The sequence below is a fragment of the Opisthorchis viverrini genome, assembly GCF_000715545.1.
Source record: "Opisthorchis viverrini unplaced genomic scaffold opera_v5_447, whole genome shotgun sequence".
Lineage (NCBI taxonomy): Eukaryota > Metazoa > Platyhelminthes > Trematoda > Opisthorchiida > Opisthorchiidae > Opisthorchis > Opisthorchis viverrini.
The window spans coordinates 1-65,247 of record NW_008752108.1 but is presented as its reverse complement, the minus strand read 5'-3'; the positions used below and the strand labels follow the sequence as shown (position 1 = coordinate 65,247).

The 65,247-nt window shown below is 40.9% G+C and overlaps 1 protein-coding gene across 1 annotated transcript; it reads left to right on the top strand.

Annotated features, from left to right (window-relative positions):
• Positions 1-8,450: 8,450 nt before the first annotated feature.
• T265_11123 (hypothetical protein) lies at positions 8,451-61,947 on the top strand (the record flags this gene model as incomplete). The annotated part of the gene is made up of 6 exons (XM_009177691.1): positions 8,451-8,503; positions 14,171-14,265; positions 15,447-15,546; positions 44,405-44,479; positions 58,018-58,180; positions 61,450-61,947. The coding sequence occupies 3 exons, from the start codon at positions 44,467-44,469 to the stop codon at positions 61,556-61,558; spliced, it is 285 nt and encodes a 94-aa protein (XP_009175955.1).
• Between the last annotated feature and the right edge of the window lie 3,300 nt (positions 61,948-65,247).

The window sequence follows — 65,247 nt, the reverse complement described above, 5'->3', positions numbered from 1 at the left end:
GAATAAAAGCCGTCGAGATCTTTGCATCTGGCAGAAGGTTCGGCAGATTGAAATGAACGCCTTCCGGTGGTGGCCGGGGACAAATGAAGGTTGATTGTGGTTGTCGTTATGGGAACCAGTGAGCGAGAGGGCCTGGACAAATTTAAGAGGGGAACAATTGCGGTTATGCTATCAAACCGGATATTCCAGCGCCGTAACATCTTTATTGCTTTTATTTAAAGTGAAACTAAACTTCTGAAAAATTTCCCTTCAGTGACTGGAAATCGTATACCGCATTTGTGCCTCTGATGCCTCTGGACTTGAAACACCTCCGAGGTGTTCCAAAACGATGGCTACAAAACAGTCTATTGCATCCAGCACTGGGATGCAATGAAAATGAATGCCTTTAGTGGGTCTGTTGGGGAGTAGTAGTGGAATTTCAGTGGTGGAAACTCAGGTACTGCCGCGTGGTGTAGCAGATGAAATTTCGGTTAATAATGAGAGGGAGCCAAGGCGACGGAAAACGCTGGCGGGCCTTTTTCGTCGCTGATCTGTGTTTCGCATGAAGCAGTACGCTGGATCACATACCCTTCAATCGCAATTCTTGAAACAATAACCGATGCAAGTGAATACCAAGAATATTTCTTGTGTGCCCAAGACGGCCGGGAAATAGAGAAATCCGAGAACGTTCTCAACAAAATTTGGCTTTGGATATATTGAAATCTAATTCTTTCAACAATGAATATTATTCCCAACTAGTGGGTGGCCTATTGTCAGGCATGACCGTATGGTCACAGCGAAAGTAAAATCTCGACTGGCTGGATTTGCGAGTACCGAGTATTGCGTGGAAGAGAGAATGTCATAAGCAGTGGATTGTATCCAGTGTTGACTTGGTCATGTCAGGGAAGCACATATAGCAGGATTTTGTTCTTTTGGAGAACATTACATGCTAAGACAAGGTCAGGTCGTAAGGTTTTGAAGGTTGGGGGCGAAAAACCGGGATAGGGCTAAACAAGAGGCATCCTGCTTGGAACGTGGTAAGGAAGCTTGGGAATGAAGAAACTGAGGTTCCAGAACAATGGATCTGGTGAACTGACAAGTTTGTCATTATCTAGCGGGGAAAGTTTGAACTAAAGCCTAAGGCCACCGGGAAAGCCCTGCAGCCTTGGACTTTTGGATTTGATGAGTTTGGCTTTGTGCAACACAATCACAATAATACGGAAGAGGCCAGAGCTTTGTACATCGATATAAGTCGTGGGATTCGCAGAGAATCTTCGGGCTATCTCATTCATGATTTTAAAGAAATTTTTCGACAAACGAGAGGTCAGTTTTTCACCCTTTGCCGTTCATAACGATGCCGGATAAATGACTTCACTGGGAGGAGGTCATCAGTAGCGGTACCAAACAGAAAACAGCAGTGCCCCTCCAAGGATTTCCTGAATTGAAGGCCAAACTCAGAACCACTGGCGGTGGGCGATGTATTTCTACCACTGGAAGGGTAGCGGGTATGCGTACGCACTATGGCACAAGGTAACAGGACGACCCTCCGTGCAGGGCGCACCTGATCAACACAAGAGATTTTCATCCCTCGTGCACCCTATGAGGTCTTCGAGGTACAGAACCAACAAGCGGTGAAGTATGTCGTTTCTGCATTGTTAAAGTTCTACAGCTACCAGACATTTTTTCTGGCCAAATAAAAGCCAGGCCAGTGGAACAGCTCTGTTAATAAGGAAAAGCAAACAGCAAACGGGCCCTGGTAATGCCTAGCCATGGAGGAGAAAGGTTAAATGGGACAATGGGAATGGAATGGGGCTAGTCAGAGCAAGCGCACCATTATTAAATGGCGAACTCGCATTGGTGTGGTCCACCATGCCAAGCAGATATGTACCGCGAAGTTGTGTGTAAGTGCTTAGATGGGCCACTATTCTACTGGCGTATAATGCGTTGTAGCATTGAAAAATTCCTCCTTTCGTTTGGCTTGCGTTGGTTCTGGCTATGCCAAGCAGCACCAATCGTTAGACAGAGCTGAAAGCGTCATCCAAAATTTGGACGTGGCAAGAACGTGGTAGAAGTTAGCTGGGTTCAGGGCCTAAGATTTGGCATCTAGGGCGGCTGTGTGAGCGGTTGGACTGTGAAATCCATCTTTTTGTGAACGGGTGTTGGAAGATTTCAGACAAAAGAATACAAATTTATGGACAAAGGGAGGGGAAACCGGGGCGAAATTCCATGACTGGTCAAACACAGCCTAAAAATTGCAGCGATTGCGTTTTGAAGGTTAAGGGAGAGACAAATCAGAAAGCTAAGCACGCGTCCTCGAGCAAACTGTAAATAAACTTGTTGGGAGAAGCTGAGAGTACAAGAGTATTTGGAACAAGTTGTTTGATCTCTGTGAGCTGAGTGACACGGTTCCCATTAATTGTCAACACATAGCAACAGGAAGTTATACGAGACTAGGAAGCTTAGGCTAGAGGGACTCAGATGTTGAGTCAGAAAGTCTAAGTCTTGCTCGTAGTGGTGAAAAGCAAAGGGGCCACAGAGATGAGGGGTTATACCCTGATACATGCCATTAAAGAAGTCTTTGATACAGTAGGAAGAGCGTGTGGCCTATTACGCTCCTCCGAATAACTTTACAGGTGATTGATGGTCGGAATGAATGCTTGGCTTCAGTTTGTGTCATTTGCGTCCTGTCAAATGAGTGTAAAACGAACAAAGTGATGCCAATGGTACTAAGTTTACATAGCAAGGGATGCATGAGGGACCCAGCCAAATGCCTTTTGGATATCCGAACAAAATATTACAGTGGGCTGCGCGGCGTCGTGGGCTGCTGTGATGGTCTCAAAGAAGTGAGGCATGCAGTCACTGGAGGATCTCTGATATATTGACCAACTGTTCTCAAAACTCGGGGTGTAAGGCCGTCGGCCCCCGTCGCAACTTAGTCCTTGGAGTTCAGAAGAAGGGCAGAAACGTTAGCTAGGGATATGTTCGAGTTGTTGAGAGACGGGCGGCTAACCTGAATTTAATGTATGTGAAATATGCGGGAGAGTGTATGGGCTTGAATTTGATAAGGGCATCTGACAGCCAGCGAAGTGAGCATTTAGATGGTCTGCTTACTGATTGGATCGATGATGGGGTAACCTTCAGTTGAATGCAAACAAGCAATTGGGTGACTGGGATAAAACGCTTACGGAACGGTTCGCTCAATAAGTTGGATTGAAAACTGTCTCCGAGGAAAGTTATCTCTTTTCTGTGTTCGGGCGATACCCACAAGGACGCTCGATCTGTTGAAAGTTTACGGCTGAGAATCACTAATAAGGAAAAGTGGGATTTCTGGTATATTCTGCTAGCCCGGTGTAGTTTTGAATCCAATGGTTTTGGTCATTTGTCATGGCAAGAGATATTAGGGGTATATAAGCATCATAAAATTTGTGACTTACCTCTAAATTAATTTGGACAAGCAGCGAGACGCATCGAATAGGGACGTTGTGGAAGACGAGGAAATATCCGGTATGTTGAATTAAACCAGGGCAAATTTAGACGAATGAGGAAGTGCATGTACAACGTAAATAATTCAGGACAAGTCAGAATAGAAGCGGGGGGTTGGGCTGGCTGGCCTACGGGCCTGTTCTGCAGGAATTCAGATGACCTTTGGAATCCCTTATACGGTGGAATCATCAGTGGGGTTACGAGTTTCCGATTTGGAACAGATGGCACAGCCAACGCCCCTTGATTTCTTCCTGTCAGAGCGGTGAACATTACATACAGAAATTGAAATAGCCGTGTCTGGAGTTTTATCTGCGAGCCATGTTTCAGTCACACAAATCAGACTTGGTCGTGAATTGGTGCTAATGGTTTGGACATTGCCGGCTTTTTGTAGCAACCAGTGGGCGTTAAACAACGTTATTGACAAATTCATTGGCGAACAAGCAGTACTAAGTAGGAAGTTACTAACCTCGCTCGTAATGAAGCATAGTACTTGGAGGATAGGAAGACTTAAAAAGTGGATGTAGGATAACATGAAGCAGGGCCCACTGGGGCCATGCTTGGAGTCCAAAATGGGACATTCAGCACTGGAGGCAAATGGGTAAATAGTTGGTAAATTAAGGTAAATAAGGAGTAGAGCGTGTAGTAGAATAAAGTGTGACTTGCTGTGTCGCCTTCGACATCGTTGGATGAGGAGGGGCAACAGAAAATGGTGTTAAGGTGGGACGAAACTGAATTTGAAGGGTGGCGGAAGCGGATGGCTGGCGAAACTGGTCACCGGTCCATGTCGATTCGAGGGTTTTTCAGACACGTATTTCGTTTGATTTGGTGTAACTTTCAAGGGTCGTACAGGTGGAGTCGCACCCGATTTCGAGGGGAGAGGATGTGATAGGTTTGTAGGTAACTGCCGAGTAGAGAAACTGAGCAAAATTAAGTGCGTGTGGCCACGGGATGGTGCTCGATAAGGACTAAGAGTATGCAAAGGTGTTTGGGCACTATGAGCCCATCAAGGACCATTTTCGCATAGTTTTGGGGCCCACAGGTGTATTTTTATATCATGCATGGTAAGGGTAATTCTATGGATTAGACAACAGGTATTTTGGCGCCGCAGAATGCGCATTGGTGAAAAAAGTCTGTGTCGTTGTGTCAGGAGGTTTTGAGTGAGAGATTGTGCTGTTATCTTCGATTTCGGCGTCAGGTAAAGAGAGATGAGGTACCATGCATGCAAATAAGTGCTACCTACAAAATGAGAAGAATTTTATAGGTACATAACGTGAAACGTTGAGAATTTAGCTGGATTTCGATAACAAGGCAATCAGCTTCCATCGGAGGGCTTCAGGCAAAAATTCATAGCGGTGCTTCTGAGGCTGGCGACCATTTTTTTCCACACTCACTTTCTCTCTCAGGTTATGGTACTGCACACATTAAATTCCGGATAAACTAGTCCATTACCTCGGAAGCTCACTTCCGCCGGTGCACAAACGTTTGTTTCTCCTATTTATGCCACCTCTCTGCGTGATTGCACCGGTCTGCTATAGATCGCTGGTGCTATAATATAATATACAAGCAATCTCAAACCCTCATTAATTGCTCCTCCACTAAATACAAATCTGCCCCTATCCTGTCTCTCTACCCTGATTGTGGTAAATGTTAAGTTTTTTCTCTAGTAATATTTGCTATCCTATCTGATGTCTCCTCAAACTCCGAGGCCTCACTGAACTCATCTCATTTTCTCGCCTTCTTAAGCTTCAAACTTCGGCAACACTTGTTTTGGACACCCTGTGATATGCATATGCAGGAATACCCAGCCGGACGAGAACGATGCCCGCGATCGTACATCGGCCTCGCTCCACCTCTATTTCTTTGGCCAACCTGAAAATATCCCGAAGCTCAAAGAATTGCACAGCCCAGCCCGATGGCTTCAAGCAAGGCGTCTGTCCAAAGAGCGAAGTAAGTGAGGCCGATGATCGCACGGCACTTCTATGCCCAGTTTGATAAGAGATCCTCAACTATTCGCCTCCTACTCTTGGCTACGCCCTCTCTTCCCACTAATTGCAAGTACGAACAAACTCTTCACCTATCCCCAGTCACCTCCAGGACACCTTCATTCTAATCTACTGCGGACTAAACCATTTCGGTGGATATTCACTCTGTGCTCCCCGTCTTGTGAGTTGTCAAAAACTCACTAACTCGAGGAACGGTTACACCCGACTCCACGACAAAAGTGATACTAGCGAGTCTCTGCCGCTTCACTGTACACCATGGTTCTGGGATCCTCGCTGCCATTTATCCGCATTGCTGATCTTTCCGTTTCATCATCCTCACTTACACTTTTGTGGCCCTGACAAAAAGCCCAAGGCCAAAGTGCCTTAGCGGCAGTTTCAGGTTTTAGTTGGAATTGACCGTATGAATTACGCTCAATCTGGCGCTTTACCAGATTCGTCGATGAGTTCCCTTATTCGCTATAATTTGCGCTGTTCTTGTCATTTGTCAGGCAGAAAGCCTCTTCTTTTGCCCTCCCTCATTTTGTTTTTGCCCGGTATCTTCGAGCTCCGGCGGCCCGATCTTCCTTCAGCTCGATATTTTCCCCTCAAAAGCAGTCGTAGCTGTCGTTTTCGTCCCGTTTCGGTTTGGTGGTGACCACATCTACATCGCATGACACCGACTTCTATGACACTTTCTTTCGTGCAATCACATGTACCCACAAGCTCCGCCGGTCATGCTTCCACTCTGATGGTAGCGAACATGGCTGATGCGAACATGGCTGATGATGTACCGCCCACCAGTTTGAGATGAACGCTTTTAGTACTATTATTATTAGAGCTTGAAGAAATTAAGATGGAAGCCATATGGCTGATTCAGCAATGATGAACAGAGGTTTCGTGAAGACGTTAAAGATAATCCGTGCTAAGCCGAGAAGCGCATTTGTTCTGACTTCGTTGGGAGCAGCAGCAATCGGTGCCTCACTAAACCCAGAGCGCAAGCCCAATGCAAGTTATCGCTTGAAACCTGATAGAACAGCATTTTCAAGAAAAAGCAGCGTGGATGGTCGAACTCAAGAGGCCGCGGTGTGGCGCTATAGACCATGAGGTGGTCACCAGCAAAAACTAACTCGGTGGTTAGGGCGGCCGGCCGCAATCGAACCTGGTCTGGCTATGACATAACGGACGCCATCCAATTCTAAATATGTGACATCAAGGGAGAAGGTCACAATCAGAATATGGGGCTATGAGAACCGTAAGTTGATGGCTGGGGTGTTTTAGCAGCTAAAATTTGTTGGTAGAAGCTGGCCCCATAATATGTACCGATACTGGCGCTGAAATCGAAGATGAGGGTACTTGCTTTTTCGGCTATGGACGCTCGTGACTTTGGAGCACAGGGAATGGAGATTCAGTGATGGCATACAGGAGTACAAGTGTGTGAATTCTGCGCATCTGAGAGAGAGAGAGAGTAAACATAGTCTGCGCCCCCACCGAAAGGGTACGTCTCAAAGTCTGCTGGGGGAAGTAACTGACAATCAGTAAGACAGAAGTGAGGTTGATAATATAGATGTGGAATAAAGAGTTGTGCGCTAGCTGGTTCCAGGAAAATGGTATTTGGAAGCTGATATGGACAGCAGGTGACGGGCTCCGCTAAAAACTAGCTGGAGAATGTAGACGTGCGCCTGGATATTTAAAGGAAGCTTCCTACCGAGAAGTAAGGAGTGGGAATTTGCATTAGGTACCTGGTCAATTTTTCGGACCACATAATATCAGTCTCGAGATTTTATGGCTCTAAAACATGAAGTCCGTGGTAATGGCATTGGTTTTAGTGTTCCAATTTGGCGTGAAATCCGTCTCAACTGAAGAGGGCTGAGACGAGCATTTGACAGGTGACGGAGGGTTGAAGATTCGTCTGTTCCCTGGGTTTGGCCCAGAGCAATTGCCGCAAGGGACGTCGACTACCTACATGTTTTTAACTGGCACATAATAAGCGAATTGAGAAAAGCTTGAATAAAAGGGCTTCTCAAAAGATGTGAATCCGGTTGAACGAATAGATCGGCGGTTACAGCCATCATTTGCATTGGGGAGGAGGGCTACGCAGTTCATCCCTCTCTCCTTGGAACGAGGAGGTGATCAGATATGGAAATTCCATTGAGGACAACAATAATAACGCGGTTGGAATGGGGGCCAAGATCAAAAGGGTAGGGGTAACAAAATGGTTTCCACTATTTTGTTCTTTCTTGGTGTCATTGTTTTTTCCAGGTTATTTGTCAATACTTGGATGTTAAGGCTCATTAACCTGTTGTGAACTGTTTGTGGTGAAAAAAGGGGCAAACATGATAAGGGTTTATCTCTGACTGGAGCATTCGCTTGAGCCAGTGGAGCTGAATCAGCTGGTCAGTAATCGAATTAGCACTTCCGTGGGAATATATACCACCGTTGCACATGAGATCAAGGATAAGGAGACAGGTGGCCATTAGAGTGCACAAGCGAGTGGTGGAAACCGCGCATCGACAGCCGGGGAATAGGTTTGTGAAGGGGTAAACGCCGCTTTATCGCGCGACTCGGAACCATTCTAGTATCGCAGACCGATGACCACATGACTGTCGCACCATCGGCGCGTGATTTTGCAGATAATTGGAGCTCAGGAGAGCCCAGGAAAAATTTTAAGTGGATATTTTAGGAACTTGTAGAAATCCAAAAAAACCGCGGACGAGCGGCGCTTAAAAGAGGTCGGGAAGAAGGAAGAAGCTATAGAGGCGTGAAAACCCTCCTCAAGCACGGAAACTTCGTACCACCATGTCTCTCTAGTTTGTCCTGGACTTTGAACAGAGTTGCATCACTTACTCCTAGAAATTTCAGATTCCCAGATAGTAATACAGTCAGAGACCTAGCGTTCAGAAATACTCTATTTGTGGCTCGCTCATAAGCCACTACGACCTACCGAACTTGGTTACATGAACTAACATTTAGCTCACGTTCCCATCCTCCCTCAAGGTCAGGAAACGGTGCTGATTTAAATTTTACAACTGCAGGCCGTGCTTGTGAGCAGTTGATTAAAGGTAAGCTATTCACCAGTTGAGTGACATTATTTAACGGACATGAAATAGAAACATGAAAGTGGCAAGGTCTCCGGATAGCGTGATTAGGGAAACCACATCACCTTTACGTTGTCTACCTCAAGCTTTTCAAGTGAGAGGTAATATTGCACCCCAGAATTTCCAAGAATGTGTTCCGACTACAAAACCTTTCTCATGCAAGTTATCTGGAAGGCGTTATTAAGTTATTTTACAAGAGTGCCTTGACTTTATCCGTAAGATGCTGAATAGAAAATCTGTCGCACTTTCTCCGTTCAGATAACTACTCGAAAAACGAGAATGAAGCTAGTAACTTTCTGTATCGGGAGAGTATCATATGCATCCTTCCACCAAATGGTTCACTTGCACACTGTGAATGTAGGTGGCTCCCGAAGACCATTACCCCATGGTACTGCTAGGAATTCTGAGCGGATCTTGAGAAAGAGATTACCAAGTCTGGTTAACAGATATTTGGCCGAAACAGTTCAGTCTCCCATCATTAAGACAGGTTATTAGAATAATGGCTGCTGGTTTGTAAATGATTATAGAACCTATAGAATTCATAAAAATCAAAAGATTGTGGTAATAGTGGAATTCAGCGGAGGTAAAATTGGTGGTGACGGTGACAATGTCTAGCGGTATTCGGGACGAAAGTAGTGGATAAAGACCTTGGCGTATGCCTAATATCTGGTTCCATGGATCCTGTTTGATTTCAAAACCATACAAGAGGAGCACCAAATGATCTAAACTTCTCTCGAAGTATTTCAGCGCAGGGTTATGTGGAGCCCTGGTCGCACTGAAAGCGGAATTGCACAAACGTGATGGAACTTGTGAAATTTTGAATTCAAATTTCCAAGCACCAGAAACCATGAAAGACGCTAGAGAGAGAGACCGACTACCATGACGTCGTTACTCGAATATGGCTTTGTCAAACAAGTAGTAATGCCATGTAACAGAATGACAATCCACATAGTTATCCGAGATTTTAGCCGAATAATATGGCACATAATACAAGGTTCCAGTATGTCCTGTGGGTATATGAATGCGTTTATTTGCTACAATCGATGGTGATTTACAGCGAACTTTAAAATCTCAAAACAACCGTAGTTTATGGGCTGTGATAAGGTGAGAGGAAATAAACCCGCCAAAAGTGAGAACAGAAGCACAGTTACATCTGTTTAAATAGGTGCAAAAATATGTCATATAAGCAGAACCGCATGACTAAGGCGAGGCTCACTGCAGCTGGATCCGCGAAGCAATCAGAATTCCTTCACTTTGGAAGAGAAGTCAATCTAGATGGTGTGCTCGATATTGGGAATATGTATGGCGGTGGCGTGCACAACGTTCTCAAGTGCAGAGGGTAGACATATGCACGGTAAGAAAGAGCACGTACGCTTTCGGCGAACAACCAAATCTCCAAACCAGTTTGCTAGGCCAATAATAGCTGCTTGGGAGTACGTCAACTTGGAGAGGTTTCTTCGATGGAAGAATTAAAGACCGAGAAGCAACATTTATGTTGTACTAGCACAAAGGAAACTTATCTCTTGTGCAATATTGGTAAAAAAAGAACATTCTTGTTTGCATTCTGCGCATCCTACGGTAAAATGAACACGTCACGTTGTGAACCGGCTTTGCGTTTTTGTATTTGGTAAGAAACCTCATTTTCCTCCATAGTTTTCCCTTTTTATGTTAAAATGTTGTAAAGCTTAAGGATGCTGCATATTTTTGAGTTTTTGAGCGCTAATTTAACCACTCTGACCACTTTAATGGACATATGGCTTTTTAAAAAATAAATCCGTTCACAATAATTTTATCTGTGTTCATGATTACTCAAGCAGAAAAAAATGTACTTGCTGAGCTAGACCAGCTTGATGCCTGGATGGCCCGCTTTTATGAAGGCAAGTAATTAACAAGGAAGTGTTTTAAAGCAAATGAAAATTGTTGTTGGCAGAAAAAAATACCCTTGGTATCAGCAAACAAGAGTAACAGAACTCATTCGCAATCTTTTGTCACAAAAGAAGTGACAAAGTTCCCAAAGTTAATAAGAACCAAGCTAACTGCGATAGGCCTAACTTTGTCTTCCACATAAGTTTGACCAAGTAGTTTTCTTGTAAACTTTGTGGCAGTTGAATGTGTGTGGACATATGTAGCACATTACATGCTTTCAGTTGATTGCGACGTTTAGCTCAAATAAACAAGAGTCGATACATTTGACGCCTATAAATAACACTGTGTTGTAAATGAAACAGAGTTTTGCAATTTTTCGCATTGAATGTAAAGGTTTCGTAAAAAGCTGGTTGGAAGCACTGCTATCAAGCAGTGCATACGCTTGTAACGTGGCACGAGGTAGCAGGTGAAACAAAATATATGGTATTAGGAAAACAAAAAATCACTCTCATTTGAGCAAAAGAGGCCAAAATTTTTGGAGTTCGAGGCTAATTCGTAACATCCGACTATAAGCAAACAAACTGGTTGGCAGCATCAAACGTGAAACATCACCGTTTTATTTGTTTTTTTAAGTCTAGCAAAGTACTTTTTGCGAAAGATTAGAATGGATATCACTCTAAAATGTGCCCGTGATTGCCTGTTGAATCAGACCAACATAAACTATAAGGCACATCATTTTAACAAAAAAGCGATAATGGGCCTTGATAAATTCGTGCAAATCAATTGGCATAGGAGATTTCAGATGTAAACAATGACAGTGTTCGCACCCTCTTTAGAAAGAGCGTAATAACGGCGGAATGATATAGAAACTTGTAGGTTTGGTTCGCAGTGAGCATAAGGAGTTCGCAGAATAAATGCCTAAACTCATAACAAACACAAACCAACCCATTCTACAAAACGCCCTAAAATTACATGAAATAAAAAATATCCGTCCAGACAAGATTATAATACGAGCTTACCATAGGTCTGAGAATGTTCAGCTGTTAAATAAGGATAGATACGCAGAGTTCTACGGAGATGTCGCAAGAACGAATGAAAGGAGTTTAAGTATTATTTCTATTCTGATAAAAATCACGGAGCGTTTTGTATTCATATGTGAGGATCGTATAGCAACAGTTTAGTCACCTTTAGTATACCGGACGCCACACAGGGGTGGACAGAAGGATATGTTAAACGTGAAAAAAATTATTTCCTCAAAAACGCAGACAACTTGCGCAGGCTGTGGGAAAAGCTACGCCGAGTCGTGTTCTAGTATTGCCGATTGAAAAGCTTTAGGGAATTAGATTTAGTGAGAAACCATGAAACGTCATTCTCGAATGAAAACATAGCTGCATTCTTCACCATCTGCTTTTTATGCTCCATTTTTTGCTAAACAAAGTATGTGGATTAAAAATTATCTTATAAGGTAAATTGAATCAGTTAGTTAGCGAATTTAGCGAGTGGAATAACTTGACGTTGCATAGACGGCTGATACGTTGAACACGCTTGTTTCATAGTTAGATTTTGTCAACAGGACACTGAGAAATAAAACATAATATTTCCCGAATTTTGCCATATACAGAACTGATTTGCTAATCTTTAGACGGCTGATGTTCTGGTTTAGTGGAATTAATTTTAACTAATCTTGCTAAGAAGAAAAAATTTACAGATGTGCAGCTATAACCAACGTGTAGTCCAGGGCTATGAAGGCACTTCCAAAATAACTGAAGTATGTGAATGTTGCTTGTTGCAGTTCAAAATTTACTAGATATTACTTATGTAGGCACATCTTGATTACAAGAGAGGTGCAAAAACGTCCTCATTTGATGAAAAAACTGGTGGAAAGTGGCTTTGGAAGTAAACTATGGTGATGGCAACAAATTAATCTGTCTCAAACCTGTGACTTGGGAATTATTTTAAACTAATGAACACTTGCCGTACTGTGTATATGAGAGCGTCCCAGAGAAATTAGGAATTGAGTCGGTCTTACAGAGTTGCAGCCTACCAGTCAAATCAGATATGAAACTCAAGTGGCAGTCCGACAAAAACATTCCATGATATCATCTTTAGTAAACCAAGTAAATTGTAGAAACTTTGGGCAAACACTTGGTCGAAAAACAAAGGTCCCGTTATGATCCGTTCTTTTGCGTTTCTATTATTTGCTTGTTTAAAGTAAGTGGCTACATACGTTCCGTAAGAACTTTCGCCTCAAGATTATTGACGAATTTTACGAAAGGCACCAAAATGTCTTGTGATGCTTAGCCGAAAAATATTAGTTTTAGCAGTTTAGTGCCTTTTTCTATTGTAGTGACTCTGCGGGCAATGCATGTGCGCACTTAAAAGAATAAACAATACTTTGCTTCAGACGAATGCCACATAAACCAACTAAAAATTTATTGAGAACACGAAGACACTGTTTTGGGTTGGGAACCATCCGACATCACGTTTCACTAAACTTTGAACTCCACTTCGTGTGTTACTCTGGTCAATTCTTCTGCCTGAAAATTTCTAGCAAAACTTGCCGTCCTTCTTCAGGCATAATTATAACAGAAGGAAATCTTCAGAATATTTATACTATTACACAGTTCAGATATGTTTAAAACAAGGCTGTTGTTTTCAGAAGTATCCTCCAAATTCGCTCTTGGTTGGCCGCCAAGTTGGACACTGGAATATCAGTAACAGAGCTTTGTTTTACACACTAAACTGACGTACGCTTGTGGCTTCGTTTTTTAAACGATTAGTAAGAGCCAAAAAGTGCTGTTGATAAGCCAACCTATAATACTACGCGTATGCATGCTTGTCAAGGCATCTACGAAACACCAACGGTAATAAAACTCCTAACTAAGCCATCCTTCAATAAGCTGTGTCAGGTGTGGTGATTTTCCTCCGATAACAAGCCGAGGCGTCAGTTATACTTTAAAGTCAGCAAAACACCAATTGGTCTCTAGGCGTTGTGCTGTGCACAACTGGAACCAGCACTGAATGGTAACCTGCAATGATTCTGTGGCTGGTTTTCAGGCCCGGTTACAAGAAAATCTCAATAACCCACCTAGAAAGATAGTCGCTTTAAAGTGAAAGCGAACAAATTACTTGATACTTTGGCACAACCATATAAATGGGTTAAATGGCTGCTCTTAAAATGTTGATCGCTAGATTCTAGAGAGTTTGAGATACAGCCTAACTTCAGCTGTTGTTGCATGTTTGTATTAGGCGAATATAGAGGCTCATTATGTTTACAGTCAGGGAAGAATAACTCTATTTCAAGGTTGAGGTTGGTGTGGAATATACCGCTATATTGTAGGTTATATTCGATCCGCAGGCAAGTCAGCGTATTTGGATATGTTGACCTAGCCGCTTCTTCCCGATCTAGATGTCTCTAAAGTCAAGGATTTCATGGAAAAGCAAGCAGATGGTACTCTAAGCTGACGGCAGAAAATGTGCGATTTTCTATCTTTGACAACCTTTTATATTATCATAGTTTTGTCATTCTCTCCACACCAAACCCTAGACTATTCCTCTTGAGATATACAATCTAAAATATTAATGTTAAAACGGTTTGCTAGTGTGTGAACCAGGGTGATTTACGGGTTCGAGAACTAATTCGATTGCACAATAGTTGTCATTTTCCTTTGATTGAAGTCATTAATGTTGTATACCGTTGTCTTGTGGGAATGTATTTTTTGAATTTATGAACAATATTAAGAGCTTTTGTATTCTTTGTTGCAGCACTTGATTCAGCCGGATTTTTTCGATTCCTAATTGGCCGTCGGGCGTTTGGAGAAGCGAGGCTTTAACTCATCTAAGCTATATATATTGAATTGGTGGGTTTGCGTTTCGTCTATGATTCTAAGACCTTTGATCATTGCTCCATAAAGATTGTTTGACGGTCCAAAAGGCTTGAATGGCGCACAACTGTATTCATTCACTAAATTTCACTCATTATAAGTCCCCACAGGTATCCTTTGGGTACGAGATTTGCAGTTTAACTATCCTCTTGGATGGAAGAGCTTATTCGGCATGCCCAGTTAAACCTTGGTGCACCTCTTTGCTATACATAAAATCAAAGTATAATGTTTCTCACATATAAACCTCCGTAGAGACCACTTCATCCAAATGATCTTTATTGAATTTTGACTAGTAAATTTTTTCATTACAGATCATTGTTTGTCCAATGGTAAACCTATGAGGGATTGTCGCCTTCTAAACTTTCATCATACTTGCAAATTTGTTCACTTTTGGCCCCAAGATTTATGAAGTACTTTTCTGCTTTCAGAGGAGTTGTCTGTTGAGTGCCAGGCAACTCTGCTGATACCGAAAATGAACCATTTATCTTCAGCATATTGTCGGTTTATTGGGATATCAAAGATGCAAATCTGGTTTACGTTTGGATTTACTATCCTTGTCTCGCTGGCGTGACATTTTGTGGTAGGGTTTTATCGGGTGTGTAAGTTAGGACCTAGTAGCCAATTTGAGTGCGAGAGGCTGGTATAGCATACTTTAGTGGAGTGTACAGCATGATGCTGTCATTTCTGATACCAATACGCACGAAGACTTGTTTGAATCTATTTTGGCTGCATCAGTGGAAACACTGACATCTGAGTTAGTTCAGATAGAAGGGACCTCAAAATCCAGCATTTTTAAGGTGTCCTTTTTGGCAAAAGACAATATCACTGTCCCAATAGAAGTAGAGCTGCCGGACCGGTACTAGATACAGCTTACTGTACAAACACTTCCGCTTTAGCAGACAATATTAATTTTCTTGCTTGATAGGTGATAGGTGTCTTTTGTCTGCCCACACGCCATTGTCCCGTCTGGCACAGCGAAGTCCGAATTCAATCCAGGGTCACTGCAGTACACATACATGATCGCTATACAAAATTCATGGTCAGAATATGCTTATTGACATTAGCGAATTAATGAAAAGTCAGCTTGTATATTGAGTGACGCACCTTCTTCAAACGGAAAAAAGGTTTGCTCTCTGGAATTTTACTTTTGATTTCAGCGGGTTACCAATTTCCAGTGAGAGGGTTGTCACTCCCAAGAGAGCCGACTGCATGTTTCAGATTGTTGAATACAACTGTTACTGGTGCCTCGCTTATTTTGTAAGTCACCAAAAACAAATTGATGTTTTGGCTTGTGTTTCATGCAAATTTCTTTCTTGGCGGCGACACTGCTGAAGGACGGATTTCGGGTCACGACTATTTTTGTTTTATGAAACAAATGATTTATTGTAGCCAGGTCACTTTGTCACACACTGAAATGGTTTGCAATGTTGAGGAACATATATATGTATATATGTATACATAAGCTCAGATGGGCAGCTTGGTTGTTGGTTCATCCACCGACTTTGACATTTGGATTGCAAACGTTTCATCAGGGTGAAATCGTCAGTGCGGAGTTGAGTGGGTAAATTCCTCCTCTTCCACTTGTGTTCGCGTAGTTTCTAAACAGCACCTGATAGCTATAAGTAATTGGTTGGTCGCGAGGCGGTCTTCGCGTCGTTTGTTTGGTCACCTAAGAATCCAATTTGCATTGTGATCTTACTGCCTGGTTGGTTCGTTGAACGCACTTAGTTCGACAGTTCTGTTTCCCTGTTGTGATTGAGCCGCTTCTTCCTCGCTTTGTGGTCTGAACTTTTTCACACGATTGGTTGATTCAGTAGCTTTCTATTCCAGTAGTTTTTTTCTTTGAGCCCAATTGCCTGTTAGTTTTCTTCAGGTTGCTCGGTTTTCCATGTGGTTCAGGGTCCTGTGATTGTTTACTTCTTCTACTCGTAACGGCTGATAAATTGGTTTGATCAATTTTGTGTGGAGTACCACACCTAGAAAATCTCGCGTTCTTGTTTTTGTATGAGAAAATACCTGAAGATCTTTTAACTTGAACGGATGTCTTTGTCGTCATGGAGTTAAACCATTGACAATGTCTTACCCACTGGTGGCAAGCTTGTGTTCGTGTATTCTGGTGGCAAGTTTACCCACTGGTGGCAAGCTTGTGTTCGTGTATTCTGGTGGCAAGTTTTCTTCCAGTCTGGTTAACATAGTGTTTATCGCATTCATTTAACTAAAGTTTTAGATCACACTCGTCTTCTTTATTGCATCCAACCTTCCCTTTGGTTCTAAGAGGGTTCTTCTTAACGTGTTTGCAGGCCTGAGTGTGACGGTTATTATACGTTATGGTAAATGTTTTGCAGTTGCCTCCGTGACGTTTTCGATATACGATAGCGTAATTCTTACCTGTTCTAGCTGTATTGGTGAATCAGCTTTTTGGTATTTTTCTGAACATCTCTATATGAAATTCCTCAGGTACTTTGGAATGTCTGATGAAGTCTTCGCCCTTCTTTCTTCCTTGCCTCTGTTGTGTTGCAATACGTCTCAATCCGCTCAAATAGGGCTTAAACATTGCTCCACTTTTGGCCGTTTGAATGGCTGCTGTGGTGTTCCAGAAGCTGGTCTGTATACGTTTCTTTCCGGTGTATTTTATTCTGCAATTAGTCTTCTGTTTTTTTTTTGACGAACACATTGTGAATTGGATGTCGGGAAACAAGTTGTTCAGCAGTTGTTTAGCTCGCGACAGTTCAAATTTCTTCACATTAGCAAATGTCATCCACATATCATACCCATACTTCCCGTTTGATACCTGATAGCACAGTCGTCTTCAGTTTCTGCATTGTAATTTCCGTAAAAATCTAGAGATTGGTGATCCAATTGGTGTCCCTTTTGGTTCTTAGTAATATTTACCATTGAAGTCGAAGTAGGTTGTCAAGAACACGAAGGGAATGGTCCAATCAAATGCACTTAACGAACCGACCACAAAGTAATTTAGATTTCCAGGTGACAAAGCGAACTGCGCAAAAACCACCCCGGGATCAACCAGTCAATTCATAGCTACCAGATGTTGTCTGAAAACTATGCAACTACGCACTAACGAGGTCACCTCGATTGCTAATGAAACTTGCAATCCAACTGTCAAGCTCGGTGAACAGACCAACAAGCAAACCGAAATGTTTATTCGAAATAACGAATTGAGTATCGGAATCTAAGTTCTAGTTCTAGTTCGTTAAAAGATGAATATGGCGATTCTTGACCAGAAGATGTATTTGCCGTGATTTTTCTTAATAATATTTGAGTTACCTCTGCTATACTCTAACCCAGACGTTCTGAATATTACATTGTAATCTGAGATCCACTTGTATATATTCATCACATTGATCGTACATTTACATCGCCGTCACTCGAGTGGATATGCATATATACTTGCACAGCAAGGCCGGCAAGTTCCCACTGAGTGAAGAAAATTATTGTGTGCTGTAGGCCTCATCGAATTGTGTACGAGGTGAGCATGGAATCCCAACACCGTCGGACTAGGCTCCAAATAACCCACCCACGAATTGCAGACTGGACATTTTCACTCTGGAGCGCGGTTGAATCAAGGCGGCAAATAACTTGTCTAACAATACTTTCCTTAGGGCCTCCGGTTTGTTGTAAAACGATTTTGCGCCTACTCTTCCGGTCAGACGGCGGAAATTAAACTTTTAGTAGAGACACCGATGCAACGGTTTACTGGGGGCCAAACCTGAGTTACATTAACAAGAGCTTTTCAGAATAGCCTTAGTTCGACAGAAAGTGACATACTTAAACAAAGGGGTACACAACTGATTTTAGAAAATCTGGCAAGTGTTATCGATTATTTAGTTTTGGAACTTTATGTAGTCGCTTAGGAAAACCAGATCCCCGGCCATGTCAAAATATAACCAAGATTGATAAACGAACGAAATCAGATGATTTTCATACCCGAATTTCCCAATGTTCTTGATAGGGTAAAGGATGATTCGCCAGAGAGCTATTCAGTAAAATAAGAGTCGAACCTGCCTAACGAAATTTCATCCTGTGTAACACCTGATACTGCTAAGCAATCAGAATGCAATGGGCCTTGGCGACAGGAGATTTCCTGTTTTCACCCCTGGGGTAGGAATACGAATGAATATGCATGTAGACAACACAGCAGAAGGGGTGTTATTTACTCCAGCAATGATGCAACACAGACATTGCGGAAAATAATTGATAATAGGAAAATGTTTACCGAGCAAAGTTGGTTCAATCGAAATGTGATTTTAAAAAAACTGTTCGTAAAACTGCTTTTCTGAAATCCATAAAAATACGGAATAAATACTATCAGTGTGGTCACGGAAAGTTCAAGTGGATTTACGGGTAGATAAAATATTGTGAAAAGCATTCAGAAGATGGGTTGCGAGTATTCAGGAGGAAAAAGAAGAACAATGATATTCTCAAAATGGCGCGAACGCGAAGGTGTAGCATTACGTATAAACCTTAAAGAATCGGCGAATGGCACAAGTTCCACTTGTTATGCTATGATGTTTAGGCTGACTGTTTTGGCTTGTGTCAGACACGTGGAAGTTTCCCAGCCGATCTTGTGCACAATCTTGTTGTACATTGGCACGAAAGGCTTGAAAGTAGCATTAAATTCATCTCAGAACAAACCGTCCTTGGCTGTCTGTGCGCAGGTGCCTAGTTGTTTGACCTCTGTCGATCATCAAATTCGATTCGGGAGCCACCTTTTCGGATAATATCGTACCATGAAAGTGTTGTTTTGATATTCTATACAACCTGGTGCAGGCGTACAAATTTCCGTTTGGTTTTTTGTTCTTACGCTACTTTCGGTGTTTTAATTGCCGTTTGGGAGCAGTGTTATTCTTTCCCAAACAATCCTTACAGCTTAGTTTCAGCCACTACTTTCAAAATTGTTATTCGTGAAAGCCAGAATCTAAATGGCTAACACTGATTTAAACTTCTGGAAAGGGTTTGTTCTTAATTCACAATTGTTCACCAACAAAAATGTTGCCATAAGCTCCATCCAGAATAGTGCATTGGTCAAACGATATCAGTCCTCCGAACACATATTGCCATTCCAGTGCGGTGCAAATGTGTATGCACATTGCTTTTAAACTGACGACGATAGCAAATAAATATCAGTTCGTTCGTGCGCGTACGTGCAATTCACTTAACCTTCCTTACACATTTGGTCGCTGAACGGCGGCTTTTGATATTTATTCCACCAAATGTATCTTATACTGAACACTGACTGATAAGGAATAGTCTAATGAACTAATCGTAGACCAATTCTCTACCGTTTTCCGTGAAAAACAGCGTACACAGTATGCTACATAGTTGAGTACGGTGACTGAAGAGCACTCAGTCTTTTGTTCTGCTAATTACTAACCTGACGTCCCCTGGTCTTCAAGCGTTCGTTTTCTTGTCTGCAAAAGGATGATGAGAACCAGTTCCGAAGTCCTCTGTCTCGTGGCGTAGCCCACAGTAAAAGCACTATAAATGCGATGGGCAATGCAGTTGCTAACAGACTGTAACCAACTTGAGGTATCAGAAAACTTCACCTATGAGTTCTTGATTAGTATTTGGAACCCAGTCAGAGGGTTTAGTGGAATTAGTCAAGCCATGAGAATCTCATGCTTGTGAGCAATACGGGATTTAAGGCAGCTAAGCTGTTTGACTAATAAGTTGAAGTTGAATTCATCCATAATTTTCATGTCAGCAAGAGTTATGTTGGTAATGCCAAGCATGATCCTGGTGGTCGTGATAAGGGTTACAGTGAGGTTTACGATGAAATCCAGGACGTCACTGGTAATGATGATATCATCGTTGTGGTTGGTGGTTATGATATGAACGCCGGTTATAATGACGATGTGACGAAGGACAGTGATACGACCCGCTGATTCCTAGAAAGAACGAAAAATATCCATTTTGAAATCTGGTGGGATACTGCCAATGGGTGCTGACAAAATAAACTTGGGACAACATAAACAAACTGGAGGATGTTTTCTTCTGTGCGTGGTCAGTTGTCTTTTTGAATGTGACTCTGAAAACTAAACGGAATCAAGTTTCGCCAACTCCTGCCACAAACGTAGTTGCAAATTAGGCAAAGTTAGTTTATTACACTGATGATTCACATTACGAACTTAAATTATTAGCCTGGCATTTGTGTTGCTTTGTTTACATTATTGCTTGGTTTTTCTCTGGTAAGAACCCCAACACACACAGCAATTCCGGCTATTAAGTATTTACCCCCCAACGGTAACATTTACGAACCTATAGCAAGTACGTAGAAGTGTCAATTTGAACCACGGTTGTCGCATGTAGTCGTTTTAATAAGACATCCCAGACCATCTAAATTTCACTTTCAAATAACTCTCCAATTTATCATACACCATACTGTGAGTAATTTAGGTTCTGTTTTGAAAGCCGGCCAATCATCCTGGTGCAGTTTATCCAACCTCTGAATACGGACTAACAGATTCACCAACTTGGTGTATTCATGCCTGACTTTCGTGGAACACAGTGGATGGTGTACGCAAAACTACGTTTAAATTCTGACTTGGAAATTTTACCGCTTAATCCCGATAGTTGTTTATTCATTCTTATCTTCATCCAATTCAACATCGATGCCACATTTTCTGTTAGGAATACTTCAGCTAAATACCGTTCTTCATTAAAAACTACTTTAAAAACCCCACTCTTAAGCAGTCTATATATGCTTTTTGCCATCCTGATTATTACGCATCGCAGATTTTCAAAACGAACCATTTCTCAGAATTAGCTACACTTGGCCAGTCCCTTAAGATTTCATCACTGTGTAAAAGATGGTATAATTACGACCACCGGCTGTGCGGAAAACACCTAAAGCTGGACGACCGAACGTTTGTTTCTTACTTTTTACCCGGTAACTTTTGGATAACAGTATTTTGAACGCACCCCTGTAAATGGCCATGCCATCCAGTGTCAATGTTGATGGAGACAACTTCTTTGACTTTATTCTGGCCAAAATCTAACATGTAACCCTACCCTTGGTTAGATCAATAATACCTCTTTTACGCAAAAAAATTCATAGGTACCGCTTCGTCGCCGATGGAGTTGAGAACTTTGGCTAATCCATAGTTGGCATAGGGGTACGTATGGGTTTCGTACGTACAGGATGCGCTGGGACCAGCAAGGGGAGGCGGCTAAACAGATCGCTTAAGAGTACTGGCTTCTTTCAGAGGTAAGATCGGGAAGGGTGAAAACGTATAAGCCTGATGTATCAAGCTGGTACCGCATGTTTATTGTGCGTGGCGCTTTACTGGATATGAATCGTGGGGGTAGAGCAAGTGACACTACGAGTTCAATTGGTGTTTTGCCTTGGCAACACACCTAGACAAGTGGGATAAATTCTTTTACCGGTTGAAAAACTTAAAAAGTCGGGTAACACATCCCTTAGTTCTACAGAAGTTGAACGTTGACTTATTTGATACTGAGGAGTGCATATTAAACGTAAAGTGCCGGAACATATGGTACGTCCAATCATGCAGTCATTGTAACTTAGGGGAAAATTATGTTTATTACGCCTTGTGCGGTCTACTTGTTCACGAACAGTTCCATTCTTTCTGACGGTTCATTCAGTCCTCCTTGATTTTACGAAAATTGATCACAGTGTCGAGGACGTAGCTACGCACAATCTGTGTGTGAAATGAGACCACTAAAAATTAGTGCGCCTTCGGATGTAATGTTGTCAGGGGATTGTGTGAACATGGTAAAGTGTTTCAGCATGTTAGGAAAACTGGCGCTTGTGAATTACCTTTAAAAAGATAACATGGAATTCTACGCTGTGGTACTGTGATTGGGAAAAGTGGATGAATAAAATTTGTTGGACTTGTGCTTTAACATCAGCTTTTGGTAAGGCTTAACGGTTCACGTTTAGTTTTCTAAGTTGTACCTCGGATAGAACCATGCAATTTAGGACTGTTACATTAAGCATTCCGAAATTAGATGTTTCAGTGGAAATGACAATCGGAGTTAAGGTGTACGTTTGGCTGTCGTAGTACGTACTATTAGATATCAGGAAGCCGATTTAGTGGAGTACAATTCATTTTCCATGTTTTTCAAGGATAAGCTTTTTGAACCTTACGCACAACGAAGTGGTATCCTCAACCACATTAAGGAAATCTAAGCTAATTCTAATTCTCTAAGCGGCACGATAGACCGTGCATAGCGGATCTTCCTTGCAGAAAATTTCTGACGGGGATTTTGTTTTAACACTGACTCGGTGAAACTCACCACCATACCAGCAGTGACTACGTTGACAATCGATTTAACTCGATTGCCAACAGTGAACATACTACTAGCTTATTGGTTTCTAGAGAATAAGCTACCCATCAATAAACGGTCATGCTCCATGAATTGACACGCCCACTAGATTATCGTAAGCTAACACCAAAATCCAATATTTTTGGGTATTTATTCAACCACCAAGCTAAATTGTGATTTCACAACGTAATTTATGACAATATGCCGTCAACTCTGATCAATACCGCAGATCGATTGGCTTAATTCAGATACATTTTGAACCACTTATCGTGTGGCTTGTTCATCACCTCAAATGGTAGACATGTGCCTAGTTTTGCATTCTGACGCACTGCACTCACTCCTGAAGATTTTCTTTAAAGCGCGCAGCACCTGCATGTGAGAATCAGCAAGATAGGAACACACCCATTTTGCTCACTCCCACGTACCATTTCATGTACACTTGTCACGCTTCTGTGCCGTGCTCCTGGAGATTGAAGACAGCCACATGAGCGGGTCAAGTTATCAGGGGTTCAGTAAGGCTTGCTCTTAGGGACTCACTACGGGCTATTTATACTGCGTGATGTTGGCAGTTAGTTTTGCGTTACTGTGCCCTGAGAGGGGCTAAACATTTACTTGTTTTGAGTGCTACAAGAATTTTTAAATTCAGTTTGATCAATCTAAAACGTAACTGACTGAGGATTTAAAGCTTTTCATTGTGCGTTTTATAACAAGGTTACAGCCAAATTCACGTCATTTTTGGAAATATTGTAAAAAAGTGCCAGGTGATGGTTTTAGGGAATCTTTGTATTTCAGGTTAAGGCATTAGCTCTGTCGTTTGCATGAGGAAAAGGCTAGAAAATGTTAGGCTGTGATGAAGATCACAGACGCGAGAATCCCTAAAGCTATAAGAGGGCGCAATATTTAGCAACCTTTATTGAAAATCCATTCTCCCTTCAATTTGAGTTACGTGGAGACGGTAGATGAACCGAAAAATTAAATTTGACCTGAGATTTTAAGCAGTGTGCCATTTGACAGTCTGAGCTAATCACGTAACACCTTACAACTGCTAATTTTATCGGCTCCCATTATCCATTTTTCGACTTAATAGGGCTTGACTGAAAGCTCAAAAACCTGTAGAATAGCTATTCCTTCTCAGTTCCAGAACCAAACTACCTATGAAACCATAGAAGATGTCCCTTCAGACAGTGTATTTCACACCAGCCCCAACGACTTTTTGTCAGTGCCTCTTATTTCATGTGCCAAAAGCCCAGCGACTTCTGAAGACCCTATTACTGTGAAATTCTGATATAACCTTATGCACCAATAGGTATATAACTGTTCTAAATGTAGGCGACTTAACTGATACTCAGTTAACTGAAAAATTTCAAATAAGTATGTTTTCCACACCCCGCCTGACTATGTCTACAGGCTTTGAGATGAGCTTTGGATCCAATGTGGCTTCTGGAGATGAGTAGCTAATAGCATAGTAAACGTTCTTTGGGTAGCACAAAGAACTTATCACGTGGATCTCTTGAAATCCACCAAAATTACTCTGTAACCCAGTTAAGGGCTGGATTTAAAGCCAACTTGCTAAACGGGAGCTTAGTGCATGTTGATTAGCATTCTGTACATGATTATCCATCTTGTACGCACGCAACGTATTGGTTCAAGCAGTACAATACGGAACATGATTTTTACAAGCGTACTGCGATGGGTGGAAACATGGCTGACATTTCTGTCCAACACTACCTTACTCAGTGAACAAATATCTCCACAAGAACTGAGGAAAAGCGCATAAACCCCATGGAAGATCGATCACTCTCTAAGCGTTAGTATCATCACATGAAATCTACTCAGTTGGGAAGGTTGTGACGTGTCAAATAAATGCCGGCGACTTTTTCAGAGCACTGAGGATTGGGTATTTTAAGAAGTCTACTCAACTTCCGTGCTGATCTACTACTGCCAATGGTGTTTACTGTCCAAGAGTGTCTGACCAACAGGCGATGTTTTGATCACACTAGATGGTGTGTTCCCTTTTGTGGCATTTTCATGAGACACATCATTCGAATGTGGAAAAGTTTATGATGCAAGCCTGAACACAATTAATTTGAGCCGAACTTGTGCCCAAGTCTGTGTTTCACACTACTATACTGATTTTTGCACTGATTGCAAACACGTGTACCCTTGTGTGTGTGTGTGTGTGTGTGTAAATTTAATGATGACTGGTGCGAATACGATCTCAGCGCCTAATTACGCATGGTGGAGAAAGTACTGCGGATATTCCCCCGTAGAATCACATTGAATGGTGGACTTAAAATTTTGAACAAAATTAACAAATTACTTAACAATCCGCTAAAAAACCATCGACATCCCATTGACAGTTTAAACCCCTTCATACGTTCTCCTGTTATATACGAACCGTTGTGGCATGACCGTTTGTCATGGACGACCTAGTAATATAAGGAGGGACGTAACTATGTAACGATGTTGTAGAAACAGTCACACATAAACCACCATTGGTGTTGCATTGTTCATGGCCTTACACATTGATTGCAGCTTTGTGATTAAAGTATGAGTGGCTCTGTATCCTCTCTAAGGGTGAGGCAATCACACTGATGATCAGCTAGTCCTGGTCGATCGACTGATCCAGCTACTAGCTTGGAGGTCGTAGGTTAGAAATTTAGTGAAGTTTGTTGAGATACGCACTGCTGATGAATCTTAATGAGAATAAATCATCTTCACTGTGATTTTTGGCTTTTTAGCACAGGTTGGATTTACATGCAATGCAAAGTCTCCATTGTATATTTCTCAGTTCCCCCTACCAACAAAATATTGAGTGACTATTAAGTCTTTCTTCTTTGTGAATTTGAGTATCAGCGTCTTTATCTGTTATTAAAGTCGCTCAAAATTATAGATTGACTTTATAAACAGCTCTGTCATGGCCTACCGTAGGAGAACGTTTGCCTGATTAAGGTTGTATTTTTTTCGGACAAAGATACACGAAACCTTACGACAGCCAAAGGTATATGGAAATATTCTTGGTAAGACCCAACTTCAGATAAACACCACATTACCACACGAACTGTACCTCTATAAAAGCACTGCAAATAACCTGCCCCCCACTTTTGTTTCAATTAAGGCCAACACTAACAGTCGTCACTGTTCGAAATACAAGCAGATAGTGTTTTGTATATGGCGTTCTTTTGCACAGTGTTACGGTTTTATGTTGAGAATCAATTCGTCCTGCCATACCTATTCGCTATCTATTGGCCGGCTACTTAGCAGCCGGATGTGCACACAATGACAGGTTATTATGCGGTAACCACATTTTCAGCCGCGCATCTTAGGCTGATGCATTCGGTGCACAGTGGCCATTTTTCTGACTTGAAGACCAGCCTTGGCCACAAACCTGTCCACAATGGTTGAACCTTCTTGGCGAAATGCACCCATTTGCAAACGAATTCGGTCTTTCGCGGAACTCACCGGGAACCCAGCTGAACCTCTGATGTTTTAAACTTCCTCTTTTATAACTTTGCTTGCGTACAATTTGGTGTTCAAGTGTGAAAGCAATTTGATGAAACCTCAACGAATTCACTCACTTGAATTTTAGAAAGGACAGTACCGATAGTGGACTGTCGAGCTGTTTTCGGCAACCTTGTAGTTAGGGTTAATCCAAGCCTTCCAGTCATTTTTTAGAACCAATTCCTGAGCTATATTCGAGCTGCTTAGTACGCGACTCTGATTTGGTGTCTGAATTCTCAGAGTTTCTCCCATTCAAAGTTTCACTGTGGTTTTATCAATGATAAAAGCGTATCACACCGCTTCACTCTTCAAAGAATGTTTCTATGACACACTCAGTTGCAAGACCTCGCGGAAATTAGTGTTTCAAAATGAGAATCGTCTGTGTAAAGAATCGCCAAATAATTGCCTGAATATTTTATATGTGATGTAGCTTGTCTTGATCACGTAAGCCTAACTTGAAGCTGCTTATGAACAGGAGGTTGAACATAAACAAATCAAGCGTCGTGCATAGAGGCGTATGTGATTTATCGTCTAACCTTCTCAATCCTGATCATGTTTAACGAGACAGGTGTTAAGTTTACAAACGGCAAGCCTTTATTCCACCCTTTGGTTGACGAGCATGTTTTCTGACTTTATTTAAAGTTGCAGCAGTACCATTTATGTATCTCTGAGAAAATTAGGGCTAAATACCCGTGGACGAATAGACCGACTACGTTATACATCTAATTCCCAAAATGCACTCTATAGTGTACTTAACTTGTATAAAACCAACCGCATACTTTCAAAACGCAACCAGAATTGACCATACATCTGAGTGATACCTGTTGAAGGAGTTTGCTTTACTTTGCTGCAAACAAAAAGCAGCCAGGGTAAAATAACGAGCAACTTATTAGCATTCATGACAACGACAGCGCTGGTACGATCCACAATCTTAATGACATCGATGACGTTAGCCATTTCGATGAAAAAACTAATTTGAAAGATGGGAGTAATAATACTGTTTCTTTTGATTTTGCTGATACAGACAGTAAGAAAGAGCGAATGGGCAATACCATGTGCTATCACTTATACTGTTGAGGCCGCAAGGGACGACAACAATGAGAGGTTACTGAAAGCCGGGCTTCATTTGAACCTTCGACTATCAGAAACCCCATTACCGTAGAGAGAGAGAGGCGATAGAATGTAGGCAATTTGTTTCCAAGAAATTGGTGAGTAATCACACAACCGCAATCACTTGCGGATGCAGAAAGCATCACCCTTTGAAGGTTCTCTGCTGCAAAGTAGTCCTTTCATTAACAGGGTATTACAACCGCAGGAAGCTTGTTTCAACTGAAGGGACGTTTTTCAGGATGAATTACTTTAGTTTGGTACACAGCAGTGCGTCCAATGGTTAAAGGTGTAAACGCCCTCCGGGGATGCTGACTCACAAAACATTTTCTGCTCTTTAATTAACACTGTCTCCAAACATCACTGGTAATGAGTCTGTTATCTCTGCCAGAAGTCCTGTCATGTCCTCCAAAGTAAGATGCCTGGTTGTATCACGTGGCACGTGGTTTCTTTTCCTGCTAGTTGTGGGTTTTAATCGACCATTTATCATTTTCAGCTGCCAAACCAATTGTTTTAGTATTTGTCCTCAAATTTGTCTAACAGGCGTTGGCGTCATTTTATGAGCATCGGCTAGTAAGCAAAAAGCAAAAATCTTGCATAATTCTCATCAAAACTATCCTAAAATTATCTTTTTGCGGGATTTATTTTGTCGTAGTATGGGGTAGTTCTAATTTTACATTTCTTATATAATATTATAAAACGTGAGCTTTTATAACCTTCCTGGGGCCCGCAGGTTTTGATGGTTTTAACCCAAGGTTTGCAACTTGGGATACGGAAAACTATACCTAGACGAGTTAATTTACTCGGATCCCTCTTAACTCAGTATTCAGCATGTCATTCACTAACACTCTTCAAGAAGCAACTGTTTTGTGATGAGTTGCGCCACGTTACCAGTGCTAAGTTTGGAAGTATTTGGCTGAAAATCGTTTTTTTCAAGCAAAAAATAGATCCACGCATATTTACTGGGAAAAAGCTAACTCTGACCAGGAGACCGGTATTTGGGTTAGTTTGGTACTATTTATTTCCTCAAGTGCGGGACCTCTCAGCTGTTAAAAGTTATAATAGACACTTTGAACGGGATTCGGCTAGTACAAAAATGAGCGGAAATCCTATAGGTGTTCTGTTACTCTAGTCTCATGAGTTTTTGGGGTGGTTCGATTGTTACTCCTCCTTAAGGAAAAAATAAAGCGCTTTGGGGAAAACGCGTGAAATTTCCGGAGAGGTGGGAATGGCTTTTACGGAATTGAATCTTACGGAGATCCTGTAGTCCTTTCATGGAAGGATATCATTAGCAATAAGCTTGTCAGTTTATAACTCAGCAATTCAGAAGGACCAGCCATCCATTTGTGCATCTCAAAAAGCTGCTGTATTTCTTCAGTTGTCCATATCAAAAACGGACAAATTTAAAGATTTCTGTAACGGGTCGTTTTAGTTCATTTTAAGCCACATTATAAGCTAAGCCTTCCAAACAAGTAATAATATTCCTGGGCGCTCACAATAATTTGGAGGTTAAGGTTTGGTATGAGTAACCCGGAGGCTTGTAGGACTGGCCGCGAGGGAAGCTTTCACCACAAAGTCCTCAGACTGCGAAAGCTGACAGCATCCGACATGTGGTGCTCATTATTTTTCACAAGTCAGCATGCACGGGCTAATAGTACTGGTGGACTGTAAACTAATGCCGTCACATGAAGCACAAATGGTGTTGCAGAATCGATTTTTGCACCAGCCAAGACGGAAAATGACTGAAATGAACATAGTGAATCAGGGAGACTATTTATGGTTCCAAGCGATACATAGATTGCACCTAAACTCATTGTGCATTAGATGAGCAAATCTGTCTGCACATGTGTGCCGCGAAGACAGATAACGCTGTGAACACATATGTTGCCCTCGTAATCGTGTTGCACACTGAATCGATGTGAACATAATAATGACATTTATACATTACAGCCAATTTTTACCTTAACAATCTTTAAAAATAGGACTGTGTATGGAGACTGAACCGATGTGAAGCGAGTGTAAATAACAGTGGAAATAGTCCACCTGGATTCACATATTGATGAGAATGCCCGAAGCCAGAAGTTAGTGGATACCAGGTGAATGATTTTTAGTGTAATATAATGGTCCGCTGTGAGTTCGCGCCGACAAGAACTACTTGAGAGACATCATCAGATTTATCAAAATCTATTCTTAGCCCTTAAGCGTAATGTTTTGCGTTTTTTGTTCTTAAGGTTATTATCTTCTTGTAGCTAATTTAGTCCGGTACATAGTTAAGAATAAACAACCAAGCAAGACCTTTGATGAGATTCTTTGTGATCATTCTAAAATTTCATGTATTGGTGAAAGTGAAGGGAATTTACACGCGTCTTGCTTCACACAGAGAATTAGAGGAGCCATGGAAAAAAGCGACCAATAGGTCAGAAAAGTGTAATTACGTCACCGTTGTCTGAGACTGATCTTTGGCCTCACAGGCTAGAACACCACAGGTTGATCCGTGCGAACAAAAGCGGAGCCCGGGAGAGGGTTCAACAGTTCTTAGTTGGGAAATAACTACCGACTACCTCACAAGAAAACAGTAGAGTAATACTTGAGATGTTGATATTGATAAGGCTAGCGTAATATAATTATTGCCCTCGTTCATAACCCGTGTGATAAAAAACACAATTTGTTGATCATAATGGACAGAACAGGGTTCATTTATTCCGTTAGTCTCCATCAGGTACAGTCATGATGTCAAAACTTCGTGTTTCCCTCCTGAAAAGGCAACACTCGGGAGGAGCCCACCGTTCAAATAAACCCAGCTCTTTGTTTACGGAGTAAACTTTTTTCAGGGAAAATTGAATGACAGAAATGGCCGCTTTCATCTGGTTCATCTAGGTGACTTTTCATTGCAGTACAAGAGTGCACGTATGTCCTTTTCAGAAGTAAGCATTGTAAGAGATAAAACTTCCTTTTTATCTTTCCAAGTAATTTTCTTTAAAGGCGAAATTTTGGTGTAACTTCTTCAGCCTAAAGACCGTGTGCAGCTACTCATTCGAGTGGTCTCTTTTGAATGGTGCTCGGTCCTAGGATGGACTGAATATAACGTTGGGTCTATATCCGCGCTATTTACATTACGCTGAGCACCATTGGCCTCCTTTTGGCATATATTATTACAGGTAAAATTCAGCTGTGATTTTTAAGATTCGGGCAGTCAGGTAACATGAAATATGAGATTTTTCATTCGTGTAAATGAAACAGAAAGTGTGAAGTTTCCACACAATCTTAAATCAGTCTGCTGTAACATTTCACTCACCGTTTCATTTTCCCTTGGACTGTTTGTATGTTTTTAGATTTGTCTTTAACGTAAAGAACACTACTTACTAAAAATTCATAACAATTTCGAGATAAACAAAAGTGAAGATTTCAGCAATAATCACAAATGAATTTGCATATGTAACTCAACTTTAAGGACAAGCTTTCATCTCCTTGTCAAGTATGCAGATAAGGCACGTGGGCGAGCTTCTGAATAGGAAGACGTTTGATTATCTTTACGTATGCAATATTCAAAGCACCATTCTGCGTTTATCTTAAAGATTGAGTTTATGTTATATTCACTGTAAAAAAGGAGTTGTCTTAGAAGCAGGAGAATGACAAGATCTGTTTCGCTCCCCGTTACTGGCTTCATAAAATCTGCACGATTTTATGCTGGACTTTGGAGGTTGGAATAAGCCATCATATAGATACCGGTGCCATTCATTTCATAAAATCATTGGCGTACTTGAACTTCGCTTTTTACTCCATGAAACGTGACACATTTTGACGATACTGTAGCCCTTAATCGTTACAGTTTACGCAGGCCGAATAGTTTCCCAAAGACAATGTGCAAACCACTGGCCAAATTCTACCAAACACTCGACCAGTCGCTACATAGTGAAAGAAGCCCACGGTGGATATAGTTCTATTTGCAAACATGAGGCTCGCCATCATACTGGTGTGAACCACAAGGGAGACGCAAACACTGTGATAGCCTTAGGCTCTCTGACCATCCAAGATTAGGAGAAACCTGTATTTTTCAGACAAGCTCCCTTCTGATTTTATCCCATTCGGACTACTTCAGTCTGAAACCAACCATCCAAAAGTCATAAGATTAGTTTTGCTTTACATGCTACTGTTAAAAGGTTTCTTTAAGCCCGTTTTGACACATCCTAAACTTTTGATGAAATACGGGACACAGACTGAATTCAGATTTCAAAAAGTTTGTAAAATACAACAGTAGTCCCAGTTTTTTCTCTTCTCCGTGTTTGAGAATTACCTTAGATTTTAGGTGTGTTTTTGGTTATTCTTCATCCTTACCGTATTTCGGAACCGGTAAAATAAATTGTTATGTGTTTGTGCAGTATTCGCATTCTTGGTCGTCAGCGTTTCTTGGAAAAATTAGGAGTTAAAGTATTTTTTTACGAGTTTCTCTGTCGCACTTGCTGCAGTTAAACAAACCCGTCCTTTGTGTCCCTGTAAACTGTCTACCATTAGTTTGCACCAAGGGTTACTGCTGAAGATCGGTCCTGCAAGGAATGCAACCTGCGAAGCTCCCACGGGTTAAGCGTTGACCAAGGTTGTTAGATTACAGGCAATCATGGGCATATATCAGGGTAAACCTCAAGCTGGGAAGCAAGCAAGTCAATTGGGTGTTGGTGTCATTACGAAGAGGCGACAACTGGTGCTGCACTTCGTTAATAAAAAATGCACATTTTCTGCAAGAGGACTAGAATTTTAAAACCCGTTATGCGGTTCGTGAGATTTGAACCACCGTTGCATTTCACCAATGGTGAAACACCTATGATTTATTTGCTGGCCTTTTGGCTTAAGCGGATTTTGCACCACAGCACAAAACTAGCGACTGAAACCTTTTGAATGACCTCCTTGTTATCGTCATGTAACACCTATTCCAATAATATTCAAAACTGCCTAGAAAATTAATCAGTAATTTTAAGAGACATGCTGGATTCAGTTCATGGAATCGTAGACCACAGAGGTTTTGTCATTATTTCCAAAAAAACGAAGCGTATTCGACGAAAAAACCATACTAGTATTGGAAATTATGTATTGAATGCGTACATGGGGTTGGCCGTCTTTTGTAATTCCTTGAACAGTTCAAAATAAGATCATCCGTATCATTTCTAGTTAACAATGATTCAGTGGAAAATCTGTTTGAGTTTGGTCTCAGTAAAGGCGAACGTTTCCTCAATCGGCCGGAATTCTAATCAACAAACCATGTTTATTTTGCACCCGGTGGAGTCCGATTTGATAAAGTGTGGACGGCGTTATCATCTCTACTGCTTGCTGCGAGACGTACGCGATCAAGTTTTTGTTTGACGTTTGCTGCTTGACACTGGACGAGCGATCAGATGTTATGTAAGTGGATAATTAAAGACAGTGTAACGCAAGCTCTTGCCGTTCAAAGACTTACGCTCGCATAACTTACTGCAGGTGGATTATAAAGTATACTGTAGCGATATTCAATAAATTTTTGGATTCAGTCATAGTTCGTCAAGCTTTTCTTAGGTCGCTATCATACGTCGTCCTTACTTCCACTGTCTTGGGGTAAGGATATGAAACCGGAAGGTGTTTGTAGTGGATTTTTTCTGTAAAGCAACTGACGACAACACCAGATGATTAAATCTGATAGAATCCAGTATTTTCAAACTGCTGATACTCATGAAATCTTCGAATAGATCAAATTGTTGAAATTCTGATGCTCACATGTTGCTTTGTATGTCTCTGATAATGGCAAGAACCGATGCGGAAGGTAGACACACAAAACACATCAGCTTTTATTGATGCTGTCCGGAATTTCATTCAGAGACTGGAGATTTTCTAAAGTTCAGACGCCGTCTGTTTTTTAATAAATCTAGAAGGTGGATTTCACACTTTTTAAACTGGCAGAATAGGTTCTAAAAGCCTGTTGGGAGAAACTAATGTGATCGTATGGTATGCCTATCATAATGATCCTGAACACTTCGCTATGACGCAATAAAAGTAGTAATTATAAGACAGACGAAGGTGCACGCTTTCATCATATATATAAAATTTGTTTTCCTGTTGGAAACTGCCTTTTAGTTTCAAAAAACATCTTAGATATGCCTCAAAATCAGGACTTTCAAGAGTACCACATTTTAAATCCCCGCTGTTTTGCTGAGCTGTCAGCGAGCGCTTTTATATAAGTTAGCATTAGTTTAGCAGTTTCTGAGGACGTATGAGTCCCTATTTCCCTTGTTGTTAGACGAAATATTAAAATGAATTGTGAGGAGTGAATGGAAGCATTCCAGGATTGTCTTTTTGGTTTGATGTACATTTTGCAGTGTCACATGTTGTAAAAACATAGATGTAGCTCCAATCCCTCGAACACATGCCCAGTTTATCTGAATCAAACGCGCATGTTCAGCTACTGCTTTGCCAAAGCAACCGCTTTGGTTGTGTATTTACTTGTTTTTAATAAATGAGTTTCACACGCCAGAATAGTACTTGTTCCGGTAGTTCGTTTAATGCTACAACAAAGAAAATGACCACATGGACCTTAGACGCGCTGGTGAGAATATAGGTCACTGCATCACAAGACTAGGCATCATAGTACTAATAATAACCGGTATGTAGTATCCAGGGTTGGCGATTCCGTATCCTCGTTTTTCAGACGCATTAAATGGTCAGGCTATATTACCAATACACGGCAACTTCACTGGATGTATCGGTCTTCAGGTGCTGACTGCGATCATGGTGCGAACGTGAGATATTTGAAATCGCTTCCGAGCACTGTGTATCGCTATGATCCAGAATGGTTCAGTGTTGTTGAGGGAAGAACTATAGGTTAATAAAACCAATGAGTTATCACACTAAAACTTTCGGATAATCATAATCGACATGATTGTAAGGCATTCATATGTTTCACGCTTGGAGACTAAGCAGGCGTAATCTAACCTAGGCTTGGAAATATGACAAAACGTTTGACATAATTTGTTGTAGTTATTTTGATTCAAATCATGCATTAACAGAAGCGCTTAAAGCCGGACGTAATTTAGTATGTATATGGTGGGCTGGTCTTTGTTTTATGGTTGGCTTGCTAGACGGAAATACGCTAATGGACAACTGCGCAGAATGGTAAGGCCACATACGGTTTGCGCCGAGCCACATGCGCATTCACCCGAACTCCCTGTATATGATGTGAGACCTGAAGATAAACAGAATAAGACAGCTCCAAAGCCATCAGTATATCCTACATAAATGCCCATTCAAGTTGGTAATACCGAACACTTGTGTCCGATAGTGCATGTAATGAGACCTGGTGGCCCACTCGGAATACATTCTGGGCGAACATTTGAGGAACATTCAGTACCAGCCATCCTTCAACACAGTGCGCGCAGCATTATTCACTGAGTTAGTCCTAGCACCGCTGGAGCTTAACATTACGGAATGTCCGGAGCGTAGGTGGAATAAAACAGGACACACTGAGTCACAATTCAATACAATAAATAGCACTAAAACGACGTATAACAAATGGTTGGAAGATAGAATATAAACAATGTTCGGGGTGAGAACCGAGGCAGAGTCCCTCTGGAATGTTACCGATAGCTCACTTAGGTCAAGGCCGTGGATATAAAAGGAGGGTTGGTATTCCAAGTATATACATAGGGGTGTCTGGTGGCGAGCACTGCACATAAGGCGCAACCTAGGCGCACGCACATGGTCTGCTAGTGTGAGATGCTACTCCTTTTGGTTTATAGAACGATAGTGACAGAAGGCCGTTCTGGCACTGCTGCAGACTAAATGCCACCGGCTATCGTAGACATTAAGTCGCGGCTTTGCAACACGAACGGCAAAACATAGCAGGTGTATCTCTTGGTGGTTGATTTGAGTAGACTAGGGACTGCATTGCAAATAACCCAAGACCAGAACACATCCGCATGGCGTTCACTAGCCGTTGTTGGCTTAATCTGTTCTCAAGATGGCTGTCACCTCCTTCCAGCACCTTGGATAGCTAAGACGGATTCGGTAAATTTATCGTATTCGTCGAAATCCCAACAATTGACCGCTTCGTGTTGGCTGATGGCCAAAAAAATCCGATGTAATATTCAAAAGCACGGCCGCAGTCTGAGAAATTCCAGCTTGTTCGGTTTCTGGTTCAAACAGTTCTGATGCTCTTGCGTTTCGCGCATCTCAGCTCCCGAACTGTCCTGTCTTGTTCATCCTTCTGTATTGGCCCATGGAGTTCAGATGGGATTTAGTGCTCTCAGGTCAACGAAAATGCAACTCAGCACAAACACTATGAGCCTCTTTCCATTGTGCACGTGGTCATCTGCCTATTTCGATGTGAAGAGCTAATTGGGAAACGGGAGCCGACTTGGCCATTATTCTTGTAGATCTGCATTTCTTCTGCCGCTCATGGGTTTTACGCAATGACATGAATCATTTTTGCATAGTGGCTTCGGATCAGAAAGGCATAAGTTTTTTGTCGTCCTTCTGATGTGTACTTTTTGAACCGTTTTCATTTTAAAATGAATCACTTAGGTACACGGTTGTCCTTATCCGTTTTAAATTGTGCTTTTATCCAGAGACTAATTAAAAATCATCTGAAATAACTGGATATATGAAACATGTTTCACTGTGAAATTATTTACAACATCGTCGATACGGCAAGTGCATTCGTCAGTCTCGTTCTACGTTGAAAACGTAGGACGCGCTGGTTTAGCTTATGAAAGTCCCGTCTACAACAAAACTAATCATTTCATCTGGAGCGCAACGGGACTCTAGAGCTCTAGAGCTGAATTCCTGCTGTATCGATCTACGACCATTTTACGAATACTCATTGCCTACTCATATTATCATCCAATCTACAAACATTATCATGGAGAAGATTATTATTCTCAGATTTTGCTTACACAATTCAATAATCTGATATGGCTACACAAAACACGGGGGTTATGATAAATGCCTCATCTCTTACCACTATACTATACATCCATTTTGCTATCCCATTGTCGTGAATGCGCGTGAATTTCTCTACGTGCTGAATGTATTGGATTCTGGTGTCTTCACCTTCTTCAGATGTTAGCTAAACTGAGCAAACGACCCTCAGTTGTCAGGACCACTTTTCACTCTTCAATGTGGTGTGCGCTGATCAGCCCATTTAAGTTTGTCTTGAAGTAGCTTCTTTGGTTTAAGTTCGTAACACCATCCTCACAGTTAGGCTGAGAATAAAATTTAAATGAAAACAACCGCCAAGGCTAACCCATTTATTTGCCCTTAAACTCACCAAAAGGTAATTCATTCGCAAAATGACCGGCCTTTCCATAATGAATGTTTAAAATATGCTGTCTGATAAAATTTCCCCAAAAGCAGTTGTCCCAAATGTTTTGCATGTGTCTTCGTTCAATATAATAAAAAAACCTCTTCTCACTTTTGATTAGAATAGTACTTTTTAATGTTTCCTTTTGACAAACTCCTGGAGACAGCATCTCCCCTAAACGTGAAAAAAGTTCAGGCTGTGCAGAAAGATAAAAGACGCATTCGCAAAACATCTGAATCCTTTGTCTAAGTTACTCTACAACTGAATGTGTTGCGCAGAGATTACCTCGTGCTTTACTTGGTACATGCCTTGCGATATTGCAGATGGTATAGCACGTTTTGATACTTGAAAACTTGGTCATCCTTAAGCCTAGGTAATCTCAGTTATCCGTATTACCCACATTTCCCTTGTGTCCGAGGTCGATCTTATACCAGTACTGTATAAGATGGGTCATCAGCAGAGCCAAATGTTTTTCGATGTCTTAACAGTATTGTGGCGTTAGCATAAATAGTGGCAGAAAACCTGCAAATCTGGTATTTATATCGAACCGTCGGTATGACAGATATTCATTGTGATCATCACTGGAAACTAGCTAATGCATTCATGTGTTGAAGAGCACGATAGACCTTCAGTCTTGTGACTGATGTGAACCTCTTCCTCTTGTATAGTAAGCCACTGTATTTAGTACTATTGTGATCTACGACTGAAAAATGAGTGTAAATGAGATGTGAACAGAGCGAATTTTGGCGGGCTTTGTGTGCGACGAAACTGTACTCGCTGGTCAAACTATGTACTTCAGAAGACAGAAAGGATATTCAAGTGGGATCGTACTTTTTTCCTCTGAAAACCTATATGCGACTTTTGCTCGTGCGCGCAACCATTTACTATATTACAGGAGATCACTCCAACATTTTCCTGTAATTCGTATGTTATGGGCCAGCATGGAGTCACCCGTCAAACGGACAACAGATCTTCAACCTCATATACAGTGGCTGTTTCTCTGCCCGCAATATGTTTTTTCGTTTCCATACCATAACCACATGCGCAGATACGTGCATAAAAATATATTTATATATGGTATAAGGACATGGGGGAGCAATTTATTATTCCTTTTGTCTGTGATAAATTCCGCTCATAAAGGCTCATGAATATCATCTTTATTCACATTTCATGCTTATTTCACCGATAGTTATGTTGCAGTTCAACAAAGGTATCTCTCTATCCGCCTGTTAACGTTTCGGAAAACATTATATGCTGACGCCCACATTTTACCAAACAGTCGTTTTTGACCTTGTTAGATTTTCTAGTTTATACTGCGTTGTAACCGCCGATCTAAAATGCTGCCCTAATCCCATATAAACATTTGGAAAAAAATGAAATGTTTCTCGCCTCAGGTTTAGTGGTAAAATCAATATTGTGTGGACACATTAAGATATTTCAAATTTCAGTTTACATGGCTTGAAGCTGTCCCAGGTAAATAACCCATAAAAACATTTTATCGCTTGGTTCTTTAAAAAATGAGCAATCAGAAATCAACATTACTGGCTCCATTTCCTTTCGGGCGGTCAACCTTCAGTATTATTTTCCTCTAAGCTGACGTCTATGTAAAAACATAAGGTGTGTTTTGATTTACACGCTAACTGATTCATGCAGAGAAACACGGTCAATTCTAACCCATTCTTGAACACTGATAGGAAAAAGAATGGTTATTCAGTTTTATCACAGATACAGTTATGGAGTTGGATAACAAAATACTTTGTGGAAAAGTAGGTTTTATTTGATAAAATTTTAACGGTGAGACTGGATGTTTTGCTTTGCGAGCCTCTTTATATGTTTCAAAGTAAATGAATCACGAAAGTTATTTTCGTGCTTCATAAATAGAGGTTAATCTATTCGAACTTAAGTTAACCCTCGGTTAACAAACGAACAAACGCACACTGTCAACTTTCAGAAGACTTTTCCAACGGATGAGCTTGATATGAGGAGTCACTGTTCCCCAGAAACTTACACATGCATATATAACTTTATTCGCTGAAAAAAGCAATAGTTGTCCAATAAAAGTGCAAAAACACCTGGATGAACGACCGAATTTCGTTTAAATACATGCCAACGCTACTCGCATATGGAAGTATATATATGTATATATATATATATATATATCAGTTCAGGGATGTCATGATATCCATATGGGCTTTGATAAACGGAATCAGTATAGGAGCTTCTAACTCGAATTCTCTGTACTGGCTTATTTGTAGTAGGCCCCCACCACAAAAAATTCTCAGGATTTAGAGCAGTCAGTACACTACGTGTGGTTGACTGAACGAAGATAAATTGTTGTCATCAAAGCGTGCACAAGTGAATAACTAAGCCATTAAGTGATAGCAAAGATAGTCCGAACAAAACCGGTTGTGGCGCTTCGTTTGAACCAATGAACCTGATGCAAATAAGCAGAGAGAGCCACCAGCATGTCTAAGTAGGAGTATGTTGCATTAAACGTAATCCGTGGTCTTCACTGAGATTTGCATACTACCGCATCCCTTCCATTTGATGAACTCCCTACGCGGAGGGCTCCAAATTGAGCCACTTCAATTAAGGTGGATACACGGGCAGCACGGATGCTGTAGGTGCACTTATAACTCCCATTACCTTACACAACCCTTCCTAGCTGGAAATGCTGAGAATACCAATTTCCCCTACGTCTAATTCTGCAAAAAGGGCAAAAGGTGCATTCATCAAAACCTAATACAGGTAACTGGAGAAGGTGAGTCACGAACGAGCAATACACGCATTTTTGGCCCTGAGCCAAAGAGGTAGAAATGCTGCCGCTGTGACTAATTCGAAGCCTGTTGTCACAGCTTTCCTTAGCTCATATAATGTGATTTGATACATTTTCTGAAAATGATTAATTTGTTCTGTCACTGCAGCTTCTTACGAATAGGCCACAGTGTTTTTTCCGCTCACCCAATGAAGGGCCATGTAGATCTCATGAATGGCACCCACAACACTCATTTTAGTCTGAGGCATCTTATTATGAGTCTATTTTTTCAGTCAAATAATTTGCACTCTCCGGAGTTTGTGTTAGCCTTCCGGAATGACATTCGGAAATCCCGTGCCTCAACCAAGTCGCCAGGATACAGAAAATAATTTATCCACTCATTATATCACAGCAGGTTATTTCCTACGTGGTTTTTTGCATCCAGCAAGCTTTTTGTTCTTTTAAATAAGATATTTCCCCTTTTTGCATACTCTGTTCCTCAGACTGAAGTAACAGATCCGAGAACTTTACATCCCAGTCTCCCCTTGGCATGAAATCCATCAGTCGTTGGATTATTGTCTTTTTGGTAGAGTATCCCTGTTTGAGGCGTTGGAGTATCCCCCGCGTTCTAATCTACGCACTTCTATATGTGACTCAACTGATGCCATCTAGTTCATTACAGTTGCTGCGAAGTGTGGAGAAGTGGGCCATTTACCTGATTAGCATGCCAAGTGATATTCTGTCTGGTCATGACGTCCCAAACTGGCGAAGTGATTGTGTTTTGTCGAAAAAATTTGGCCAATTGTGTGGTTATTCCCAAACACCTCTGGGCATATTGACATTCTGCAGAGCCTATGAAAGCATTAACTCGAAAGTACGTATCTTGGGGTGACTGAACAATACACCTCCTGGTTATCCGTGACCTACCGGTGTTCCCAAATTTAGACACAAGTGACGATGTTCTCTAATAAAGAATAAGGAAAGCCGTATTTTGCTGTTGAGTTTGGTCTGCACGTTATGTACGGCTGGGTCATTTTCATCTGAATCTTTGATAACCGTCTGGTGAGGGATTCTGAGTTTTCTACCTAAATATATATCTAAGCTTTTAGATAATGTTTATCAGACAGATATAATTACCTTTAAAAGAAGCACAATAGGCTATATTAGAATATTAAAACTTTTGCGGCTATTTGAGGAATAGCAAACAGTGAGAACCACGCGCTTTCACAGATTATTTCACAAGTTGGTAGAGTTTAAAACAAGAAGGACAATTAGGTGCATACGATTGTTTTAGTGCGTTTGTAACTATCCCAAAAGATCAACCCCCATACTCCGAATCGGACCTTAATTCTGTCGAGAAGATTTGTTTGCAAAATGGTTTTCGGCTGCATTATTCTTGCAATCTCAAACGGTTGACTGTACTTGCGAGCACTGTTCCTATTTTTCGGACATCCTTTGAAGCCTTAGGTTGTAACCATTCCTAACGTGCTATACAAAGGCAGGTAGCATATTGACTGGTTGTATGTATTCTTCGCTGTACTCTTCGTTTCGAATGTTAGATACGTCATGCATTTCAGTGAATTGGTTTGTCTCGAAATAACGTCTGAAATTTCACTGTATTTCGAAAACCCCTTCAGTGCGTTTCAGCTAATAATCTTGAGGCACACTTATCGCACCCTTTTTCCGCATTTGGGTTTCGCAGTGACCACAATCCAGCCTTGTACAAACTCGTACAGTCACTGTTCTATAATCTGACGCGTTCCTTTTCCTGCGTATTGAGTCTGAAGCGCGCTTTTTGCGCAAAATGTTTGAAATTGTAACACTACCCACGACGACATTCCGTAACTTGTTTGAAGCGCAAGATATTTTTGGGACCACTGACTTAAATTTGAGCAGGTCGCCGCTTAGCTTAGACACTACATTCGCCATTGTTGTCCTGATTTTACCAAAATAAGTCTTGACAAAATGTTTTAGATTACTCGATTGTAATTTTTACTCTTCTTGGAAGAAATTTAGAGCTGACACCAAGTATGGGCTTTTCACAAAAGATGGATATTGCCTGAGTTCATCCGAATTTCTTTCTCATAAGAACGAAAGCTAAGAAATTCAATATCCTGATGAAAGACTTCCGATATAGGATCTAATTTTTCCTACTTCGTGGGATCACCAAGTAACACAGCATAAATCCATTGTTTTTCAAACTGATTACACTATCAGTCAGTTGCGAAATGGATGCGAGAATCCGCCCACCAGTCAACCATGGGAGTGCTGTAGCAGAAATCCTATCTCAGCTACCCAGTCATCAATACTCGTTTGTTTTTGTCAGCGATGCGGTCTCAAACAAACCGCTCTGGGGACACGATACTTTACTATTTAAAGCTCTCTAGAAGCCAGCCATCTCTTTCATGGTAATTGGGGATAATCAGTCTGTAAGCCTCATTCACTATCTCGACTTATGGGTCGATGGTTTATTCGTAGAGGCATCTCATATTTAACAGATTTCATTCTGCATTTTGAAGCCACTCTATGCTGGGAGGCTAAGAGTCATAAAGTACCCGTTTGATTCGTGTGAGGTATCACTAGCGGAGATCTAAAGACCTCCAGGCTGATGGTTGAGGACTACAGGATATAGCCTCCTTCACTGTTCAGTAACGAAACTGACATCACTCTGCTGTTGGTTGGCTGAGTTTTGCTGATAAAATCAGACTAGTGCTGCATTCTAAGCTGCATTCGAAGCTAGCCTGGAGGACGTTTTTGCCACTAATTCCGGAGGTTCGTGAGATGTGTGCTAATAATTATTGCCAAAAAGTGCAGAGTAGCAGCAGCTTGAAGGATGAAGTTTACCAAGATTTTGTAAATTACCGTATTTAACTCAGATATACCCAGATGTATGTACGCCTTAATAACAGTTTCATTGGAGAACGCTTTCTCCGTTTCTTCCACTTGGTACCGCCTACTAAAGTGACTTTGGGAACCCCCACTTTGAGGATCCTTCTTAAATGACTTTTACCAGTATTTTGAAAAAATGAACAACTCTCAAACATACATGGACAAATTATTTCTCAGCTTTATCTGATTTGTCCCTAGAACTCGAGTTTGGTATGTCTTGGGCAACAACAAACGTGTGGTATTTCTTACTTCGTAAAAGCTATTGGATAAATTGACCATGGGCCCGAGTGAAAGTACAGGCAGCATTTTCTTTGCTGGGTTGATTGACTACCTCACAGGAGGACATGACTTCAGTTTCGTCCTAATATCTTGCTCTTGCCAAATAATGTTTGATATCGGTTATCAAATAACTTGCTAGCGCGTTCCATGTGATGAGAAACGAATGCAATTTTCAGCAATTGAATCAATGCGCCAAAACCACAACGCAGTTCGCACATCCAGTTAATCGGTGAAATGATGGCATATTAGCGATCTTGAATAAAAATTGCATTATACATACTTTACTGGAAACATATTGTTCGTCTACTGAAGCTCACATATAGTTCAGATATGCAAACTCCTGGTCTGATTTAAGCCGAGCGTCTAAGAGGAACGCATGAAGTGTGAGCATCACTTTTAACCAAGTGAAGCAAATCTCAAGTCTACATCCGACGAGTGGTCAGGGATATTAACACCTTTAAAAGGACGCGGTCTAGGTAAGCTATGCTAACTTTGAGGACGATTTACATAACCAGGCAAGTGGAGTTCTGACTGTTCATTTGCATAATGTACACGCCACAGCGTCGAAATTGTGTAGTGACACAGTTCAAAGGACAATGTGAAAAAGCAAGTTCTCAGCTGTCTATTCAGCCGACTACCAAAAGGAAACCTTAAGTGAATTCCGCTCGTCAAAACAAACAATTCGTATTCCCGACAGAGTGTCGACTAAATCCATAAATAGAGGTAAATAGGATGGTGACGTATCTAAGGAATCATATTCATTCAATAAACCCGAACATCATTTAACGGCCCTTCAAACTGAAGATATCTGCTCTAGTTCGCTGGTTCCCCTCACTTTTGGTCAACTGTCAAAAAATATTTTTTATTGGTGTAAGCACCTCTGTAAGACATTTCCCCACATGCTTTCGAAGTTTGGGGTTTCGTTAAAGGCTATATATTCCAAGAAACTTTCCCTCCTTTTTGGTGTATTATGGTGTATTATATGGTGTATTATATGGTGTATTATATGGTGTATTATACAGCTGTCCACTGTAAACACTACAGTTTGTGGTTAGCACATTATATGAATTTCTTCATCAACATTCGTCGGGCTACCAAACGCAAATAAATAAATCATTTTGGATTGATCTAGATATATTGCTGCTTATGAGTTCTTGAGACGTAGATAGACGTGAAGGGCAGATACCTGCAGGCCACAAAGACCTTGGCCTGACTGTCACTTTCGCCTTCTCCGCCAAAGATGAACATGATGACAACTTGGGGACTACTCCTGTCTGTTCGCTCTTCGAACTGAGTCTCCGGGACTTACTGTTGATTCAGCGTAAAACCCATTTACGATAAGTGAATAAGCCATGGGTTTCGATGAACAACGATAGTTGAAATATTGGCAATCGTTGTTCGCATGTTTATTGGCCAGAAGTCGGTTTGGACAGAGTTGTAACTGGTATTACGTGCTGTCCGAACATAACATAACAAAGGGTTGAATGAAACTATAATCCACTAAACAAAATCACTATATGTTGTATTTGTCTTTTTATAGCTATCGGCTTAAATTACTGTTTGAAGAGCTAATGCAAAACACATTCACACAAACCCACTGGCAAACCAATCTGCTCCCTATCCGCGTTGCCCAGAGGTAATGCTCGAGCGTACTTCTCAGCTTACGTTCTATCGTTCCAGACTGACTAGGCTGCGCCGGCTGCATGACGTGACGCAGAACATAGGCACTAGAGTAAATCTGGTTTTGTCACATCCGACAACAGTCGCGGAAATTGTAAAGTATTTCAGCATAGGTGTCTGTCCAGGCTGAAAGTATGATCAAACTTTCTTCACTGACTACTGGGGATATACCTGGTGAAATCGTCCTCCAAAACAGCAGCCCACGGCTTTTTAGCCCAATACTGGAAGGATAGAACGACATCGCCTTATGAAGCTTCTTACTCATTCTTTTGTTTTAGCTCATCTGGTAAACGCAACTTGAAGCCGCCCTCATTGCTTTACTTGTTCCGCCTAAGTTGGTATGGAAAAGCAAAGTAAGTATTCTTTGATCATGTTTGGTCTATACCGAGTTTTTACATGTACCTGCAATTTGTTGAGGCTTGGATGAAGAAACATTGGGTTCCCCAGATTTGTCATGTTATCATTTATTGCACTGCTCATCCTTTTTTCAAACCGGATTTGGCTCAATGACGGGGGTCGAGACATTTCTATCCCAAACCAACTTCTGAAGAGTTATTCTTGGTGGTTAGCTGACTTTGTCCGAATTCTGACTTATTCAGACTGTAATCAGCAACTCAAGAAATTTTGCACTTGATATGACGGTAACGGGTAACCCTTTCAGCTGAAGTCTACAGTGGCAACGCCAACTGAGAGATGATTTGCAACTCCGCACCAGAATAATGCCCGAAATCAAACGGACAAGTATGACCTGTGTTTCATTTCTCAAGCTTTCGCACACAACCGAAGAGGTCGGAATACTTTACTTTGTTGCTACGCCGTCGGTTGGCGAGAATAATTAAGCAGATGTTAATGGGAAAATATGTATGGTACCGTAAATCAGAGTGTGACGAATAGATGCACCAACCTAAGCTTCACAAGAACGTTTACTCTCTAAGCTTTAGGCCTTGGGCACTGGTGACAAACGGCGAACTGAAACATAGGCCGATATAAACAATGAAACCTGCACAATGCTTGAATCTTCAATGAAAAATCCGGTGTTTCAGTGGTCGAAATCAGTCGACTGATGGTCACCTCAGTACCTCCAAAAATTCTGTCTTCCGGGGTAAGACACGCGATTTTGCTGAAATGCCGCTTGCTTTGATCAATCAAAAAACATCATCTTACGTACAAATGTTGGGGTTTGCGTTCTCGCTTACATTTGCACATCTGTTCCAAAACTGGTACCAAACTAAGCACTTTGTATCTTGTCACTGATCCAAAGGTACGTATCATATGATCAGAAAATTTAAAAGTATGTGTTTGTGTCCTCAGATGCATGCAGAAAGAACACAGCTGCCGGTTTTCACAAATTACGAGAACGACCTGCGGGATCGCAGTGACGACACCTTATGTGTGCATCGTGTATCCAGATGTATTATAGCAGTCGACAGAGCTAATCTGAATTGCCCAGAAAACACTTTCATTTCAGAAGAGAAGCTGATTTGTCAAAGACTGGTAGCTGATATCACAACCTATCAGTAACCATAATATAGAGCTTCCACAGACGCAAAATTTGCTCAAAAGTAATTCTTAGTGTTTCTGAGTTCAGGAGCCACAGCACCCCGTAAAATGTGCACCCGAATTTTTTTTATTTTAAACGTAGTAGTAACCTTTCTCCTTGGCGGTTGTAAGCATAGTTACCCCAAATAGCTGCCTCCGGAACGTCAGGCACAGCGAACTTACTTCGAATCCTACAGCAGATTTGATAGCTCTTCTCATTCTTCCAGTTTGTGACGTCATCTGGTTGGTTTATCTACGGTACAATGTAGTGACGAAACGAACATTGCGCTTGTGCAGACACAATTGTGTTGAAAACATCTACACGAGAAAGTTAACTGGCAAATTCTTGACCGGAAAGAAATCATTTAATTTCTGTAAACTTATTTTAAGTGACTCAGTACGTAGGTGTGCCATATGTCGGACATCTGTCGTGAGCCGATTTTAACCACGTGCCAACGAAACAGTTTAAAACATCGTAAGGGTATAATACAGAGTTTGACTAGCAGAATAAGCAAGCGGGAGCTGCTTGAACTCCTTCCAGGTTCAAAAAATACCTTCGCGAAAGATGAACAACGTTCTTACAAAAATGGTACGTTTGAAATGCAATTCTGAATAATCGTTCTTAGTTTCTGGGTGGAAGATTTGTCACTAGATGCCCCGCACAATAGATCAAAATCGACTTGCAACGCACATTGCTTATTCTGTCCAAGACATCTTGGCTCCGAAGGGAAAATTTTCGGGGCATTTGAAATATATTCGCTCATCTCAGTATACAAGCCTGCTTAATCTGGAAAAGGTTGTCAACGCCAGTAGTTTAGCGGCGAAATTCTAGCTCCTTTAGTTGTCTACTGTAAGTCTTACTTTCTTAGGCCATTAATGTATGCGGGTCATATTTCAGTGCCGATTTGTAAGCTGTCCGAAATGTGGAAGATCTCTTTCCCAAGTTTGCATCATGACTTTAAAATGTAACAGAAAATGTTCCCAAGCACCTGCAAATAATGGCTTCTCCACCGCGGTAACTGAACAGTTATTTTCCGTTAGTCATACCTTGTGCAGCTAATTAAAAAAAGGAGCACTTTTAGTCAACTCAAACACTTCTTAGACACCAATATACGTAAGAGATGCTGATGAGAGCAGAACTTCATAAAAGTTGATAATACGAGAATCCGCAATTCATTGAAATTTAATGTGTTTTACAGATAAACATGTCCATATCCGCATTAGGTAAAAACTCATTTCTCGGAAAGTCTAAGTTTCACCGTCTATCTGTTGTTCTGGCACTACAAGTTGAAACATCAGGAAATGAGTCTGTGGTCTGATTCCTTGTAGAGTGTCTGCTTGAAAAGTTGACTGCCGTCATTATTTTGTACTACAAGTGATCGGGTCATAAAGTTAAAGAATAAACATTTGTTGACGTCATCTGCGTTGTCTTATTGTTTAAAGGGTTTAATCACAGTTTGCAAGTTTAAAAAGTCGCTTGTAGTTGGAGGATTTTTATCCGTTCCATTAATAAGAAACTGTTAGTGGTTAACATTTTTATGGTTGAATTCATGCGAGCAAGATTCCTCTGACCTATGATTAGGTGTTCGTAAATAAGTTCCGTGTGAATGGGTCACTACAGTAAATTCCTTGCTTATTGTATCAAATCTTTACCCTAACGAAATTATTGATCCTTGCAATTGCCGGAACCGCTTAGTCGTTCTCCAAAGCCAATGGAGTAAATTCCTCCTGCGGAACAAGTTATTTGCCTGTTTTCCTGCTTTTTGACCACCAAGAAGTCCTTCACCACTGGTCAAAAAAGGAGCACAAACTTTCGAAAAGAGGACAGATCGACATGTGGACAAATGGGGTTTTACAGGTGTAATCCGAAGTATTCCAGAAATAATCGATCAGTTTTAAGAAATAGCCCGCGACATGCGCTTCAACGGTCCCTATTTTCGTAAACCATGATCCACGTGATAAGCAATGTCTGGATCTGCTCGTTGGTCGACTACGCTTGTGCAATGACAGTTCCTGAAGCAATGACTGTCACTGCTTGAAGCTAATCAAGATAACTGATCGGCTTTTACTGGTTTCTAACCACTGAGGTCTTGCCAGCCTGAAAACCAGCAATATTTTCGAGTAACAAGCTGAGTAATATAAAGGAGTACGAGACATTGTTCTAGGGCTCATTGATTTTCAGAAGCGAAATAATACCTGGTACATACGCTATCCACTGGTGAACACCAGAAATCTTCGATACTAGCGGGAACCTTTGCCTAGTTGAAGCCGATCGTATTGGTAGATTTTATTCTAAACATTCCAAACATTCTCCCGCATTTCAGGCAGATTCAGGTAGTGACTTGAGTTACGGGAATTGCCTTGGACTTTTTTTATTCAACTGACTGTAATGAATCCGCCCTCTTACCCCATTTTCCAGGCGAATCTATATATGAATCCCCAGATCCCTGTCCAACAGGTACTAAGTACACACCATAAAGTGAAACAAACAATTTTTTCTGGTACTCTTCTGGTGTTATCGCTCACATTCAAGCTCGCATGCGTCCGTTGCTGCCTGCGAATTTTGAGTGGTTTTCATTTAGTCATCAAATGCGTTCAACCTTTGGCTTGTCTATCATCTAATATCTAGTGTCATTGCTGTATCCTTATGCCCGCTGCTTTTCAACTGAATCTTTGACAGCTAGATGCTTCCACCCTTTTGTTTTGGCAGGTTTTAGCAGTTTTCTTACTTACAGACGAATAAAATTCATTTTTGGGTGCACCCTTTAACTGGTGACGTTTAACCCCCTCTAGGTTAGACATTCCTCCGAAAGGTGCGGACGACTTGCCATGTGTGGGATGATCGGTACGGTGTTTGAAATACTAAGTGAGATTGACTTATCGGGTACGGTCGAAAAAAAAGCTGTCTGTTGCTCTCTGTACCTTTTGGTAAAGCCTGTAAAACAAATCATTTGTTTAGTTCAACTGATAAGTTCGGAACTAACCATCACTGAACTTTTAAACTTTTAGACTAAACAATGGTTGATACATGGCGTAGGGAATTCTGATGCTTGGAATAACAATATTCCGCGGTTCACCTATATAGGTAGCTTAATGGCAAATCTATTTTGGAGTTATGGTTTTTTTATAAGAGCCCAGTACACCATGTGCAGGATTAGGAGATTCGGTCCTGACAATTCCTGGATGATTATGTTCTGTATTTCAGCGCATATTCAAGTTCAGGATTTTGTGCATGATAAATATATACATGGTACATACGTAATTGAGTCACCATGTTGTAAACACTGACATTCCTAGCACACGCTTGTACACCAACATTCTGATCACCTTAAATTTCACAACTTGTAGGGTTTTTTAAGCGCCGTGCACTTATGTACCAAAGGGTGACTATTATTATTTTACCTAGCTCCAGCACTTTGTGCACGGTTTTGCACTTTTGGAATGAAAAGTGGTAAAAATTAAGGGATCTTCTTGTGACATCTGCTTACCCCGAATTGCGGCAGCAAAGTTTGTAAGTCTGTACTGACAGTAGCAAAGCTGCATCATGCCAGTGGGTCAGAAGTGAACTGAGGCTAAAGAATATAGTCTTTGTACGCTTCTGCCTGGGCTCATTTGTAGACCGGATCTAGACGGAAGATACGTACTTGTTGTTTTGTCGTAAAGACTCTTGCATAGGTTTTGAAGCTCAGTCATGTTTAGTTGTGGGAACCTGTATAGTTGTTTAACCGATAATGTGAGGACCTTTGCGAATCCACTTCTTATCCAGATAATGAGTTGTGAAAAGGCCATACAGACTCCCTCACGTGTCGCAGATTGAGATAGATACCGGGCAATAGCCTGAAACACCAAATTCTTTGATGTTTCATTCGCACTACGCTATCTGGTGAGCTTTTCGATTAATGAGACATTGCGGTTGCTTTCCCGTAGTGTTTTATTCATAGTTCTAAGCTTGGCGGTACATGGTATGGTGGCAAATCACAGCAGGGCTCAACGACACGAAACTGCGTTAAGAAACTTCTTAGAACGCTTTGGCCATCTATACATGGCTATGAACAGTTAACAACATAATCTTGCGGCGGTCAAATCAAAGGACACTAAAATCTGATAGGGAAATATTGTTTGACGCGGAGAGTTTTCTATAGCACAACAAAGATTAAATCGCCTCAAGGCCAGCTTTTTATGCCAGCCCGTAGCGTCTCAACCGTCATCGTGACAATGCATGTCTTTCTAACATGATCTGTAAAATTCTACAAGACGGCTTATTTACAAGAAATTCTGACGTCAATGTCTATCCAAGATGATAGCACTCCGGTGGACTTAGTTAAACTGTGACCACAGTGGAAATGCAAAGCCTTCCATTTCATGGTTTTAATTATTGTACTATTGTCTTCTTGTGTCAGGTTTCTTGAACGCGTACGCTATTTTCACAATCAGTATTCATTTGAATGGGAGCTATTGGCTGAATTTCATTCACGTTGCTGTGTAACCAATTCTAATTTCAACCCTCCACGTTGAATAAGGTTGGTTTTGAGGAGGGAACCGAAGTGGACTTCGAGTTTTCTTTGTCTTTGTTTGACACACGCGCTTCAAAATCCAGTTAGGTGACACAAAGCGGGCACGTACCAGATGTGGCTGTTTACCACGTCTGAACTAGCACATTTATTAGGATATGACTGAAGTTCACTCACAATGTGGTCAAGGATGTGCCCTGCTAGTGAGCTATGGTAAGATTGACTCCATTTTAGTACATCCCCGGTTCATTTTACCTAATCTCATGAGTTCAGAAACATAGGCGTTCGAATGAGATTAATGTGAGTACAACTTCTCAAAATCTTGGAGCTAGATCTGATGCTTAAACTACTTGGAGTATAGCAATAAGAATTAGTACACTTGAGTGTTGTAGTACATTACTACAGAAGGTGCGCATTCTGTCCATTCTATGAGGCATCTTTTGAGCAGTTTGTTAAGCAACTCATTCGAACAGCAGAAGTGAACATCACTGCATCAAGAAGTAAATCTCCAGTCGTCAATCAATAACATGATAACTTTTCCGACTCCATTTTCTGTCTGTTGGCAAACGGACACTTCCTAAGCAATAGTTACAGAGTAAAACTAGTATCAACCAGTATATTGGATGCCGCTTTTACCGTCTAGCTTGCTGTGTTCCTGTTTATTTTTGTTGAAATAAAAGCCTATGTATTGGATTAGGTGGACGGCACAGTCGGTTACCCACATGACTAAAACCCGGTAGAGAGCCTTGAGGTTCTCCGTTCTCCCTTTTTTGGGGTGGGCATGGAATATAAGAACAAACAGTGACACTATTATTAGTGGGAACGATTGATGGAACTGTTGTATATCCGGTGGCTCTAACTACTATGAGCGCAGAACACTGCAATTTCTAGTACATACGCCTTTCAATACAGGTGCAGACACCGGTTTGTCACTTTGTTGCATGTCCCAGATATCGTGCGGATGCAGACACTCAGATGCGTGCCTGCACACTGACGCCAGTGAGTTATGCTTGATCCGAAAAAATTGCAGTATAGTGCTCGATTACGTGGGTGTCCTGGTTTTAAAAAAAATAACCGGGCTAATCAGACGCAACAGATCATCGCACTAAAAACCATTACTTTAACCAGAATATCCTAAAACAATAAAAAAATACTACAAACTTCCGACATCAGATAATCTTTCACCATTTATGGTCTCAATTGTCAAAAGTAAACACCATATGGATCAAACAAATGTGTGGTTTGAACTGAAGTGAAACTGCAGGATCGTATTAGATTGCACACGATCACCACGTGGTGCATGCGCAGTGTGCAGCAACATACACGATATGGTTTGTTTGGGTCGATTCATGAGCTGAAACCCAAGCACACTACTTTCCCTCGACTCAATAAAGCCTGAATAGTGGACAGTTGAATGCACCTGTCCGCATTCATTATTGCTTTTCTAAAGACATCCTGTATGAAAGTGCTGCACCGGCTATTTATAGATCAATACAGGTTCATTCTGTCCGTGATATGGTACTACAAGTAGCTCGTTAACATCAAACCACTGAATAAGTTTTGCCATTATTTATGTCACATCGTCAACTCATCGTGTTTCTGTGTGGGTCGATGAAGACAACGCGAATGATGCTCAGGTAATGCGGAACAGCTCAGCGACCTAAAATATGAATTTCGTCCCTAGTGAGCATGGTGGCTCTAAAACTGCTGGTGGAATATCATATTTGGGATTAGGTAAAAATTACCTCATAATAGTGTCCGATAGAGCAATATAAAAGGAAGATTTTGAGCTCAAAATCACGTTCGTTTACCTGGAAGCAGATTGCCTGATTGAGCAGTTTGATCACATTGCTCATACCACTTATAACTAGCATCGAATGTTTTGGAGATAACTTCAACCTATAGAAGCCTCACTTTTGTCGTTTATGCATAATATGGTCAAATACGTGATCATGAGCGCAATGAGATTGCTTAACCGTGATTTATTGTGAAGGTACCTAGAACTAAAAATTATCCAATCCTTCGAATTTACCATCATCAGATTGGAACTACCAATAGGCTGCCATTTATCACTAAATTCCCCGAGTACTCTTGCTGAAAGAGGAAGAGGTTACGGTAAGGTGTTTCTCAGTGTTGGGTAGAGGCAGCATATTCATCGATACTGTAAATACTGTTTGCAGTTGCATATGCATGCTTCACTGCTCTTTGATTGTATATTCACTCTCCTTTGGATCATTTAAGAAACCTGAATTTCCCTCTGGTCTGTAAAAATGTCACGGAATGGTTGTGCAGCCCAGACGAACCCACCGTGTGTTGTCCGAATTAAACTTAACGTTGCGTTTTCTCTGTCATATAGCTCCGTAAATCCCAACTACATGCGCATTTAGTGTTACCCTGTAGAGCTGGAACGATGGCTCTGGACATTGAAACACATTGAAACACAGCCGCACATACAAATAATAAGCACATTTTCTCCCAAGATCTGTATTGTATGGAATGCAATACATTTGTAGGTAGGCTTTCCTTCCTAAATTCCAGGTTGACAGAATCCGCCACTTGAAGAACTTCATAATAACCGATCCAAACTGTTCCTTATTTAAACAGCGCAATCGATATCCCTCTTTTAGAGCTATTATACCTTCTGCGTGTCATTAGGTTTATTCTCAAATTTAAGTTACAATTAGGTAACCAACAGGCGCCCTTGAGACTTTTCTGTGGTTTCAGGATAAATGCCCAAAAGTACGGTGCATCTAAATCATGAATTGACGTAAAATGAAGTAACTTTCAGAATGTGCTCTTTGGCAGAAAAACAAGAAAAACTGGTGTTTCAGATGTGGGACATTCTACTTAACAAAGACTTTTTTACGGCCGTCACTTTCTGCTTATACGTTTCACACTTGGGCGCGCAAAATTGTGAGCTTTAACTTTTGTAATACCCACCAACTTTCTGCACCAAAAGATAACAGCCAAATTTTTGCGCATTAACCAATTGAACCACTCTACCATTTTCAGGAATTGCTATCCTTTCAGTGAACTAACACCCAGTATTTCATTAATCAGAACTAACCGAAAAGTTTTGTTTGATATTATTTTTAGTCGGATACGACGTTAAAGCATTCGGATTAGGTGAGAAAAATTCACTGATTGGTACTGTACTTTGAAGCCAACGGTTAATAATACTTTCATCACTACCTAGTTGAATGTTATACCGCATTCCATGCTGAGTACCTTATTTTACAATCTAAACGGAGCCACATAAAAGTCAAACATGGAAATGTCTTTTCAAATCCTGCTATACGCCTCATAAAAGTGAATGTCTGTGAGGAATGTGACACAAAGATACGGTAAAATCCATGAGGAAAGCACAATAATTGCAATCCTTGCGTCCTTAAATCTAATTCAGTAACAATACGACATGACCCACGGAATAGTCCATATTTATAGCCTTGTGGCAGTCAAGAAATTTGATCGTTAGGATTTTGCACAATTTAAATAAGAGTGCACTCGCATTTTTTATGGCGACATCAAAAGCTACTAAACCTCTCTCAAATGAGAGGTGGTTGCAACGGAGAAGGCACTCACAAAAATCGTGAAAGTTCATAGAATTTAACGATAAATTCATGCACTTAGAGTACCGTACCGTGGGGCTTGAAAGCCTCTGCCCTCCAAATCTTCCAACCCCGCTAATTCAGTAAAAATAAGAAACCATTACTTATTAAAAATAACATCTTTTGGCCGGAAACTCACTATTCTTGAAACTGCCTCTACCATCTTACACCCTGGTGACTTATGAGAGAAGTAGTCTTTCCACAGTGAGCTCGATATAAATCCACCTTATTAGTGGAAACACAGCCATGCGGAAATAATGCTATATCGTTTCGCCATTGAGAAGACCTACTGAATATAAATATGTCCATCTAAGAAATCCGGTAAGAGCACTGAGTTTTCTAAAAAATGAGTCAACCAGAAAGGCCCTTTTGGTTTTTCAATACGACATCAACGGCGAACGCAGAAATCAAATCACCCACAGCAATTGATGTTACGTGACTCCAAAGTCAATACAACACAGCGTTATGATTTGTATACTTGATCGATAGAGTCAGAATCATATAATTCACAGTGAGTGTGATGTGACGGCTCAAGTAGTATAAAACAAATTTCACTAGTCCCCATGCAGAAAATTAGATCTACCAAGCGTTGATTTGCAGCGTATACATCCTGATCAAACGTTGCCTCTTTTATTTGCAACACTAACATTACTCACCAGATGCAAGTGAGTTGAAAAACTGTGATGGAACACGTTGTCTGTATTCACAAAAATGCCAATTAATGGATGATTTTTCCGGCAATTGATGGAACTCATTGGAAATTGAACCTGGGCTTACGGAAATCTTCACTTGGACTGCTGGGGCAAAAAAACATAAGATTGTGAAAAACGAGTGAAACGGAACTATAATTCTATTTTCTGGTTCCGTCTCTCGAGGAGAGGGGAGATTTCATTGAAATTTTCAATTGTCTTTCCTCAACATGGGTAAATAAGTCCGCTCTTCCACACAGNTCCGGAATACTTCTACCCGTTGGCTGTCGGCTGCTGTTTCAGAGGAGATAAAAAATCAATTTTTTGGTCATCAACTTTTGCAGGTTTAAGCACACTCTGTGTTACTACACTTCGATGCTATGCTCACTGGCCAGAGGATCAGGACAATGAGTTGAACAGCTTGATTCAAATACAGTGTTTGAGATGCGGACTTGTTAGACAACTTGAAGTCAAATAGTGATGAAACCAAAGAGTCCGTGTGTCGCTCTCATGCTTTTTAAAAAGCACCAGCAGTCTGTAAATCGTATGTTTTAGAATGATTTCAACCCGCGATGCATCACGTGTGGATTGAAAATCTAACCCAGCGTGATGGGATTCGCAAAGCGATAGCTGATTTCCTTCCACGCAAACAAGGTGAAGTTAGAAAAGATAAAACTGGAAAACTTTTCCCAAATGCCCAACTTAATAGATTTTTGGACAGTCTTGATCCAAACATAAGCTAGAGAAGGTCTTTATTAACCACTAAATTCACCCAAGACATTGGCCGCAATCGATGAATACATCGTATTAATTACCTTACGTGTAAGTATGTACTTTTACTTTAAGCTGAAGTCATGCTAACCGAATCGGAGGAAATTCAAGTAGTTGAAAGCACTATCGTTGCTGCCACCCTGTCGTTAATTCTTAAACGATACATTTGGTGACAAAAACCCTTCCAAACTGATGAACGTTTTGATTAATTGTACAATTTGAAAGGCTGCATTCTATCGGACTTTCACAGCGTTTCGCATTTTGGGAGCCTTCAACTGATTGGAAATTGCTTGAGGGACGTCAGGATTCTGACAAAAATATCCTCCCTCACCTAAAAGGTGCTGTACCCCACAATTATGGTATTCCCGTAGCTACGTGTGGAAGTGTATGTCGTTAGAAGAGGTAGACGCTGGACAAAAGCAAGTCAGTGTGTCCTTTGGAAAACTTCAGTGTTAAAAATAAACCTCTAAAAACCCTTGAGTTAGTGTCAAGCAACCGTAGATATTAAAAAGCTATATACGTAGATAATGTAAAGTGACGATGTTGAAATGTTATCTTCGGGCACTTCCCTCTATAATAACTAGGCCATGTAAATTGGAAGCATTCTAGGCACCAAGAACTGTGAGTGAAATGATGGAGCAACAAACCATCACATGCATCACGAAATTTCTATGAACGAAGTCCCAAACTAGTGTGTAGACAGCATTTCAAGACACAGGACTTTGACGTCGGGCTTTGAATTCGTGTCTTCATAACGCCATTCCATGGTATTATTTACTGAGTCATTCGGACGTCTGAGGACCTAGTTTTTTGTTCCCTGTTACTTTTTCCCCTATCTGGGTACTGCTTGTTGATGTCTGGCCTGAAACTATTGACAAGAAGGTTCCAATGCAAAGTGAGATCTTTTCAACGCTCTCTTAGTATGGGTATTGAGCTGATCCCTCGACGTTTTTTGCCGTGGAAACGTGCATCTTTGACAGATAGTGCTTTCAACTCTATCTGTATCTCATAACGCACGCGCACCCAAACTGTACACAGCTGAGAGTGGAGAGTGAATTTTACCTAGAACAAGGTTTAAGACAAATTACTGTATGTATGAGCTATCGTGTACTTCAGCCGCCTTCAACCCAAATCAATGACTCGTTTTGTAAGCCAGCAAAAGAGCAATTTCTCTGCAGTGCAATTGGCTGGCTTAATTGGAGGATTTCATTTTACTGAGGTGAAAACCTTATCCGGGCTTTTCGCTGATAACCGAAAGAAATTTTGTCGAACATAATACATACTAGAAAAGAGCTTTGAGGGTCTACACATCGGTTACTGTCTCCCAGGAACTGAAAAGTCCTAGTCATTGAAGCCAATGTTTGTCTGAGCCCCAGTGTCTGGGAATCGCAGTTTTGCGGATCCAAATTCTGACGAATGGAATTTTATCGTAATGACAGTGAAATTGTATCATTTGTTAAGGCGGAAGGTTTTAATAGGGCTTATCTCAGGATGAGTAAATGAATGCATGTTTGTACAGTTTAGGATCAACCACAACACATGAAGATTGGCTTTGCTCCTCAAAACAGTCACAAAGAAGAACCGGCCGTGTTTTCAATTGAAGGGATTTGTCGTGAGGCTGCTGCATAAAACCTATCTTCTTATTTCGACCAAACCTTACACCGGTCCCCAGCTTCACAGCACTATGCTGTAGTTCCACAGCGTACCTGAAGATCTGGGTTCCTGCCCACTACCCTTCCTAAGTGTAAGCAAAAACACCGCTTTTCGGCCAACTGGAGACCGATGGATGTCGTAAAGGTTCGTGGGATACACCTGGATATGATTCCCAATAAAGCTGTTGGATTTCGACTGGCTGCGCCTGCAGAAGAAAACTTCGCTGAAGGGCTCCTAAATATCGGAAAGGAAATAAGAAATAAGCATCCCAGGAATGCAGCTGGCTAGTTTGGGTAGGTGAGTATCCATCATGACACCAGGAGACTATCTAATTATTAATTTCCTGCGGTCATATAAGAACATGAATCTTCGTTCAACAGAGACATCTACTTGCATATTCGTGGAAGATAGACGCACAAACGTTGACGGACAGAAAATAATGTACGACACACAAGATCCTCTTATCAGACATTGGGCAAGTCTTATCGAAATAGGTCCAAAATTTGCTCCGATGGCGATGTTCTTTTTAGATAGACCCCGATCTTCCCTCGATTTGTTAGTGTACACAATAGAACACGTTTCCACATGGAAAAAACTCACATTGTAACGCTTCAAACTTAATGGCCACAGGTTTTCTTGCACAACAAACGACACTACCTGAAACGTTTTAAATTTTTAATCAATCAGTCACCTTCAGCGACTAATTTGGCTAAATATCTTAATAATGTTTCGTCTGAAACGTTCAGCACAACTAGATTAGTTAAGAGTGATCTGTCCCAATAGAAGATCTACTACTACTGCTACTACTACTGCTACTAATTTAATAGATCGAACTAAAGTGTTCTCCGCCGTGGGGGACAACTCTATGCTCAAAAAACGACCATAAGCCCAAGGAGTAATGTCAATGAGATAATTTTCGTCATTCATTGCCAATAAACCTATTTATCTTAAACTAGAGGAAGTTTTTAACTGGGATTAGCGTAGTTCTCAGGCCAGGAGATATGTTGTGCAGATTAACAACGTCTGCAAACGCACATTCCAGGATATTTTAACGATACTGTGCTTTTTTCTGACAGCACTAGTTACTGGAATTTCCTCACTTGGATTTGTTTGTTTATAGATTACATAACTGAACAACCGTCAGCTGTAATAATCAGTGCCAGTTTCGGTCCGGAGGCACAGAACTACGTTTGTAGTATATGTCTCAACAAGGTGATTACAACGGTGCAGTACGTTAATGGCGCATGTACCTGGCTAGCGTGCACAGGTATCTTTCTCATTGGGTAAGACTTTTTAATCATGGCAGAGTGTGGTTTTATTCTTTATATTCTATCGCTTTTTTCTGAAGCACTAGTTACTGGAATTTCCTCACTTGGATTTGTTTGTTTATAGATTACATAACTGAACAACCGTCAGCTGTAATAATCAGTGCCAGTTTCGGTCCGGAGGCACAGAACTACGTTTGTAGTATATGTCTCAACAAGGTGATTACAACGGTGCAGTACGTTAATGGCGCATGTACCTGGCTAGCGTGCACAGGTATCTTTCTCATTGGGTAAGACTTTTTAATCATGGCAGAGTGTGGTTTTATTCTTTATATTCTATCGCACGTAACTCCTTTCGGGTGCACAAGGCTTTCTGGAAAAACTACTTATAGTCATCTCCGAAAATGTTCACCTTAAAGACGGAACTGAGGATGTTTGTTGTGGGCTGTGTTCTAACCGTTGCAGACAAGGTCTAATGCCTTCACCGAAGGCCACACAGTTGTCAGGAAAGATCTTCATGCTTCCCGTCATCGCGCTGGGTTGTGTTCAATGCTTTAACGCAAGTGGCATTGTCGCACTTAGTCGAGATGGAACCACGAGATGTGTTCAAGGGATAGAGTGGTGCCGTAGCAATACATGAAGCAGAAAGAAGGCTCTGCGCAAAGCTTGTGGAAAGAACGCGAAGCTACCTCTTGAAGACTGACGGTGTGTGTGGGCAAATCTGAATTCAGCAAGTGCTCGTTGCCATCTTAAACTTAAAGGAGGAAGTCCTGAGGATGAAATTAATAATAACCGCATGTTCACGAGTGACTTGAATTGAGAAGAAATAGTGGTGGGTGATGGCACAGAAAAGTAGAGCTCCAAGGGTATCTGGAAGCCAAGGTTGAAAAATCAGGGAATCATATCATCCAGAAATTCACTATTGTAGCCTGTCACCGAGGACTATACAGACTCATTTACAAGCAATAATAATTTCTTTGGATATGGTTCTTGGACTGAGCACGAATTCCCCCTATAAGGCAAGAGATTCTAATCTTGTGGCTCGCGTCAGATACCGGACCGCCTACAAAGAGAGATCAAAAGGCGGGTACACGATATGCTACGAAAATGCAAAAGCTAATAGTGCATAGAATTTTCCCCTGTTGTATGTCAAGAAGCGGATGAAGAGGGCTTCCTTTTGTGCTGATTCTTGCAGTTTTAATAAGCTTACTCGAAACCTGCTGATGGCAATTCGTCTGTTGAGAATTTAGTGCATCATTTTGCTTTGGAACGTGGTCACTGACAATTAGCTACCGAACTAGAGGTTGATGAGTAAGCGCAATCTGCGGTGGGACAGTCAAATCAAAACAAAAAGATGCTTTCAGTCTCATTTGGAGCACCTTTACTTTCTAGACCAAATGTATTGTTTAGCATATAAATTGAACGTTTTTGTTTTCAGGGAGGTCTGTTTGCAGTGATACAGAACTAGAACGAGTTCGTAAGACAAGTTAAGGCGTCTTCTTGGGACGTTTCTTCCTGAGTCTACCTTGCACATGAATAAAACTGAACATATGTGGCAAACAAGATCTCTGTACCGCTTCGCTCACTAGATTTGTTTTCCACGTTCATTTTTCTAATGAGCTCTTATTTTCAGGAAGCTCAGTACAGCCATGCTGTAGAAATTACTGTTTTTCAGTCCACATTTTAGAAGTAATCAGTAATATACCGTTAAAAAATGATAGTTCTTTTCTTAACGGACAGCTTAACAAATGTGCTGCGTCCTACTGCGATACCTCTGAAAGTAGCCCTTGTCACTTATTTTTCCGCCAGATTAAAGCCTGCAGACGCGCACTCGAATTACTTAGGCCTCTCATAGGTGCACTTTACTTGTAGTTTCCTGTATTCTGAGATCCATAACTGTTTGACTCATTGTTAAAAAAATAAACAGTGTTGCTAATCTGTGGCTTGAAACTAAGTTACGTGGTGGCTCCACTTCGTAAGTACGAACTCAAGACTCAGTTGCTAAGAGATGGTGTTTTGACACTAATGGTTAAGCCATTAATGGTTAAGCTGAAACACAGCGCAAAAGTACAAGTCATCAGCAATAGTTTCATATAAATATAATTCATCAAGCAAGACAGCGTAAATTGCTTACCGCTGGTCTCCTGGGCTTTCTGTTTAGACCGATACTGGAATCATGCTGAATTCACATGGGGGCTACTGTATACTTAAAGACAAGGAGCACCTATCATCCTAGATAAAATCCACTGTTTTTATCATAATAGACAGATTTGGATAAACCGCTTTTATTGCTTTTATCACTTGGCCAATATTGTCAGCTTAAATTTGCTATTCGGCTGAGATTGATCGCGTTGGCTTTCCTCCACATGAAAATATCGTAATAAATCTCACGCCATTCCAGATGAACGGGACCTATAGGTGTTTTTCCACAAGTAAAATCACAACTTAACATCAGGTCTTGAGCAGGAGAATCAGGTGTGATAATGTCACTGCTAGTGAAAGGAAGTTCCTTGCCAGACTTCCATCATTATTTACCTAGCTTCACAAAATTATTATGAACCAGGGTGGCCACTCACTACAATTATGATTAAATGTTTGTCAGTATGACTTTCAAAACAGTTTTTAAGTTCGCAATATTGTAAAACCTGTTTGCCAATAGTCGGAATAAAAGACGTATGCAATCGGTAAGAAATTTACTGTCTAAACTACAGTTTATTAGTTATTGGAAAATGCTTTGATGCAGGACACATTTGTTGTGACATTTGTGTGGGATGCAAAAGGATTGGACGCTGTAAGGCTAGAAATATACATACTGAATTAACGAAGAAGAATAATGGTTGTTAAAAGGAAACTGTGAACAGATAAACAGCGTTTACCTCAAAGATAAAGCGATCTCACCTTCCTGTCATCCAGGAGGTGAATAAAGTTGTTAAAGTGCACTGGTAACAGTAAATCTTCGTCACAGTAAATACTAAATCCCTGAGAAACAGTTGCTTCCTCAACCTGAATTGAAAATGACAAAACGTGGATTTACTCGAACGGTACTCAACTCAAATCCAGATAAAAAATGAGCATTTGAAGAGGTTATATAGTACAAAATATACAATACCCAACAATTAGGCCGGACAACACGCTGGCTGAAATTCCGCGACTACATTCCCTTGCCCAAGCAGACCAAGAAAACGCAAGACTGATCACGACTTCTGCCAACCTTTTGAACATTCTTGAGTAACAAAATCCTAATGCATATGAATAAAGTGGCGCTTGTGCATTTGTTTCTTCTCCAGAGGAGTCCTCGGTTGCTGCTTAATTCCGTTCTTTGTGAACACATGCAAAGATGCCAAGCATATGTGCCCAGTATGTAATACCGAACTTGGTCTATATAAACGATTATAGCTTGTACTCTGTTACTTTAACTCTTTTTATTTAACTTTGTAAGCTTCAGTAATACTGTCCACATTGTGTAAATTTCCCTATCGCCTTACACCTTACAAAATGTTTTAACTCATTTTAACTCCTTAGCTGACTGCCATTTAATTTTGCTACTGATCAAGTTGAACTTCATCGCATTCAGAAATGTTCCATTCATCCAAAGTACTGTTAATGTCTACCATTCATTCGCATGTGGCACTTAGAATACTGTTTTCTTGGATGGCATTTTTTTTATCTCGTTTTTATCTAAACCTGAGTGATTTGTAGCATTTTATAACTTCCAACTCCTACCCGGTTCAAGTCTATCAATAACAAGCATACTGATCAAACATCGCCTAATCGATCCGTTTTTCTTTACGGATGGGAGATTTTTTAGCTAAACACAGTGGCCTTAGATCCTAAACAATTCCTGGCCAGCTTGGTGAATAAGAGAATGGTTGCAGCACATGCATTAAATTTGAGGCATGAGCTCATTCAACCATTTCTCGGATGATCTAGAATTAAAGTTTCCTACTTGTGCAAAAGAATTTATTGAACGCAGCCTACATGAATCATTAGCAATGTTTCGAAGTGCTAAGGTAATAATGTCTGAGTTCTTTCCCTAAACGTTGATCAGCTCACCATTTCTTTTGCAGCAAAGAAGATCTGTTTATCACATGTTATTGTACTGCTACAAATCGTGGGACGTGCCGCAGTTTACAGTTTTGGTGATTATCCCGTTCACTTTGTCAACCACAGTATCTATGGTGACTGATCTACAGGGAGATCTAGTTGCTAGAGAGAAAATTCCGAATAGGACATTTTCTTTTGAGTAATCTCTGTATTGATGACAGGCACGCTTAATAAGGTAATATTATTTGTTTGAACTCGACAGAAGAGCTACTACAGTTATATTTTCACGATTCCTACCAAAATAAGCGAAATACTGTAATATCCTTGGTTAATTTTAGACCATCCGGTCATTTTCATTGTGCACACTAAGTTCCAGTGCTGATTTCATCAAACTCCAAGTAACCGAAATTAAAGATTCCACAAAATTCTTACGATTTCAGTGCTTGCCAAAATCTTTGGTTGAATCCAATGTATTCCGCTGGAACTATGATTAAATAATATGCTTAGTAACAAAACCCTCAAAGCCTCGTTATTCAACCTCGAAATGTGTATCTAGGAACGTACGTTATTTAAGGTGTTCATTGATCGATGGAATATTCTGAACTATTTCTGGTGTATACTCAACCCGTTTATGGTATCTGAAAAGTGTTTTACAATCCTATCTACAGTTTGCTCATATTCCATTTCTGAAAGGAAGGCGACAAACTGGCAACCTTCGAACATTTGATTTCAGCGAATTTATGCAAATTACTTGATTCATTCGATAACACCTACGCCACAACGTACATCTATCTTCCAGTATATACATGACACGGTCCATTAGGTTTGCAGCAAATTTATTTGTGGTTCGACAAGAAATATATCTATGTATCATACTGCATCATGTACTGAAGTTTGGTCGTAATTTGTCTACTCAGATAATGGGTTTGCTTATACTGAATGTACACAATGTACTTTATGCACTACGTTTGCTTTCAAGTGTTTTTTTTTCAGTAGTTTTTCAACTTTTTTGAAGAATTTATAAATTTGAGCATTTTGATACTGGTATTACAACTAGATCTCAATATATCACATCATACTCTGGGTAGAACAATTCAGGGTTTTAGTAGTCACCAAGATATGTAAAGTCTTGTGAGGTACCGAATCTTCAATTTGGCAGATAGTTTGTTGCGTTCACTGAATTCATATTTCTTAAGCTGGGAAGTATTTCCCACTAGGCTGACTTTTTGTCTTTTAAAAAGCAGGTATCGTCTTACGATTTAAACCTATGTCAAACAAGCCATTGAACTAACCATGCATTCGTAAACGCACGCTGGCCCTATTGTTTTTCTTGGCATTATCTTTGACCACGGAACTTTAGAGCACAGTAATTAATTTACAATGGCTTATAATAGTACATGGCACGTTAAGTTATATGAATGTATTTCTGTATACTAGTGTCGCTCTTTCGGACAAGCCGCCGTTTAAAGCATACCCTAACTTAAAGTTTTGCGCATCACTGTACGCGATCTGTTTTTCTATGAGCTTCATTCAACTACACAAGGGCTGACAGCACGTTGTCTTTACTATTACTTTTCACATCGAAGCTATGTAGGTAGCAATGTCAGTAAATAATAACTAACCAAATAAGGTACAGACATAATGAACTAAGCCATTGGTTACTAACTGTATGGGCCGAAAATCCGAGGCGGCATAAAGGATGATCTCTGGATGCATAATCTTCGTTCCATATTGAGTTAAATCTCATAAACTTACTGATGAATTCGACCACCTCGTCTGTACATACATAGAGTCTGTGCATACAATACTTCTAGGATCAAAGAATATAGATATACAATCCAATAATTCTCTTCGACTATAGAGAGAGTGAGCGGGCGATTTGAGGTGGGTCGGAATGGTTGAGTTCTGCCAGGAAAGGGGAAATTTTCACAATAATTATGCTGTGGTTACGGTTGACTACAGTGCGTATTCCTCTTACATTACCTCTTCTAAGTTTAGGCGGCTAACTGTCCTCTATTCACTGGGCGAGGACAGATGTTTGTTCCTCCGTGTTTCATTACAAAAGTCGTTGAGTTGTAAATTATGCGAGCAATATGCCTTCAAAACTACTGTGATTATGGTTTCAGGAAGCTCAAGCACTACAGCTGTTTGCCAAAAGAATTAAAGGAACGAAGGACGAGCGCATATGAATCAAAATTGCATTGGTCAGTGCAAAAAGCGTCACTGATCGGTATGACAGCAGGTGGTAATCTCTTCAGGTCTTGGTAGTTATTGAATATGCATGAGCCGTTGAGATTACAGATATAAACCGTGGTTATTACACCGGAAACGAGCTACGTGCACAGCTAAATCTTCTGTTGAACAGATGGTTGAAAGTGCTTTTGGATAACTCTCTCCTACAACTTAACTAACCACCACGGGAAAATCTACGAGATAGGCAGTTTATAATTGGCTTTACTCACCCAGTGATATCTTTAAACCATACACAGACCAAATATACACGATTGTGTGGGTTTGGCGCACGTCGGTGTTCTCGAAAAGTTCGACAAGACAAACTTCATGATTCTTAGCTCCTCATGTAACCCCTATCAAATAAAAGGCAGTGGTCCATAATATTAGTTTGTCCAAACCGGGAGAACTAAGCAGCCAAGGTTCTGCTAGTCAGTACAAAACGGCAAACGGATGGATTCAGGGATCCGTGCCCAACGGATTCTGTAGACGGGACGGTGGTCATAAACTAAATTGCCTAGTTGCAAACGTGGTATCCTAACTCTCGGTAGTAAGTGTCATACACATTTCCTTATATCTCATTCAAAATTCCATGAGGATGCTAAAAAAATAAAAATCAAGCTCCCGAAGCTATAGATTTTCCATGTCGAGAATATTACAAGTAATGCACTGACTCCGATTGCAACCCGGGCAATTGCCTTCAGGCGGCAGTGTGTGTAAGAAGGTGATTTTAAGCGACGAAGTAAAAAATGGTCCTTTCATAAGAAAACCCGAAAGTAGAACAATGCAAATACACACAAGGTCCCTGAAAA